General features: G+C 38.2%; 5 protein-coding genes and 1 pseudogene across 12 annotated transcripts; 2 read left to right on the top strand and 4 right to left on the bottom strand.

Annotated features, from left to right (window-relative positions):
* The first annotated feature begins 4,735 nt into the window (after positions 1-4,735).
* On the top strand, positions 4,736-9,441 carry LOC112187269 (glutamate receptor 3.6). 3 transcript variants are annotated; one of them, XM_024326008.2, is made up of 7 exons: positions 4,736-4,870; positions 5,628-5,980; positions 6,176-7,515; positions 7,602-7,882; positions 8,030-8,061; positions 8,164-8,573; positions 8,743-9,441. In XM_024326008.2, exons 2-7 carry the CDS (start codon positions 5,698-5,700, stop codon positions 9,223-9,225), a joined length of 2,829 nt encoding a protein of 942 aa, XP_024181776.1. In that variant the 5' UTR covers positions 4,736-4,870; positions 5,628-5,697; the 3' UTR covers positions 9,226-9,441. The 3 variants fall into 3 exon arrangements, with proteins under 3 accessions (XP_024181776.1, XP_024181775.1, XP_024181777.1); XM_024326007.2 differs by having other exon boundaries at positions 4,861-4,999; XM_024326009.2 differs by lacking the exon at positions 4,736-4,870 and adding an exon at positions 5,006-5,242.
* Positions 9,442-21,434: 11,993 nt separating this feature from the next.
* On the bottom strand, positions 21,435-22,478 carry LOC112183644 (annotated as a pseudogene).
* A 7,013-nt stretch (positions 22,479-29,491) lies between these two features.
* Positions 29,492-33,744, bottom strand: LOC112187106 (serine/threonine-protein kinase/endoribonuclease IRE1a). 2 transcript variants are annotated; one of them, XM_024325756.2, is made up of 7 exons: positions 33,391-33,731; positions 33,093-33,297; positions 31,476-32,773; positions 31,221-31,393; positions 30,802-31,048; positions 30,097-30,400; positions 29,492-29,811 (listed from the first exon to the last, which is right to left on the bottom strand). In XM_024325756.2, the coding sequence occupies exons 1-7, from the start codon at positions 33,573-33,575 to the stop codon at positions 29,650-29,652; spliced, it is 2,574 nt and encodes an 857-aa protein (XP_024181524.1). In that variant the 5' UTR covers positions 33,576-33,731; the 3' UTR covers positions 29,492-29,649. The 2 variants fall into 2 exon arrangements, with proteins under 2 accessions (XP_024181524.1, XP_024181525.1); XM_024325757.2 differs by having other exon boundaries at positions 29,738-29,868; positions 33,391-33,744.
* Positions 33,745-36,388: 2,644 nt separating this feature from the next.
* LOC112185902 (exosome complex exonuclease RRP44 homolog A) lies at positions 36,389-44,467 on the top strand. Its single transcript, XM_024324235.2, has 24 exons — positions 36,389-36,599; positions 36,701-36,838; positions 36,927-37,084; positions 37,201-37,256; positions 37,449-37,571; positions 37,679-37,812; positions 37,930-38,170; positions 38,548-38,704; positions 39,559-39,799; positions 39,983-40,139; positions 40,287-40,355; positions 40,671-40,796; positions 40,893-40,945; positions 41,093-41,199; positions 41,427-41,481; positions 41,580-41,679; positions 42,033-42,144; positions 42,429-42,549; positions 42,666-42,725; positions 42,816-42,921; positions 43,001-43,096; positions 43,395-43,476; positions 43,551-43,616; positions 43,882-44,467. The coding sequence occupies exons 1-24, from the start codon at positions 36,546-36,548 to the stop codon at positions 44,078-44,080; spliced, it is 2,811 nt and encodes a 936-aa protein (XP_024180003.1). The 5' UTR covers positions 36,389-36,545; the 3' UTR covers positions 44,081-44,467.
* A 220-nt stretch (positions 44,468-44,687) lies between these two features.
* On the bottom strand, positions 44,688-49,908 carry LOC112185904 (protein PIN-LIKES 7). 5 transcript variants are annotated; one of them, XM_040514435.1, is made up of 12 exons: positions 49,754-49,897; positions 49,612-49,668; positions 46,993-47,284; positions 46,831-46,910; positions 46,628-46,752; positions 46,411-46,532; positions 46,117-46,326; positions 45,917-46,018; positions 45,710-45,810; positions 45,552-45,604; positions 45,269-45,454; positions 44,688-45,143 (listed from the first exon to the last, which is right to left on the bottom strand). In XM_040514435.1, exons 3-12 carry the CDS (start codon positions 47,125-47,127, stop codon positions 45,019-45,021), a joined length of 1,239 nt encoding a protein of 412 aa, XP_040370369.1. In that variant the 5' UTR covers positions 47,128-47,284; positions 49,612-49,668; positions 49,754-49,897; the 3' UTR covers positions 44,688-45,018. The 5 variants fall into 5 exon arrangements, with proteins under 5 accessions (XP_040370369.1, XP_024180004.1, XP_024180006.1 ...); XM_024324236.2 differs by having other exon boundaries at positions 49,612-49,908; XM_024324238.2 differs by having other exon boundaries at positions 45,917-46,015; positions 49,612-49,908.
* A 9,865-nt stretch (positions 49,909-59,773) lies between these two features.
* On the bottom strand, positions 59,774-62,343 carry LOC112189616. Its single transcript, XM_024328957.2, has 5 exons — positions 62,088-62,343; positions 61,339-61,429; positions 60,994-61,084; positions 60,581-60,673; positions 59,774-60,114 (listed from the first exon to the last, which is right to left on the bottom strand). Exons 1-5 carry the CDS (start codon positions 62,146-62,148, stop codon positions 59,977-59,979), a joined length of 474 nt encoding a protein of 157 aa, XP_024184725.1. The 5' UTR covers positions 62,149-62,343; the 3' UTR covers positions 59,774-59,976.
* Positions 62,344-70,542: the final 8,199 nt, after the last annotated feature.

The raw sequence follows: 70,542 nt of genomic DNA, 5'->3' as shown, positions 1-70,542 counted from the left end.
TCTCTTTGTCTCTATGTTTTTTTTGTTGTACGTTCTTCTCCAGTTGCAGGAGATAACTGATTACGTGCATTTTTATGTACGTAATCGCTACTTAAACACTGAAAATAAGTTAATCCTTAAGTCAATTATTATGTAATTAATCCATTTTTATTTATTTTGTAGTAAATAAGCAGAGTTGCGGAAACGAGATAGAATGACGCGAAAATGGTGAAGATAGAAGTTTTCTACAAATGGACGAAATTGTCAATGCCTTAATTAAGTATTGGTTAATTAACCAATTAACTAAGCAATCATGCTTTGGTTAATTACCCAAGTAATTAAACGTGCAGCACATGAAGAAAATTTGGGTCAATTAGCTAGCCATTGCATAATTGTACACTTGACACGTGGCAAACTTTTCATTCACTAGCCAAACCAATCACCACGTGATCCTCTTTTCTCTTACAAAGACCAGACCATTTTCTCTTTCTTTTTGAACCAATTACCCGCAGACACATGTCCCTCTCTCCTCCTCCTTTCTCTCACGACCAGCCACACGGAATGAAGACCCATTCTTCCTCTTTCATATATATAGACCAGACCCTAGTTATCCATTCGACAACCCTACAGAACCACAGAACAGTAGCCGCAGCCACACCAAAAACAGAGGCAGCCCTTTTGGGCTGCTCTCTCTCTCCTCTCCTCCTCCTCCATTTTTCATAATAGTTTTAGTTTTCTTTTGGGTATTCATAGAATTTCTCACACAAGCTTCAAGAATTCATCAAAAGCTACAAGATTCAAGCTTTAAGTATTTGTGGGAGTTGTAATTCAAGGGAAGTCATATTAGCTCCTTAGCTAATTGTGGCTACCTTTGTGTTCTCCTACACTTCTATAATCTTTTCTCTTTAAATTTTGTATCTTTGATGTTCATAGTTATGGGTTGTGAGTAATTTCTTTGTTGGGGGCTAAGGTTGTGTGCCCTAGTCCAAATCTTGTGTAAAAGATGCTTATTTTAATGTAATGATACAATTTTCATATGATGGATGCTTATATCTATTTTTGTTGGGTTAAAATGCATGTCTAGGAACCTAGTCAACTCTAGGGTGTGTATTTTGAGCATGTCTAGGATGGAGTTAGAGGCTTGACCCCCTCTAATTCCTAAGCTAGAAACCTTCAATTTCGTATTCGAGGGGTTATAAGCATGGTGATTTACACCCGTTGCGTGATTGCGCGGGCGGGTCGCTTAGTAGTCTAATTCCTCGATCTCTACGCCTCTTGATGTGAATTAGTGACCCTTGAACCGGCTCTAATTCATGCCAAGTGAGTCTCTACGACCCTTGAACCGGAGTAGGAATACCATGAAAGGGAATTTCGGTCCTTGAGCCTTGAACCGCCTTGGATACGACTACCGCCAAAATAGGAAATATGCATCTATATTAGATTAGCTTCCGACACATAGAATTTGGGTGAAGCAACCTCCCTAGCACCCAACATTTTCATTTTTATTGTTTACATTTCATTTTTATTTTTATTGCTTTACATTTCATTATTATTTGTTAAGTTAAAATCAACCCCCAAACATTAAACTCTTCCACTCATTTGTGCATATCCACCATTAGGCTCTTAGTTTTGATTAGGCTTTGGTGAAAACTAAAGCCGAGCATTGCTAAGGCTTGGTGCTTTAGATTAACATTTTTATTTATTTTCGTTTTCTTTTCTTTGTTTGCTAAGTGTCTTTATTTCCGATTACCCAAGGATTGTGGGTTAGCCACTAATCCCCGTGGTACGATAAACTTTGGGCATAATATTTCCCTATCTTGACAATGATACGTACGCTTGCGTAAATGTGTATCCAAGTCAATAACTTTTTAATCCCAAAGGACCCAAACAAATCTTGTTTTGACAACAGCCATTAGATTCCACCCCTGGACCCCAACTGCACCAGCCCCTCGCTCATCAGCCAAAGTTTCCAACCTTAGTTTAGGACGTTGAAGATTAGAATCAAATAATCCTCTTGCTCAATCAGTTCCAAACTTTTCTGATTTAAGGAAAGAAAATACATAGCCCTCTTCTGGAGTTAGCAAAATAGCTACTCGCTCACAGGTCAGAAGCTATTCCCGCAGCAAGAGTACGTAGTAGTGAAGAGACAGTAATGTTCAAGGATTCATAATTGGAAAACCATTCATAATTGAAAAACCATTCACAATTGGAAAACCATTCACTCTTTTTCTTAGGGGTTTAGTCTCCTTCTTGCTTCTGGGTCCAATCCCAAACTTCGGGATTAAAAGTCGACAACGCTTGGTGCCATAGTCGGCACCTCTTCTCTGTTTCTTCATCTGTTGTGGATATGGAATTTATTGTAGGTCAATTGCCTGAGAAGAGGAGAAGATGCAGAACTGGAAAAGGAAAGAGAAACAAGCACCGTGGGGAAAGAAGAGAGAGAAATAATGATTAAAAAAAAATAGATTGAGTTTGTTCTGTCAAATTTGACAGCCCATCTCCATATGTCATTTACATGTAGGATAAGACCAATGGGTTGGAGTTATTTCATATGTCTTTTGTTACCAGTAGAAGCCTCCAGGTGGATTTGACATATCCATTGGAGATGGTCTTAGAGTTTTCATGGGTAAGGGAGGATTCAAAAAATACTTAATGGGGTAAGTGGGGAAAAAAAATCCCTAGATTTAGGGTAAATGGACAAAAACCCTTAACATAAACCCACTATTTCAAAATTGTAACAATTTCTATTTTCACCCTTGCTCCGTCAGACCCTTAGCCGATGAAATTACATACTTTCTGTAAGTAGTTAACAGGGATGGCCCTGAGGCCTAACGTCTGAGGCCACTGGCTCCCGGGGGCCTCCGGAGCTTATACAGTTATACACACACACACACAACCCTTCTTGGCTGCGGATTTCTGGTTTTTCCCCACTTTCCGATCATATTTTCACATCTTAACCGTTTAGTTTTTAGGTCCTAATGCATAGATCACTTCTACAAATTTTCAGCCAATTTGGTGATCACTAAGGCATCTGAAACTACAATTTACCATTTTAAACATGAACAGTTCTTGTTCGACAGATTCGGTTCGTTCGTGTAAATTGCAGTTTTGGATGCCTTAACGATCATCAAATTGGCTGAAATTTTGTAGAGATGATTTATACATTAGGATCTAAAAACTGAACGGTTAAGATGTGAAAATATGATCGGAAAGTGAGTAAAAATCAGCTAAAAATGCGCGACGAGCAAGATTTCAGTGATGCTTTATAAATTTAGAGGCGTGATGGCCTGGCCTCTCATTGGGTTCTAGTCGTAAAAAAAATCTATTTTTAACTAGTTTTTCAATTCAGAAATTTATGTAGGGATAAATATTCATATACTTTTGTTTAGTTATTAATTTCATATTTAATTTTTCAAAATACATGATTTTGTACTGTTATTTGGGGCAAAAAAGAAAAAAGAAAAATACATGTATATATATGTATATGAGAGGCCACATTTTAATTCTTAGACTCAGGCCGTAACCGCCCTGGTAGTTAAGTACAATCCTTTGCAATGATGTGGTTGCATGGTCAAGGAACACGCCTGAGCAAGTTTTGAACCACTGTAAACTCTTGAGAGACCTTATAATGGTGTTGGACAAAAAATTGTTGTTTGATTTAATGATTCCATTCATGTCATCCATAATGTTGAACAGTACATCCAAAGATTCCAGTTCAAAGAAACTGAATAACTGTAGAAAAATGGTTGATACCATCTCATTTGGTACGCTTGAAAAATGACTAAACTGACACATATTTACAGTCGAGAACATGATGTGCAATTTATTCATTTCACTCTGAATTACTATAATGGTAATAACTCACCCATGTCTGTGTACGCTATAGGGCAAAGATGTACGCATTCCTGGTTATATTTCTCTCTGAACTATACACCATGGATTTACTCATTCATGGTTTATAGTACCACCTAAGCTGTGTCCCACTTTGAAACAAATGGCTGTACAGATTAAAAAAACGTGCCCTATGGACCATTTCTTTTGGTCCCTAAAGTCCTACGGACCTTATAGCCTTACTGCAATTAATGATAACAAAAATGAATAGAAGAGGTCCTAGTGCGTCCGTACACCACTTCGGGGTGAATCAAATCAAACCGAAAATAGACAGCCATAAGCACATTTGCTCCATTGGGCACCTGTCCTATATATTGGCTCACTTTCAGTTGGAATTACTCAAAGCTAACAGTTGGACAGTTCCACCAGCCTATTGGACTGGACCACTGCTGCCTCCTTGTCCCTTTCCTCAACACCAATGTCGATAATTAGAACAAAATACTACCCTTGTACGTCGAATTTGATTGTAACTTCGGTTCGATTCGGTTTAACTGTTTAAGCTTGAATTGCAAATGAAATAAATTAAACTTGAGTTCTAGCATGCATGCTCGGCTTATTGAACTCCTGAGCAGCTCATATTAATTCATGAGACAACTTGAATTAAACTTAAGCTCGACTTGCTAGTTAAGCTTTGCTCATTTACTCAAACTCATTTAAAATAGTTAAAATGTTTTCTAGTAAAAAAAATTTTATGCAACCAGAAAGTAAAAAGTAATGTAGTAACTAGTAAGGTGTGTTCTGTTGTTGCTCCCGACAAAATACTCACTCTCGACTCTGGGTAGATTCTTGTAGGGCTTTTGTTCCTTAAATGCGAAGGAATATTTAAGAAGAAAAAGTAAAATGTCAAGTGTCAAGTGTAACAATCATTTCATCCATTTAGCGATGAGAGAAGTCATCTGCACCTCTCAACTTGGGTACATTCAAGTGGGAGCTAATCTTCTTCCCATGGAACAAATCAAATTCTATCATCAGATACTCTAAAAACAGTGTCTCTTTCTGGGTATTTATTACTCTTTATCATATTAATTTCCCAGCACATATTAAATGCATGGCAGTTATTGTATTGTTAAGAATCTTTCATCCTCAGCATACTTGACCAATTCCCAAACTCTCTAGTATTATTGTTCAGGTGGGTGTGTGAAAGCATGGCAATTTTATGCTTTAATTAGCCTATAACCATGAACTCTTTAATGGATGCTGCTAAATTCTAGCTTTTTTGCTTTTATAAATTCCCTACTTTTTGCCTTATGAGATACTGTCATCCTCTTTGGGAGACCCGGCTGTTTGCCAATTCTCTGATTCGAATTGGCCTTGGTTTTAGGGAATGAGTTTTCTTCTACTGGGTTTTGAGTTCAAGTCCCAGTTTGCTCTGGTTGGTATAAAGCTTCTCACAACTTATTTTCCTGTTCAATGAGTTTTTTACCCTTTTATTGATCCTCTTTTACTGTTCAACCTCTATTCATTTTCCCCCAAAAAATCTCTTTCCTCAGTGGCCGCTATTTCCTTATAATATTGATTGATTGTTTTGTCTTCTCCATTTGGCTCTTCTGAGCTCAACCCAACCAATTGCTATTTTGCTATCTCTTTATCTGTGTTTCATGAATAGAGATTTTCATTTCTTGTGAACCCTTTTATTTGTCTACTTATTCTTGTGGAGTTTATGTTGGATAAAATTCCTAGAGAGCCATTTGTTTCTTTCATATGGGTGAAATTTTGAAGTTGCTTGCTTATTTTGAGTTGTTTCTTAACTACTGCAGTGCTTGGATTTAAAGCTCAGTTGAATCTATCACTGTCTGGGAAGCTGGGTTGGTGAAAGTTAGGGGGTTCATGAGTGGACAATTCACCATGAATATAGCTTGGTTCCTGCTTTTGATGGTTTTCTTTAATGGGTTTGCCTCACATGGAGCTACCACCAACATCTCTACAAGACCCCAATTTGTAAATGTTGGGGCCATGCTTGCTCTCAATTCCATTGTTGGCAAAGTTGCCAAAGTGGCAATACAAGCTGCTGTTGAAGATGTGAATTCTGACCCTTCTGTTCTCAGTGGAACCAAGATGATAGTTACAACGCAGAATTCAAACTACAGTGGATTTCTGGGCATAATTGAGGGTATGTATGACTTTATTTTTGAACTTTTTTCTTTGATGTATCACATAGAATGATTGGATAGATTAATAAACTTTGGTTCTTTATTCATATGAGCGTATGCATGACCTTGTTTTCGAACCTTTTTCTTTGATGTATATTATAGAATGAGGGATAGATTAATAAAGTTTGGTTCTTTATTCATATGATTCACTACAGCTTTACGATTCATGGAGAAGGACACAGTGGCCATAATTGGACCCCAGAATGCTGTAACGGCTCATGCAGTATCTCACATTGCAAATGAGCTGCACACTCCTCTGTTGTCATTTGCAGTAACAGATCCCACCCTGTCTTCACTTCAGTTCCCATATTTTGTTAGGACTACTCAGAACGATTTGTTTCAGATGGCTGCAGTAGCTGATATGGTTGAGTATTATGGATGGAGAGAGGTAATTGCAATATATGTTGATGATGATTTAGGGAGAAATGGGATTGCAGCATTAGGGGATTTGCTTGCTGAGAAACGTTCTAAGATCTCATACAAAGCACCTCTGGTTCTTGATCCTACTCGGAATAACATCACTGATGTACTGATTAAAGTGTCTTTAACCGAGTCTAGGATTATTGTTCTTCATGTTTATCCAGGTTGGGGCCCTGAGGTGCTTAGTGTGGCCAATTATCTTGGCATGATGGGAACAGGGTTTGTTTGGATAGCTACTCATTGGCTTTCTAGTTATATAGATTCCACTATGCCCCTCCCTATGAGTACTTTGGATAACATGCAAGGAGTTCTAACATTGCGCATGTACACGCCAGATACAGAACAGAAAAGAAAATTTGTTTCGAGGTGGAGCAACTTGACTGGTGGTAACCAAATTGGGTTGAATGCTTTCGGTCTCTATGCTTATGACTCTGTATGGTTGCTTGCTCATGCACTTGATGCCTTTTTTGATCAAGGGGGAAACATTTCATTCTCAAATGATTCAAGGTTGACTCAGATGCCCAGAGGGGACCTAAATCTTGAATATCTGAGTATATTTGATGGAGGGAGCTTGTTACTTCGTAACATATTTGGAGTTAATATGACTGGCACAACTGGCTCGTTTAAGTATACTCCAGATAGGGACCTCATTCGTCCTGCTTATGAAATCATAAATGTGATTGGCACTGGGGTTAGGAGGATTGGTTATTGGTCTAACCATTCTGGTTTATCAGTTAAGCCTCCAGAAACATTTTACACAAGCCCACCAAATCATTCTAGTTCAAACCAAAGCCTTTACAGTGTGATTTGGCCTGGAGAGACAGCACAGCAACCTCGTGGTTGGGTTTTTCCAAACAATGGGAGGCATTTGAAGATTGCAGTCCCAAACCGTGCTAGTTTCCGTGAATTTGCATCATATACACGAAGCAATGACATGTTCACTGGGTACTGCATTGATGTTTTTACTGCTGCATTGAACTTGTTGCCCTATGCTGTTCCCTTCAAATTTTTTCCTGTTGGCGATGGTAAAAGAAATCCAAGGAGCACTGACCTTGTGCACACAATCCAAACGGGTGTGAGTATCACATACAGAACAACATTTCTTTATAAATTTCTGAAGGTGAATGCTTTTTCTGATTCCCCGTTTCTTGTTCTATATAGGAATATGATGCAGTAGTAGGTGATATTGCAATCACCACCAACAGAACCAGGATGGCAGATTTTACGCAGCCATACATCGAATCTGGGCTAGTAGTAGTTGCACCTGTTAAGACGACATTGAATTCAAATCCTTGGGCATTTCTGAGGCCATTCAATAAAATGATGTGGGCTGTCACTGCTGCCTTCTTTCTCATTGTTGGAACAGTTGTTTGGATATTAGAGCATAGACTGAATGATGAATTTCGGGGCCCTCCTAGAAGACAACTCGTCACTATTCTTTGGTGAGTAACTATGCTTATTGATTGGATGATGACAACTTCTCAATTTTTAACTTGCCCAAATGCATCAATGTCTTTCAATTGGTCTAACTACTCTGATAATGTCTGTTTGTGGTCAAAATCCCACAACCATTGTGCTTTCATTTGCAGGTTTAGCTTTTCAACTTGGTTCTTTGCCCATAGTAAGTCAATTTTCGCCAAGTTCAGTCTTTTGTTTTATAACTGTGTAAGACCTTCGGTTGATGCTTAGCACTTTATTATGGTTGTGGGCATGGTATATGTAGGAGAAAATACAGTCAGCACCCTGGGTCGCCTAGTACTAATCATATGGCTATTTGTGGTTCTTATCATCAACTCAAGCTATACTGCAAGTTTGACCTCAATCCTAACGGTGCAAAAGCTTTCTTCCTCCATCAAAGGCATTGAAACTTTGCTTGAAAGCAAGGACCCCATTGGTTACCAACAGGGTTCATTTGCCAAGTATTATCTCGTTGAGGAACTCCACATTGACAGTTCCAGACTCGTGCCACTCGTCATGCCAGAAGATTATGTGAGAGCCTTAAAAGCTGGTCCACATAAGGAAGGTGGTGTTGCCGCAGTGATTGATGAGCGTGCATACATGGAGCTATTCCTCTCAAGCCGATGCGATTTCAGCATTGTAGGTCAAGAATTTACCAAAACCGGATGGGGATTTGTAAGTTTCTCCATTGTGTATGACTATTAATCTAGACTGCATAATAAATGATTCAGCACTGACAGTTAGTTACATTATATGCAAGACCGTCTGTTTATCTTCACAGACCTGATACCTAACTATCAGATTCTTAATTCTCATTTATAACATCATGTTCATTCGAAATCAGGCTTTCCCAAGGGACTCGCCTCTATCAGTGGACCTGTCAACTGCTCTGTTGAAGCTGTCGGATAATGGGGATCTACAGAGGATCCATGACAAATGGCTTCTCAGAAGTCCTTGTACTTCACCAGGAGCAAAGCTAGAAGTGGACAGGCTTGAACTTAGAAGCTTCTCGGCCCTTTTTATTATCTGTGGCGGAGCTTGTTTGGTTGCTCTCATTATATATTTCAGCATGATGTGTCACCAGTTCACCAAGCGGTACACTGACAGTTTGTCTTCTTCCGGGAGCTCCACATCTCGGCGTCTTCAGACCTTTCTCACATTTGTTGACGAGAAGGAAGAAGTACAAAGCCGATCCAAAAGGAGGAGCATGGAGAAGATGTCAAACCGAAGTGCGGGTGAAGATGACTCGTCAAACAGTTCCAAAAGAAGACATATAGATCAGTACTCATGTGCAAGCAGAAGTTTTGAAGACAGTAACAATGCCTGATCAGGACTATCCCAATTCCCAATAACTTCATGGGTCTTTTGCTATTGATGAGTTAGGTTAGAAGCATACGTATACACAGCTCATGTCATTATATTGATGCTGCATTACTCTTTTAGGGGAATGCTCTGGCAAGCTCTGTACTAAAGTTGGTGCAAAATGGCATGACATTCAGTAACTTATTTATACGAACATCAAAGTCACTAATTACTTTTGTTACTAATGGATTAGTATACCATTGTTTTATATTAACTGCCGGGGCATCTCCAACCCCTCTCAGATGGACTCAGAACATGATCGATTAACAGGTCTAACTAAATAAATCAAATCAGGATTAACAAGTATCCAACACGAACTTGAAACAGCACACCCTAATATGACAGTGATTTGATGAAAGCATTTATAAGGATCATGGGCTGTGAATTGTATCTACACATACAAGGGCACCCCTACACACAAGCAGTATTTATTTCAACATAACTTGGGCAATTAGAGGCCCGAGGACTCATTGGCAGTGCTTTTGAAATGCTTCTGAAGCCATTCCTCTTCTGTACAATGTTTGCGCTCAAACTTTGTATACTTGAATCAGAAGTTATGGGAACCGACTTGCAAAGTAGCCATCATATCCTTCGGGCACTGGTCCTATAGGAGTTCCTGAAACAGCCACCATAAATCAAGAGTTAAAATCACTGATAACGACACCTAAAAAACATAAGAGCTGGCATGCTTAAGAGTTAAGACTGATGATTGATATCTTTAATTTGAAACACTTTTCAGTACTGATAATTCATCATCAATGTACAAAACAAAACAACTACTTCTTTGAATTCTAGTTTACCGACACAGTTTACATTGATGCCTCATCCAATAATTTCTTGAGTCATAAGTTAGGGATTGTCCCAGTTGAGCAAGTTGACAATTAATTTACAATAGCCTCTGTTAATGCTCGCCGGCTTCCACAGTTGGCGTTGGATATCGGCACAAGGAACAAATGTGATTGATTTCCAGGAACAGGACAATGCAATCGACATGATAATGGTGTTTACAGGTGATGCAGAACGGATGACAGCCCAATTTGAAGAACAGTTAGATCGTGCTAAAGGAGGAAAACGAAAAGTGACTAGTAGATAGGAAACAGCAGCTCGGTGTCCGATTGGGACGTACCTTACCTTTTTTCCGGAAAGGGAATCGCGCCAGAAACAAGACTCATAGCTTTGTCATGAGCTGTAGCATTTTTCGGGCTTTCGGGGTCGTTTAGGGCCTCAAAACTGCATTTTTCTATTTTACCAGTTTTTGGTTTTTCTAGTTATTTTTGGGTTGTTTTCGTTTTTATCCATGGGCTTTAGGGTTTCATTGTTAGTCGCCCTAGGGTATTTTTCTCTTATTTATGCAGCCGCAAGCGGTTGCAGAACGCATCTTTCATCTTTTAATCAATAAAATAGAGATTTTCTCTTTTATCTCTGGTGGACTCCAGAATTCTTTTGTTAGGTTTATTGCTAGTAAATCTAGTTATCATTCCGACTGCGTCAACAGGGCAAACAAGTGATCAGTCTTTCAACAAATTCTGCAAAGTCCTGAAGACTGATGACACATGTTGGAGTCTCTCTAATAACAGCTTCTTCCAAACTACCAAGTCTTAATTTCTTCAAACCATAAATGAATGATCCAGTTGCAGGAGTAAGATTTGGCTTATATGATGCAATGGTTTCCTCTATAACCCTATCCTCAACTCCTCTAATTCTCTAAACCGATGGCCCAAATACACGAAGGTTTCTCTTGCAAGCCAATCAATGACATCACGATAGTCAGCACTAGCCAATAAGGACACGTACAGTACGTGATGTCCAATATTAACACAGTAATAGGCGTATGACTAGGGACGTCAGACACCACAGAAAGTTTCCGAACAAAGCTTCTCAATAATAGCTGGCACTTCTTCTGGGACAGGCAGAAGCAAAAAAAAAAACCAACTTAGGTATACTAATCTTCAGCGTTTAAAGAATTGATGTCAATGGAGTAACTTGTAGTAGTTGTGAGGCTAAAGGATCAGTGTTTAAAAAAGCGCGCTCTTGCGAGACTTCACCAAAACGCCTTTTTTTTTTTTTTTGGTGAATATGTGAAATTTATTAAAGAAAAGCAGGTTACAAAGAGAAAGGAGGTAGGACAGGCATAAGAAGCGCCGCTAGCCTCCTAACAAAAGAAAACAAATTAACGAAAACGAAAATTAGGAAGATCTAAATGGTCCCTATTACAATGAGAGTTGAATCCCACCAAGTAAAGCCATCTGATGAAGCACCATAGTTGGCAAGGGCATCAGCAGCTTGATTGCCTTCACGAACACCAAAACGCCTTGAGGCTAGCTCTAAAAGTAATTTTTATATTTTTTACATGAAGATCAGAACCATATATATATATATATATATATATATATATATATATATATATATATATAACGATAGTAGAAAAATTTGAGAGAGAGAGAGAGAGAGAGAGAGAGAGAGAGAGAGAGAGAGAGAGTTTAGACGCAGAGTGTCTATTCATCCCACCATGAGGAGGTTTATATAGGAGTACATGGTGTATACAAAAAGGCAACGTTTAATAGCAACGTCATTTACTCCTACATACAATTCTATCAATCACCAATCTATAGGGATAGGCACCTATTACTCAACATCTATTTACATGATTTATCCATAATTATTTACAACACTCCCCCTTGGATATTCCATGTCAATAGTGTTGCGTAGGCTGTGCGCTTCTAAGTTGTCTCGTCAAAAGCCTTGCCAAGTAATAAAAACCCTGTGGGAAAAAAAACATTGGTCGAAGGAGAAAAAGAGCACAACGCGCTTGAGTGTGGAGTAGCAGTATCACAGCTTTAGAGATAGGTGAAGTCTTCTTATCAACACCATAAGTAGGTAGTATGTCTTCGAGAGGGATGCATTAGAGTTGCTACACCAAAACCTTGCCCGGTAAACCCAGTGGGAGAAACCCGTGGTCGAAGGGAAAAGATGAGCAAATGCATATATATGTCGAATCAAAGCATCTTCAGGATGTAGTATAAGTGGGGTGACCATGCTAAAGATGTGCCTCGTTAAAACCTTGCCAGGTAACAAAACCCAGTGGGACAAAATAACCTTGGACGAAGGACAAAAAGAGTACACGACGGTCAAATGACTATGCTTCAGGACACTCCCCCTGAAAATTATATGTTAGGTAATTCAGATAGTTTACGTAGACCAATACTTTGGACATGCTTCTGGAATGTAGACTTTGGTAGTGACTTGGTGAAGAGGTCTGCACGATTGTCTTCAGATCAAATCTGCTTAACTTCAATCTTCTGAGGCTCCTGTTGTTGCTGATTGAAGGAGAACTTCGGTGCAATATGTTTGGTGTTGTCTCCTTTGATGAAATTCGTCTTTATCTGCTCTATGTAAGCAGCATTATCCTCGTAGATAATGGTCGGTTCATCAGTGGTGGAATGCAGTCCACATGTGCTTTGAACATGCTTTGTAACGGCTCTTAGCCATGTACATTCACATACTGCTTCTTAAAAAGCTAGTATCTCAGCATGATTCGAAGAGGTAGCAACAAGTGTCTATTTCGTAGACCTCCAAGAAATTGCAGTATTCCCAATGGTAAAGACATAACCAGTTTGGGAACGCGCCTTGTGCGGGTCTGATAGATAGTCTATATCAGCATATCTAACAAGGCCAGCATCATTCCAAGGATCAAGGGGGTTTGATCCATTCCTTGATGCATAGGGATAGAATAAGCCCATATCCGCCGAACCTCTAAGGTAGTGAAAAATGTCTTTTATGCCATTCCAATGGCGGCATGTTGGCGCAGAGCTATATCTAGCTAACAAGTTCACATCGAATGAGATGTCCTATCTAGGGCATTGAGCCAAGTACAATAATACACCTATTGCACTTAGATATGGGACTTGTAGCACCAATATCTTTGCGTTATCATCTGTAGGACGATACGGTTCTCTCTAGACTTCAGACGACCATGGGTTTGCTTGCTTTTATCCTCATTAAAGCATCTTAACATCTTCTGGATATAATTTGGTTGATGGACCAAAATTTCATCTGCACTGTGCTCGGGCTCCAAGTCGAGACAATAATTTGTTCTCCTAAGGCCCTTCATCTCAAATTCCGACTTCAGTTGCTTTGCGGTTTCCTTGATCTCTTCAGGAGTATCAATCAAATTTATGTCATTGACATAGACCGCCACAATTGCAAACCCGGAACTTGTTTCCTTAATAAACACGCATAGACATAGTTTATTATTCACATATTCCATCCCGATCAAATATTCACTTAGACGGTTATACCACATCCTTCTAAATTGTTTCAATCCATCAAGTGAACGCCGCAAAACTAATGAAGAGCGTGTTCCATGGTCCAGAACTGTTGGATCATATTTCATATATATATTTGTGCCCTAAAACATGGAAATTCCTTGTTCTAAACTCCAATTTAATGTTGACTAATCAAATTCTACGTTTTGTAGAAAATCTTGACAAGAGGAGAAAAAAGTGAAATTTCGGCAAATTTTCCGTGCACGACCACTCACGGTGGTGCCATGTATTTTCTGGCCACATTCATTGAGGAGGAAGGATGATGAGTACCATAGCATCTATTCCATTACATTCATTCACCATCATTCTATTTCAACCAAATTCCAACCCTTTTGGTTCCAATTCAATCAAACACTCTCTATTATCCCAGAGTCCATCATCATCAACACTCAAATATCTATCATGTTTTAGGCTTAATCACTATCCTTCACTCATCATTTCCTACTCCAACCTACACCATCACTCCCATGCCATTTTCCCTTAATTTTGGGATCTATTACCACTTTTCTACTCCACCTCCATGCTTCTTGGAAGTTGTGAACTGCTCTCTTTTGCTTCTCAACACCATTTCACACCCCTCTCTCCATCTATTTAAGCACTCATTCTCTCAAGGAAGAGCCAACACCCACACTTAGCCACTACATCAATTTCTCTCTCTATTCTCTACACAATCCACCACCATCTCCTCCACAAAACCTCCATCTCCACCACTTCATTTTCCAACTACATCCCTACTCATAACATCTTACATATACCAAACATCATCACCACCTCAAGTCTTGAAGAAGGAGTTCAAGGAAGAAGCTAGAGCACAAGAGAAGTCACCACATCATCTCCATGACAAAGTTTTCATGATCAACAACTTCATCATCCTTCACTTGTGATCATCCCTAGTCATTTCTAAACTCTATCTTTTGATAGCTTAATGTTTTCTATTATGTTGATGCTAGTTTATGTAGATATGTGTGAGTAGTCTATTGTTTCAACCCTAGCCAAACTTGTAATGAATTGATGTTTGAATCTTATTTGATGCAATTTTCATGATCATCTTCACATGCTAATTCAAGAATTGAATGCTTGTATTTGAATCTAGCTAATTTGAATACTTTGCATTTGTCATTACATGAACAATGTTTAGAGAGTAGCTAGCTTTGAACATTAATAGCATGATAGCACACACACACCTAGTGTGAGGGTAGTGAGTTAAAATCACCTAGACCTAGGATTGGTTTGCTTGCTTGATTATCTAAACTCAAACCTTTATGCATCTAGGAGCAAAGAATTTATACTTATCCGGTAATATAACTTGTTCTTGGGTAGTTAGTTTCGCACTTATCTGATGAGAATTGATAAAATCAAAGGAGTTTAGGCCTTAGTAGTCTTATCCGGATGCTAAGAGGGTAATTGGATACTTGGGATTGCATTACTTAGAGTTTGAACATCAATGCATGCAAAGGAGAGCATGGTGAACAACCTAAAGCTCTAACTTCCATCCATTCTATCACATCTAGTTTAGCATTGCCTAGTTTACATTTCAAGTTTTTATCTTGTGTTAATTTGAGTTGAAACCATCTCCAAAGCCAAAATAAAACCACTACACCATCTTGCATATAGTCACCATGAACTTTGGTTCACTTGTGAGACATTGTTTGTGATTTGTATATTTGCATATTCATCTAGCACCCTTTAGGTTTTCCCTAGGTAGAGTGGGTTTTCCAATCCCTTGGGTACGATATCCCCTACTCATAATCTCTACACTATAACTTGGCCCTTATACTTGAGGGTGGCTATTTGGCTAACAAGAACTTATTTGCATCGGGTATATTAAGTCCTTCAGGAACTTTTATGTATATCTCTGTATCATGATCCCCATAGAAATAAGTTGTGACCACATTCATAAGCTGCATATTCAGTTTTTCAGAAACTACCAAACTATTAAGGCAGAGGAACGTTATGACGTCAATTACAGGAGTATACGCTTCCTCGTAATCAATCACAGGGCGTTGAGAAAATCCTTGCGCCACTAGACGAGCCTTGTGTGTCACAATCTCGTTTTTCTCATTACGCTTCCTTAGAAATGCCCATTTAAATCTTACAGGTTTAACATGGGGAGGTGTAGGAACAACAAGCTCAAACACCTTTCTCTTTGTCAAGGAATCCAATTCTACATGGATTGCTTATTTCCTTTTTAGTCAGTAGTCTCTTCGTTGATATTCATCAAACAAAGCAAGGTTCGAGATCATCGCTTATTATAATTTCGGTGGCCACTGCAAATACTAATATATCATCGATGATAATCTCATTCCGATTCCAAACCTCACTAAATTTACTGAGATTTCTCTATTCTCAAGAGTGGGTTCAAATGTTGGAGCGTCCCCCAACATGGTCTCTTTTAGGACGTACCCATAATCCGGATTTATCTCGTGAGATGAATCGGTTTGAGATTACGATGTCAAGAGGATTCGTTTGTGCCAAGTTTACCCTCTTCTGGGGATAAGAATCCTTCGAACCTAATAGTCTACCTCACTTCTAGGCAGGGACATATGACTGGTTAGCAGCCATAGTCATACCTCGTCCATCTGGGATGACATGTCATACGGGGACGTCTATCCTTGCAGGCACATTTGCAGCAGGTATATGTGATCTCGTCATTTTAGCTAGATCAGAGAAACTGTCTGGCATATTGTATTCTATACTCTATAGATCTAGAATTGTCTGCACTTCAGTATTTTCATGCGGTTAGGGGATCATGATGAGACATAGTGGGGACATTTCATGTTAATTCACACCGTTCATCAGGAATGGTGACATTCTTATCTCCCCCTAACGGCGGGAAGACTGTCTCATCAAAGTGACAATCCGCAAATCTAGCGTTATAGAGATCGCCTGTCAAGGGATCTAAAGAGCACATAATGGATGAGATTTATAATCTACATACATGCCCATCCTTCGTTGAAGACCCAATTATGTACGTTGTGGCGGCACAATTGGCACGAGGACTGCATACCCAAATGCGCGTAAGTGCGAAACGTCAAGTTCATACCCAGTCACCACCTGTAACGCGGAGTAAGGTTGGGTAGCAGTGGGCCTCAACAGGACCAACATGACTGCATGCAAGATTGTATAGCCCCACGCAAAAACTAGAAGCTTGGTGCGCATTACCAAGATTCTATCTGCGAGGCCATCTTCGGTGTGAACATAGGGAACTGTATGTTCAACATCAATCTCAAGGAATATGCAATAATCATCGAAAGACTTCGATGTAAACTCTACTGCATTATCAAGTCTTATAGACTTTATGGGATAATCCGAGTGGTGTGCCCTCAATTTCTTGATCTGGGTGAGAGTTTAGCAAAAACAACATTTTCTTGTGGACAATAGTGTAACATGTGATCACTTTGTCGATACATCAACCAAAACCATTAATATTTAACTAGTCCGCATGGTGGTTGGGTATCTCCACAAATTTTCCTCGCATTCTGTGCAGAAAAATGGTGGTGTATGTACTAGTCTTTGCATATGATGGTCTAGTATTATATATTCTTAACAAGTATGGCATAGTGTATCATTATATACAAGACCCTTATTCAGAAGGGGATGAACCTGTGATGAGTTGAGGATACGGTGCATCATACTTTGACCTGGGTGTCTCAAATGGTCATGCTATGGCAAGTAGTTGCTCGAATTGGTTAGATTGGTTAGCTTCTAGCTAACATATTTCAATTTCTCCAATGTACGCTTCTGGCCTCACACTCGGAGGTTATGCAAAGATATTCCACTCATTTTTCTCAGTGGTTTCAACGTGGTAACCGTTGGTTCAAATATCCTTAATACTCAATAACGTTCTTTTGGAATGTGGAGAATATAAGGCCTCATTAATGGTAAGTTCAATACCATTGGACAACATACAGTAGGTATAGCCATAGCCCTCTATCAGGTTGGATTGGCTTGATATAGTTGTCACAGAGGTATGAATAAGCAATAAGTTTGAAAAATATCTCCGATCTGGGAGTATGGTGTGCGTAATAGCATTGTTAGCCAGACAACAAACTTCTCCACAGAATATGCCCATTCATTTATTTAATTCAACGGATCATATGTATAAATAAGTTTATTGAATTAAATATATTTGAACAGAACCACATTTCCATAATCTAAAATAATTGAGAACATAAATCACTAAAATTCGAAGATATTTCATTCATTAAGATGAAATAGATATGGCACAAGGGGCTAATTATACTCATGTCTTCCAGTTCTAATCCACGGTATGTTCAGTAATTGCCCGAAAATCCATGATCTCTAGTGTGGAACCGATAGAAAATGACCCTTCAATAAAGTTGATATTTCGAGTTCCGCGACCAGCGTAATACTCATCTACTGCTTCGGCTATCGCACAACAAGTGCGGGACCAGCAGTTAATTCATCCACATCGATAACAAAGATCATGCTGATTTTGGTGGCGGCGGGCCAAACCAGTGTTCCTTTCCACTTTGGCTTGTTGGGCAGGGGCACTATAACATGGGCCATGTTTTCGGCCAGTTATATGGGCCCACATCTTTTTCCTTGTCTCGAAAGATCGGACTTTTTGTCCCTTCCAAGACCACAATTTCTCCTTTCGCGATTATGTTTGCGATGAGCAACATCATTTCCTTCAAGCAAAAGTGCTGCTCGGGTACCGATGGGCTTGGCTTGATTATTCCTCAACAGGAGGTTGTTGTTCATTTCAGTGAGCAACAAGATAGTGATCAATTCTGAGAATTAGTAAAGTGCCTCTCCTTGTATTGTTTTGGGCAGATGGGCTTGTTCAATATCTTGTTAATCATGTGTTGCTTCAGGCAAGAAAACCTGCCAACTTTAGATAATTTCTTCCAGAAACTTTCAATTGCTAAAATTTGATATTAAAGAACAAATAATCGTGGTAAGTGCTTTTTGGAAAAATCCATGAACAACAAATGGGAACTTCGAGTTCTTACGACATGGTATGATAGATCAGATTAAACATGTAAACTCTACTGATTTTATCATGTGTGGTGAATTTATGAAGGAAACTTTAAGTTTCTTAAATGACATTATCGAAACTACAAGTTCGATTTATGTATGAACTACCGGTTCATCAGGTACTGTATTTTCTACACATATATTCTAATGCGAAAATTTTGACAAGTAACAAAATGATATTGAATATAGCAAATAATATCTCAAAAATTGCATAAGCCATAATGACAAAGTAGTTAGAGTGCCTTATTGACTGGGTTCAAACCCCAGTGTAATTAAATCATTTTTCCTTTTATTTGATTCTGCTAGACCAAAGAAGGAGTGGGCTTGATAGTGAAGCCTACGGGGCTTAGTCTGCGAGCTTGTGACCCAGGTTTTCATGTGTAAGTGAAAAGGTGTGTGAGGCCTGCTGGGCTGCTAGGTCCCGCGGAGGGAGAGTGGGTCTGTTGGGCTCAAACTGGTCTGCCAAGGAATGAAATGTTATTAGTCAATCCTTTTGGTAACTCCAATTGAATATGACTAGGTAAGGGAGGATGAGGTTTAGGTGGAGCGACGCTAACTTAAGTACACAGCCTCATCTGTACCTTACCTAGACATCGCATCCAATTGGATGAGCCTAGTTGGAGAAGATTCATAGCCATTGCTATGGCAACACGTGGCGAGGTTTTGTGCTAGCCTTGCAACTTGGGCCTGAGCTTCTAGCTCGGATTTGTTGTTGTGACTTTGGGCTTGATTTGAGCTTCTGATTCAGCCACATTTAATATTCACAATTATAACATAACCAAATTCAATATATATTATTAAATCATAACGTAAATAAATTAATGTAGCGGTTATATGTACCTAAGGAAATGGGTTCAAATCCCATTAATGCTTCTGGCATTTCGTATAGGTAATAAATTGGGCAAATGCTTCTGGCATAATGTTTATGTAATAATTTAGCCCATAATTCGCGTAATATACAATATTAAAATGTAGTAATAAAGGATAAATTGTGAAATTATTATGGCAATTGTTCTGGATAAATGTCAATCAAAACCAAAACATGAATTGAATCAATTGATCAATCACCAATTAAATGGAGTTGAATCTGCTTCTGGCAGTATTAATATTAAATGGTGGTGATAATTACCAACTGGCTATAATGGCACAATGGACAAGATGCTGGGCTGGTACACGCTGTGGTTGGGTTCAAATCCCAGAAATAGCAGACTTTATTTTTGCATGATTGATTGATGCTCTCTAGTTGTGAATTAGTACTACTGGACCAAGTGCTAGAAATAGCTACATCCAAAGAATCCTAATTTTTTTTCTTTTCCAATCAAACAATCCAAAACATGAACAAATATATACTTACCGAATAAATAATCAGATAGGATTAGGGTTCATGCATCATGGTGATTGTTCACATAATCAAGTTTGAAAACATGAATTAAAATTAGAATTTGGAGAACTTTACTCAATGTAAAACGGATGAATCTTCATCTTATTTGTGCAAAACTGAGAAGGTTGTCTTCTCAGCCAATCCAAGAGCTTGTTTGTGATTCAGATCCTAAACCAGATTGAACGATGATCCTCCTTTGGTTGATCAGCAATTTCAAAGCCTTTCGTGCCTATAACGTGTTGTAAAACGATAGTAGAAGAATTTGAGAGAGAGAGAGAGAGAGAGAGAGAGAGAGAGAGTTTAGATGCAGAGAATGAAGTGTGTCTACTCATCTCACCACGAGGAGGTTTATATAGGAGTACATGGTGTATACAAAAAGGCAACGTTTAATAGCAACGTCATTTACTCCTGCATACAATTCTATCAATCACCGATCTATAAGGATAGACACCTATTACTCAACATCTATTTACATGATTTATCCATAATTATTTACAACAATATATATATATATATATATATATATATATATATAAATAAAATAGGAGCTTCTATTCATACCTCCAAAATTGGCATTTGGATCTCTTTATTTTTTCAAGTGATAGTTGACATTGTCAACTCATGTCAAATTACCAATAAAGACACAAAAGAGAAAGAAAAAAAAATTAAATAAAGTCTTTTCCCTTTTAGAGGTATGAAATCAATAAATGGTCATCCTCATGCCATTTTTTCCCTTTTGTTTTTATTATAGTCTTCATCCTTACCAAGCAGCGGAGAAATCAACAGACCAGTTCCTTACTTTGTAGTTCCTCAAGTCAATTTCGGATATGCAATATTCTCTAACCCAAACACCAACAAACCTTTTTCTCTTAAAATCATACTCATCCATTGAAGCATACTGTTCATATCGAGCAAATATATGAAACGAGGATGTTGAAGAAATGAACTGCTCTTGGCCTCTAAAGATGCATATGCCTACAAAATACAATAATAAGAGGGGGGGGGGGGTGGAGAGAGAGATATATATATATCAATTGAAAGTTTTTTTTTTAGCTTAGTTGTATCAAGAGTAAAATAATATTGTGAAATGTTCACAAATTGATGGAGTTCTAACTACCAATTTTGGAGGTATATGAATAGAACACTCTTAAAAAAAAGTTTTTATTGATATTATTGGATGATGGGTATTATGGAAAAATTAGGGAGGTGTAGATAGCATATTGGTTATTTGTAAAAGTTATTTGGAGGTTTATTAAGTGGGGAGGTCTAAATACCAATTTTGGAGGTATGAATAGAACCTCCCATATAAAATTTCGGACAAAGAAAGTAAGAAACTGCCTCTAGTCAGTAATAGCTTCAACATGTTTAAGTAATCTAGACATTAAAAATTCTGCAAAAGTAAAAAAAAAAAAATGAAACAACAAGCATCCAATACCATTGCATGTTATCCGCTCTAGTTCAGGTCATTCAACTCACTGGAGGTGGCAGCAGGGGTGGGTTGTTAAGTGGGGGAGGTAGCGACATTGATGAGTATTGCATGTTAGGAGGCCTCATTTGAGGGGAAAGCGGTGGCCGCCACATCAGTTGTTGGTTTCCTATAGGAGGTGGAAGAGACCGTGGAGGAGCTGGAAGGGGTGGCGGCATGTTCAGGAGAGCAGGTCTCATGAACTGCTACATTGGCGGTGGAGGCATCATTGGTTGACCCTGTTGTTGAGGCTGACCTTGCCAAGTTGGTTGTTCAGCCATTTGCATTGGCGGGAAAGCCACACCACCATTTGCAAACGGATGCAATGGCACTGGAGAACCGTTGGGAATTAGTGTTGGAGGCGCACTAGCTAACAGTGTGTGAGGCCGACTCTTAGCCTTAAAGGTAGGATTATTGCTAGCAGCCAAAACTCTCTCTGCCGGAGTACCATGACGCTCTCCTTTAGTGTCTTTCTTATATGCATATGACACTGTTATTTGACGATTGCACAGATACTAGCCATACATTGCCTCGATAGCTGCATCAGATGCCTCAAAGGAATCATAACTGATGAAGCCAAATCCACACGAGTTTCCAGTTTCAGGATCTCTCATTATCTTTGGGTTTGTAACTATGACACCAAATGCACTGAAAGTATCATAGAGAAGTTTCTCATCCACATCAGGATCAAGATTTCCGACGAAAAGGTTTGCCCCTACATCCAAGCTCTTTTTATCTTGGGAAGCCTTATTTACACGAATTGGCTTTCCATAAAGCTTGATCATATTAAGCACCTTGATTGCGTAACTAGCATCCTCTTCACTTCGAAATTCCACCAATCTGTATCCTTGATGCAAGTTTGTCACTCTCTATTTGGGTACATACACTTTGATAACAAGTCCAGCTTGAACAAAAAGCTCCCACAACAATTTTTCACTAACCTGAGGGTCGAGATTGCGGACGTAAAGAGTAGCGTCTTGGTTTCTCTCGGTGGAGTGTTGACCGAGCAAGTTGGCTCCGACTCCAGGAGCTATTCTAGTCGTCATTGTGCTACTGTGTGTCTCTTTCTTCTGTAATAAACCTTTGATTATTTACTTAACCGAGCAAATTAGCAAAAGCGAGATTGGTTGCGTAGTGAAAATTGGGAGCCATGGGACAGAATAGGGTGTATAATGTAGAGCAGGTTTGAGTAGCTGAGGGTGAGAATCAGAGAGGTTGGAGGTAAAAGCCCGAAAGATGCTGTGTGGGCAGGTGTTCTTGGCAAGTTTTATATTTATTATACAATAATATTATGTTTATATGTTTCCAAGTAAGTATAAATATCCTTGTAGCATTCTATCTCACAAGACAAGTCAATATAGGACACTAAATTTTTTGAAGATAAATCCTACCTTAAAAAGTAATGTGGGAAAAGCTTACACCTGAACGCCTCAAAAGCAGCTTAAGGCTTTTGATGTGGATGTAGGAGATGATGATGTGGTATTGTTGCTTTAGAAGATAAGAAGTTGTATTACCAATAGGATTTGGATTCAGGGCTGTCGATCAAATACAAGTTACTCTTGTATTTAGTTGTATTAGTTGTGAGGTTGAAGTCTCTCTTGTAAAAGGATTAGGAAAAATGTGTTAGCTACCTAAGCCGGCCCTAAAATGTGTCTCTTATGCCAGGAACCCCTCTGGCTTGTTCTAGAATTGACAAAAGCGCTTTCAGAATTATACAGAAGCAACTTCATACAGGGTACAAGCTAGGATCCTACATATTCCTAAACCAACTTCTTCTTTTTTTATAACAAAAAGAAAACTTACGAAACAAAATCACGAGAGTAACCCATTTCCAGCTGATCCAAATGGAACGCTGGGGACACAGAAATGAGGAGACTATTAAACCAAACAAAAGTATTAGAAAGGTCATATCCTAACGAAGCTAGTTTATCAGCAACAAAATTTGCTTCTCTATAAATATGCTTGAAATAGATAGTAGAGAACTAGAAAGACAAGGTCTTGATATCTGCCACCAAAGTTTGAATCCTCCAAGGATGTGAGGAACATCAACTTTGTGAATAAGGCTGACAATTAAAAGCTTAGAAGCTCCTTCCACAGAAATATGACTATAGTTGTAGAATAAAGCTACCTGAAGACCATTCCTGAGAGCAGTTGCTTCTGCTATAAGCACATTTGTAGAACCAATTCTTTTATAGGCTGCAAAAAGTGGATTCCCATCACTGTTTTGATTACATATCCAATAGTAGCACTTCCATTCTGAACAGAGCCATCAAAATTAAGCTTGACCAAGCCGTAGTCAAGAGGTTGCCATTTAATATGAAAGTACTTGGAAACTTTAATAGAGGAGACTTGGAAGTGAGAGGAGGATGGAGCTTGGGTGTACAAAGTACTTTTCTGGGTGTGTCGTTACGGTGAGGCCGGTGTGCTTCAAAGCTGCTTGATGTTGGCGGTACTTGTTACCTTTGACCTCAATCAGGGCGTTAAGGGTTGGTGATGATCGAGGAGCAACCAAAGCATAGAAAGTTGGGTGCCCTGAGTAGACTTCTGGGTGTCCAACTTGCTCCTCAAGTGTTTTTGGTACGGGCCTGCTTTTCTGCTGATGAGCTCAGTTCAAATTTTTTTTTATTATTATTATTATTATTTTTGGTGAGGGGTGCAGCATGGACCATTTTTGAGTTGGCATTTACCAGCGTTGACTAGCTATTGACCAGCCTTGTTCGGCGTTGACCGGCCCTGATGGGCGTTGACTTGACGCTACTGGGCCAAAGTTCATAGTACATGACGAAGTCTTTGTGTTGGCCTCCCACAGACTACGCTAATGTTAATGTAGGTGACCGAGGGATCTAATTAACGTTAAAGAAAGAGAGAGTAAGAGAGAGAGAAGACAAGATGTATAGTGGTTCGTTTCCCGCTAACATCCACTTGAAGTGTTGCACTATATGGGTTTGGGGCCCAAAAGGATTACAAAGTGTGTAATGGGATGTTAAGTAAGTGAGAAGGGAGGCTCCTTCCTTTACATTTTCTTCAATGTGGGACAAGAAGTCCCAATTCTAGTCTAGAAAATCATATTGTGAAGACAATTGGCAAGGCCGGGAAGGTGGCTTCCCGGCCAGGTCTTGGCTGCTTCCGACTATCACTGTGTAGCTTGGACATCGGGCTACGGGATGCATATAACGGTTGGGTCCCACCATGGCTTGTGGGCCCACTAAGAGGGTGTTACTTATGCTTGGTGAGATAGCAAATTAGTCATGCTAGTGAAAGGTATCTACACTTACCTCTAATTAAATTCCAAGCAAAGATCTTTGGGAGAGGATCCTCTCCTGAGCTATGGTTTTGCCTGAGCTTCCTAAGCTTTGTAGCAAATGAAGACACGTGGTTCATATCAGATCCAATGGTCTACTATTTCTCCTTACCTTCACAACCACTTTGTTTCTTTCCTTTCTCTCTTTTACTTCGATGTTCTTCTTTACCTTTTGTTCTTCACAACTACTTTGTTTCTCTCCTTTCTCTCTTTCTTCTTTTTCCTTTTGTTCTTCCCTCATTATCAGATGGAATTTTCTTATGACAAAGCCTCTCTCTCCTTATCAATCGCTTCTGCACTTAATTAAATTGCCAAGAATCATGTTGACTAATTTCATTACAATTCTCAAGTCTTTAACTAACGCTTCCAACTCCTTGTTCTCATGAATCAATTTCATTTCTATAATCCTTCTAAACCCAGTCAACCTTCTAAACCTGGCACCATCCATCAAAATTTAAGAAAATCAAAATAACCCATAACAAATTTCCCACTTGATTTAGTTGATGCAACCACGGGTGACAGCGGAGAATTTGACGATGAAGGTGATGTAGTGAGGTTTGGTGGAGATCTATGGCTAGCGCTGTAAGAAGATGGAGAGGTCGGCTTGGATTTCATCAGATCGGAGGAGATTTGGTTCCGTCTAGGATGACTGGATTTGGGATTGTCAATTGTGATGGAGATGACGAGCTTGGCATGGATCTGTAGTTTTTGCGATGAGAAGAATGGGGTTGAATTATCAACTTGCAGCTAACAACAACAGGGAAGAAAACGATAAGAAAGAGAAGGGAAGAGAGAGTAGGGACAAAAATTTGAATGGGTATTATTGTAAATCTGTAACTCAAAAGTGATATAACCCGTTGGATGTAATATGAGCCATGTGACAGGACCCGCCCCTGATTTCACCTTGAAAATCCAAAGTGGCCCTGCGGGGCCCACTTCAAAAGAAATTCTACCAAAAATTTGGCGGAACTCCCTCTAAAAGTGGACTACCCAAAAACCTGTAGAAAGACATTTACACTTCTAAAATAATCCACTCTTAATCTTCTATAGCCACCCTGCTCCCTATATCACAACATCTCACATTTCACAAACAATTCTGAACTTAAGAATATTAATCTCATAGGTTATCCGAGCAATCTAATATACAGGCGTATAAGAGAATAGAATACAAGATAAAGGACCGATACTTTTATAATGCGAAACCTATGACAGTTATGCCTCAACCTCATGTACGCTCGACCTCAAGCTAAACTGGCCTGTAAACTGGGCATTTAAAACCGAAGGGCCCAGGGGAAAACATTTTAAAAAATCGTTAGAGTGAGTGGACAAAAATTAAATAATTTCGAATGAATAAGTAAAACTTAATGCTTTCCCAAGTTATTCTCTAAAACCTCGCATGCAGTAACAATCTTGGAAATACTTTCAATCATCATCTTTACTACAATCTTAATCACATAAAAAAAATAGAGCATCTTGCAATCTCTTAAAATCTCATCCTCAATCCTTTCTAAAACATCATTTTCAAGAGGTTCATTTGATGACTAGAAAGGACTGCTGTCTAGTCATCTCATGCCATCAGGGGGGGACTGCCACCCAGATGAAGCATCGGAAAGGACTGCCAACCGGATTAGGAGGCGGTGGATAGAAGGGACTGCCAACTAACCACAGGTAGTTAGAAGGGACTGCCAACTTACTACCTCATGTCATCTGGAAGGGACTGCCAACTAGGTGACGCATCGGAAGGGACTGCTAACCGGGATGTAGTCTGGAAGGGACTGCCAACCAGACTATTACCTAGAAGGGACTGCCAACTAGGTAATATACGCATGCGCCGAAGATAGCCTCCTCAATGAACTGGAAACAACCTCTTTCAATTACTTTCTTTCGGAAAGAAACTCGATATTACTTCAATAAATCATTAATAATTCACCGAAAGCATAACTCAGGATTATCTCGCTAACTCACACCTCAATATCTCAATAAATTCTCGAAAGCATAAATCAAATACTCTGTAAATCAATAAATGCTTTCGGAAAGAAATCTCAATCTAACTTCAAGGCTGATAAGTGCGGAGCTCAAAATTCAATAAATCTTGATAATTCAATCATGCTCAAATATTCGATGAAACATTCGTACTCGTATCCTCATAAAAACCGATATTCGAAATCAATAGTTCTCATAATATTTTCTTAATCAGTCACTTCCCGAAAATCATTTCTCAACTCAATAACTCATAAATAAATAGCTTGAAAAATCTATTGAAAGCCCTCGGGAAGGAAATCCACTAAAAAATCCCGTAACTCATAGAGCATAATAAATCTCAAGAAATCAAGCTCATAAAATCATAACACTCCATAATTCAAATAATAAATTAGACCTCAATCGGAAAAATAATAATATACTGCATGCACATTTAATTTAAAATAAATGTCCACTCACAGTACTATTTAGGAGATCACGCATACGAGTTTCTTCATCGAGCAATAGCTTGGTATATCGCCCTGTACACAATTATAATTCATGAATAACGATTCGGCAATTAAATACGATTCCTAAAATCAAATCCTCATAATCACATCTTCACTTCTTCTCGGATTCAACCCAAATTATACCACTAATACCAATTCGTTAATTTAAAGGTTCCAAGGCAGAACCGAGAGATATCCGACGGTCGGATTCTCGTAAATCGGTAATGAAAATTCTAAATTCTGGAAATTTCATAATCAACACAACTTTTCTTCAATTCCAACCAAATTCACATTTACGAGCTCTACATCAATTATAGGATTTAATAGGCTAAAAATCGAAGTCAGAAAACTACCCTACGTGCCTCCACGCCCCACCTACAGTGGCGGCGCGTGGGGCCCACACGCCGGCGGCCACCACCTCCAATAGCCACTAAATTTTGGCAGCAGCAACATCACAACAGACCCAACAAGTTTCTCAACTACAACACATTCCAATTTTACCTTTAAGTGCTCGAAATTGGCTGGTGAAGAAAACCCAGAAAATCCAAAAACCCTAGGATTGGGTTTTGGTCGATTCTCCCACTACACTGCAAATCGTGGCTCAAGGCTAGGGGGAAAATGATCATTGGCGAAAACCGCACATTCGACGCCAGTTAGGTGGCTGGAGAAGGTCGGAATCGCAAGAAATCGACGAAACTTCCAAATTGCTACAGTGAGCTTCACGGCTCAAATCCGATCTCCTTCGGCCGAGTCATCGAAAAACACCACCGCAGGTGTGACAAGGAGGAGGAGGCGAGCTTACCGGTGCCCAAATTCCGTCGTGGGGTGGCCGGAGGAGGAAGAAATCAGTGAAGGAAAAATCGAACCTAAGAGGAGGAAAGGATCGGGGGAGAGGAGAGAGAAAACTCGGTAAGTTTCTGAAAATGGAAACTTACCACAGTAGTTTCCACCTTTTATAGAAACTTACTATGAATAGTAACTTTCGTATTTCGCTCATAACTTTCGGATACGAACTCCAATTTTTACGTACCATATATGCACGCACTCGATTTAACGTCCTCTACAATTTTCATGAAGAACATTTTCTCAAATTTTGACCCGATTAAAAAGTCAACTTTTAGGGTCACTACAAGTACTGAAACGACAGTAAAAGTGAAAGTAAAGATCGTTTACCGTCCAAATGACTAGTAAACCGATGAATTCAGGTTCGGGACATTACACCATGTGTCTTCATCTGTTGCAAAGCTTAGAAAGCTCAGGCAAAAACATAGCTCAGGAGAGGATCCTCTTACCTTTGGAGGCATATTCAATTTCCACATCTTATTTAAAAGAGGAGCTTTAGCATGAGCAGGAATATTAGTAGATTGAAACCAAGTAGCACTTTTTATAGAATAAATTATGAATCTTTTCTAGCCCTAAATCAACCAGCAGTAAAAGCAACCTCGAATAAACAGTAATTATCCAAATGAAAAACTATACATAAAAATCGGCTTAATATAAAAGTGATATTCTAAAACTACAACAGTAAATAAAAAGTGGAACAGGTTAACTCATGGTCTATAAAAAATTTCGACTAAATAGATGTTAAAACAAAACACAACTTCAGACAAGACCCCGGAGCAGCACAAGCAAGGTAGAGCACATCAAACAATAACTCAAAGACACTAGGTAGTGAAGGTGTACACCAAGAGACCTGAACTGATTGCCACAACATAACCCTATAATGATCAAGTGACAAAGTGTAAAAAAAGAACAAGATGGAGGGAGGAAGATAGAAGAAAAATATTTATAGGAACTAATATGGAATCTTAGGAGTAAGCTTTCCATATCCCCTAGAAGCACTATTGGACATTTGGACCTAGTGGATCAATAATCTTCACGGCCTCACCACCCTCGTCAGGGGCCAACGTAAACTTCGTCCTTAGGAGCTTGAACACCCATCTCTTCATGCACCAACAATCTCAACTGCTGCTTGAGATACATTTTCTTCCTCCAAAACTTCCTTGTTTTCCATGTATCAAGGGTCACGCATTCATCAATTCCACCATCTCCATGAGGTTGGAACCAGGCCGGCAAAGAAGAAATCGCCTTGACCAATTTCAGTCCTGCATATCGTCAGAGAAAAAACACCACGCGTATAGCCCATATCAGCAACCTCACTAGATCCTCGAAACAGTCCCGAACAACAGTGATTCATGTTGATTTATTCGTTATCAACATTCGTGGCACCAAACATGAATCTTTCATATTTTGTGTGAAAATGAATCACACAACTTTGGCAAATGAAACATGACAGTGATTGGATGATGAAACCATTAATAAGATTATGAGTCTATTTTTAATAAGATTATGAGAGTCTATTTTATACATATTAATATTTACAGGCATCTACACATATAAACTAAGCACCTTACACAGCAGTATTTATATCAGCATAACTTAAAGCAACTAGAGTCCCGAGGACTCATTGGCAATGCTTTTGAAATACTTCTGAAACCATTCCTCTTCTCTACAATGTTTGCACGCAACTTTGTATACTTCAATCAGAAGTTTCGGGAACCGACTTGCAAAGTAGTGATCATATCCTTCGGGCACTGGACCTAGGAGTTCCTGAAACAGCCACCATAAATCAAGAGTTAAAATCACTCATTCTGGACCTAGGAGTTCCTGAAACATAAGAGCTGGCGTCTTGAGACTATGATAACTGGTATCTTTGAAACACTTTTCAGTGATGATTCTAGCTTCATTTTTGAATAACAAAATAATATTCTAGTTTACCGACACAGTTCAAGTTGATGCTCAAGCTCAGATTTTTCTTGTTTCTGATCCATATATTATTATTTTATTACATATTTTTTTAGTCAGAGAAAAAATTTGGAAGGAAAAAACAATAACCTGGATTTCCTTTGGGAGCTCTCTATAGTGATTATATTTGTTCCGCATGACTCGCAGCAAGTCTCGAACACTATCAAACTTATAACGCCTGTAATGGCCAATGTTAGTGAGGAATGCAGGATCCATATTTTCATTCCATTTCCCACCCAAAGCCACGGGCGCGGTACTTTCTAGGGCTTTCAGAAGATCAGAGTTAGCCTTTCTATCTTCCAGTTCTACCCTGTCACTATAGTCTCGCAGGAATGAGAGTCTCAACTCAGAGCTCCAGAAAAGAGGATGGTGCAATACCTCCACAGCCTTTGGCCTGAAAACAATTAAGAAGACATTAATCATTAAAAAATAATTAGAGATGTCATTAAATCAAATTTGCTAGCAAACTTTGTACCCAAAAAAAAAAAAATGCTGGCGAACTAAGAAACCAATATTTGTCTCCTGATGAAAAATCATGCAATGACAATACGTTCCAAGATTCAAGATGATAACACCTCCTGCTACCAAGTAGCCCTTAACAAACCGGGGCATGATGTAGCTGATTTACTATATCTATATGTGCCTCACCACTCATAAGTCATAAACTAGCCTAATTAAAACGCACCATAAGATTAAATGAAAGCGGTGATTACAGCATTACAAGAGGCACATCCTTTGCATAATTTGTTAATCTTGCTCATTATCATTAGCATAAACTAATGCTCACGGTCTTACCTCAATTCAGGGTCGCGATTTAACAATCGAGATATAAGATCCAATGCTTCCGGAATATACTCCACCAAGAAGAGATCCATTTGGTTCTTCACAATATTTATATCACGTTCGAGGTGATCACCAAATGGATGTCTACCACCAGTGATGCAAAAGAAGAGGACACAACCTAAACTAAACAAATCCACTGCACGTGTTTGCCGCCCGTGAAGAAGCTGTTCAGGTGCTTGCCAACCCGAACTACCAGAACCTGCAATGATGTCAACAAATTTTACCCATGATTAATGGAAGTTGACATATCTAATTTGAATTGTGAATGATAGGATTGCATGATGGATGCCATTAACTTCGCATGTTGGATAAAAAAGGTAGGGCATTTTAAACTTTAAAGTTCGCAAGTGAGACAAGTAAAGAGTACTTTCCAGTAGAATGATGACCCAAAGAAGACATGTCCCCAATAAGTCGCTTGCTGATGCCCATGTCAGAAAGCTTTGCACAAAATGAACTTTCCTTAATTAACAAAACATTTTGAGGCTTTAAGTCCCTATGAATTATCCCCAATTCATGTAAATGCACAAGCCCACAGACGACATCCCTGAGTTACACATGCAAAAAAGAAGGTCAATATGATGCTAAGTGAAATAATAAATAACAAGGCATATGAGATAAATGTTAACCTCATCAATTTCAACAATAGGGGGGACAATAGACCATTTTCTTTCCACAAGTTAACGTTCGGCATAAGATTCTTTACTGTTGACAAGCGAACTTTATTTTGAATCATAGCATATTCCTCACCAGCTACAGGATTTTCACCGGAATTTGAGTAAATTTGTATCAAATCATCCAAGTTGCAAATACAACGCTCCAGAGAGAGATAGACAAAATCTCGATCGTACTCCACACCGTACCATCGGACTATGTTCTGATGTTGGTCAGATGCAATAAGATTCTGAATTTCTTTAAAAGCCACGTCATGATGAGCTAGAACAAGGCGTTTGACTGCAACAGGTCGACCTTCATAAACTCCCTCCAGGACAATGGTGCCATTGCTTCCCTTGGCGATCTCTGTATTTGATACAAGTAGTTTACCAATCCTGCGACCGACTGCAGCACCATAAAATAGTTTATCAAGGAACAATGTTTTGTTATCACCCTCAGAGTGTGCTAAAGCTTCCTCATCCTGAGATGATACATGTTTCTCCTTTTCTTCACCAATGCCACTAGCATTCTTTTCTGATTTCCGACTCTTCCTTCTCTTGGAAGGTGCAGTATTGGAATCAGAATTACTGAGCTGTTGCCTTTTGACTACATAAGTATAGCAGTATATAACAAAGGCCATGAGGATGATAAAGGAGAAACTGAGAGTCAAAACTCGTGACCAATCAAAAAGCATGACTAACATGCCTTTAGGAGATTTTCTCACAACAGGCATTGCATTTGAAGTGGGATCTGAGAGGATCTTATCTGCGTTATGTTCCTCTAACAATCTGCCATGTCTAGATGGTTCAATCGATATACGATTTTGATGGCGGACTCTTATTTTTGATTGACATGATAACGGTAAAACAATATCACTGCCTGCTTCAGAACCAAAGGCCCCACTAACCGGACTCTCAATATCCGAACAAAATGAAATAACTCCAATTTCAGAATATGTCAAATTCCATGAGACTTCATTTGAATGTGGAAAGTATGCCTTCAAGGAATACTCTGTCACCAGGACATATAGTAGCGCCTTAGCAGCATTTGGATTGGTTGGAACAGGCTTGATCCATTGCTTAATGCCTTTAATAAAACCAAGGTACAGAAGACCCTGCTCCTCTCCACGAGATGAAGTGTATGTGTGAATTGTCCTTCCGGTCATCGGATCAATCACAAAGGTAGTGGTCTTCTTCGATCCAACTGTAACTGATCCATCCTCTAATGCATAAGGCGTCTTGTGGACAAACTCTGAGATTGGAATATGCAGGTTCTGCAAGCAAGTCAATAATTAATGTACAACACAATCCCCAGGATGTGCAAGTAACAAAAGACATCCATATCATTAAAAATTCTAATGCATTACAGCTATGAGCCGGGAGTGTTTCACCTCCCAAATAATGAGAAATTCCACAAACACCAGTAATTTTTCGTCTCCGATACCAATATGCAAAATGTTCTAGTTCCATCCTATTTGTTGTCATTATCAATACAATGTCTGCACTAATATTAATCGTTTTTGGAACCCTTAGGCACACATTTAACTAAAAAAAATTGGAGATAATTAAACACAGCAACATTGTATGACATACCTGTTTGATATCATTACTGACCAAATAGACCTCGCCATCTTCATCAACATCTACGTGGAACCTATTGTTATCTTTGCCCTGAGGAGCCTGGTATGAACTGTACAGCGGCGCCCCTAAACCCACAGTATAAATTACTGCGCCGGAATCAGTGTCCACTAACCGTAACTTCCCCTCCGGCGCCGCCACAAATTGAGTGCTACGCTTACTGTCAAAATCAAAATCAAACCAAACGGTAAAAACTACTTAGTTACTGGATAGAGTTAACAAAATCGGTGAAATTCGAGGTTAAAATACTGACGGCGGTGGATGGGAGAGGAGCGATCGGCTGGGAGAGCGAGAGAGGCCGGCGTCGTGGTTCGGCTGCGATCGCAGAAGCGCGGAGGCCGAAACGGTGGCGTTTGGGCCTGTGGAGCCGAGGATGAGGAGGAGGAGGAGTAGGAGGAGTTTACAGGTGGCGGCATGGTGCTGGTGGTGGTGCTTCATCTGTGAGAGAGATAACGCCCTTCAACCCCCAGAGAGCTGTGAGGGATTTGGGGTTGGTTGGAGGGGGGGGGGTCAATATGGTCAACAAAGACGGAGGTGGAAGAAATAGTGAGGCGTGGGGTTTAGGAGACTAAAGCGGAAGCGTCGAGGACTAGAAGATTCGAAGGTGTTTCCGACCCGGCACGGTTCGGATCTCCGACTCCGGAAGTTTATTGGGTTGTCTTGCTGTTTCTATCGGTTTTCTTTCGGTTTTTTCATGGCTTGACGTTTGTGTCAAACGTGGGCTGTAAATAGGGTCTTTGCCTGCATTCAATAAACGCGGGAAAAGCCCAACTACACCCAAAAACATCGTACAGGAGTCTAAATCCTATTAAAAAAAAAAAAACAAGCATTTACATGGACTTTCTCTATGAGAATGTTTCTTGACATAAAATTGAGAAGGGATTTATGATACTTAGTCGTTAAGGTGTCTGAATTGGATTCCAATCACAATGCATAGTCAATCAAGAACTCATTTTAGTGAGCAGCGCATTTGAATTATAATTTAAGTGTAAGTAAGCGTGTCGTTAATGATCTAATGAAACATATTAAGAATCAACTGATAACTGCAAATGGGCACTGGAACTTTGGGTTTAGTGGACACGTGGCTAGGTCTTGGCTTTTGGGTTCGTATGCTCTCATGTTTTTTTATTTTGTTTTACTTGAGCTAAAGAGTATAGATTCTTCATTTGTATAAGGCAATGTCATAAATTCATATTGTGTCTCGAGTCCAATTTGTTATCGTTTAGAAAATGTAAAGTTTATTTGTAATGAATCATATTATGATGTGTTTTAAGTTCATTGGAATATCTGTCATTGGCATATCTGTCACTAAATATTTTAATTGGTTGACATCTTTTCTCTTAGAGAAAAAAATTAATGAAGTTCGGTTTCTAATTGAAGCATATATTTGAATCCCATCTCTCCTTGGTCACTTTTTTTTTTTTTTTATGAAACAGAGAATTTACAGTCTAAACCCTCTAATACAACCATCCTGAAATTGTCAAAACAAAAAGGCAGAACTAGCTTATAAGGGTAATGAATTAGTCCAAGATTGTGCTACCGTTGTATGATCAATTTTTGCAATTGCATACGATATGAAATTGGCTTCACCCTTGACATGTTTGAAAGAAACCGAATGAAGTTTGGATGCTAGAGCCTTGATATCAGAGATGATGAATCTGATTCTCCAAGGAGCTTGGCAGGTCTCCCTTGGTCTCGTTGGAAAAAGTCGTACTCAGTACTTATCAACGAGTCAAATCAAATCTCTTCAAAAAAAAAAAAACGATTCAAATCAAATTATTATTCAATAAAATTAAAAAAATTTAAAAAAATCTACTATGTTCGTTTAAGAAATATATCATTGTATTTAAATTGGAATGAACTACTATACCATGTGTTTGAACATTTTTTATTTTCATACATTTTTTTCTAAAAAGTTTTATTTGCATACATGTGAATGATTGAATCATACAATGTAGTTTTATGATTTCAATAATTCGTATTTAAATCAACAATTAAAGATCTTTTATGCAACAGATCATCAAATGAAATGATCTATAACTTAGTCTATTGTATCATATAGATGGATAATTTTAATAAAAGTTTGTTTTTGTTTTATGCAATTATATGATTAAATTATTTTCATTTATAATAGTTTTTACATGGTTTCAAGGTTTGGTTCTTAATTCCTTAATTGAGCTTTTTCATTTGGGACTTGGTGATCGTAGCCCTCAATTGAAGGATTTATGGCTTGCTTGTTGCTAGAAACAAGGCAAGATTTGATGGAGTGCCAGCACATGCTATGTTGATTTCTAGACTTATTTAAGGACATATACAAGGTTCTAGTCGTTTTGCTAAGGGATGCATGCATAATCTTGTAAAGACTTTCGAGTTGTGAAAAGTTTTGGTGCTTAATGTAATCCACGGCATGCCCCTACAATAATTGAGGTAAATTGGCATACTCCTCCTTTTGGTTGGGTTAAGATTAATTCAAATGATGCTTGGAAAAGGTCCTCCAACCTTGGTGATTATGGAGCTGTCTTTCGTGACTATAGAGGGAATTTTCTTGGTATTTTTTATTTTTTCAAATCTTGACATCCCTAGCTCGATTGCAGCCTAGGTCATGGCAGTTATGAAGGCCATTGAGTTGGCATTGGTCCGAGATTGGAAGCATATAAGGCTAGAAGTGGACTCTTCCTTTATTATTAATTTTCTTTGCTCTCCTCATTTGGTGCCATGGCAACTTAGAGTAGAGTAGATGAATTGTGTGCACCGCATTTCTCAGATGCATTTCCGCTTCTCACATATCTTTCATAAAGGTAACAGAGTTGCTGACATCTTGGCAACTTGGCAAATCATGGTATTATTTTAACAGGTTTAGTTTGGTGGGATGTTACTCCTCCTTTCACTGTTTCGACTTGCAATAGTGACTGTTTAGGTCTTCCACAATTTTGTTTTCGTTAGCTATTTTTTCTTTAATGTACACACCATACTTCTATGGAGGTCTTGGCTTCGTTCCCCTCTTTGTATCTTTTTTTCTTTTTCTTTAATAACACAGAGCGATAATGAGGTTCCTTCTTTTTGAGCCCAAAAAAAAAAAACTTAAAAATATATATAAAAAATTAATTTATAAGATCAGAAAACATTTTATCTAACGTATATTCTTTCTTATAGAACACCCTAGGGCAACAGTGTTACGGTGGAGACTATCATAAATCAAAGCCGTCGCTTGCTTACCACGTGTCACTATAAACCCAGCAATTTGTTTTTCTTCATTCTATTCTTTACTGCCCGGACACGAAACCAAATTCTCACAGTTGATTTCACAGTGCTTCCCTCCAAACTCGCCGAAGTAGCCAACACGACGTCGTGTTCCTCCATCTCCGATAACGAACCACCTTAGCTCCGCCAACTCGGACCTTCCCAACCATGTTGCAGAACCGGTCATACGTCAAGAGAACCAGAGGAGGCAAAATCACCAAGGTCTTAATTCCCCTATTTCCCTCCCAAGCCATAAACCTCTCTGCTCTCTGGTTTTCAATTAGGGTTTTCCATCTAATTAGGGTGTCTGTTCTGGTTTTCAGGTCGTCAGAGAGCACTATCTCCGCCACGATATCTACTGCGGAGCTCCGGTATGCAAAGTATGCGACACCTCCCAAGCTCGCCTCAGCGCCACCGCTTCCACCGTTCTCATCCTCGACACCAATGTGGTGCTGAACCAGGTTGGAATCTCTCTCTGGTGTTATTGAACTCGCTTTCTAACTGTGAATGAGGAAGTGAATTTGAGCTTTTTGCCATGTGGTTTTGCAGATTGATTTGATTGAGAATCCGGCGATTGACGACGTGGTTGTGCTTTCGATAGTGCTCGAGGAGGTCAAGAACAGGAACTTGTCCGTTTACAATAGACTGCGAGCTCTATGCAGTAATTCTTTGAGGAAATTCTTTGTTTTCTCTAATGAGCATCACAAGTAGGTTTTTCTTTTCTTGAATTATAAATGTTCGTAATGTACTATAGGTTGCTTTCGGGTTATCGTTTTTGTTGGGAGTTTGTGCTCTTATTTGGTGACTGCTACTCCGTGTTCAGGGATACATATGTCACGGACATGAGTGGAGAAAGTAAAAATGATCGAAATGATAGAGGTTAGCACTTGTCTTGATCTCGAGTTTTTGATTCTTGACGATGTGCTTGCTGATTTGTACTTGTTTATTTGTGTGCCGCTATATTACCTGCCAATGCTGTGCAGTGTTAATATCCACTTGCTGGTTATGGCATTTGAATATAGTGTAAATCAAGAATCTGTGAATTTTGAAATCTGTGAAATTGTTGTTCAGCAATTCGGGTGGCTGCTCAATGGTATCAAACTCATTTGGCTGGTTCTGTTCGTATTTTACTTTTAACTAATGACAAAGAGAATAAGAGGAAGGCTCTTGAAGAGGGGATTTCTGCAGAGACAGGTGTGTATGATTGGTTGCTGTCTGTGTTATAAGTATAGGGTTTGAGTGCATGTTTCATTTTTCATGATGGAAATTCGATGGAGTTATTGACTCTTGGGAAATTTCAGTGGAGTCGTATGTGAGATCATTGAGTCGACCAGATTTGCTTGATCTGCTTGTGCATCCTGCATCGTCAGAAGATGTAATCATGGAGGAAGTTGAAGATTTAAGACCATCAAAGAAGAAAATTGTTTACTCAGAGGTATTCCAATACTGAGTCTGCAATCGTTTCAATACAAGCGTTTTATGTATTGATGTTTTAAGTAACATGAAAATCAGGGTGTTCTAACCAGTTTCTTGCTCTCATTTCTTTTGCCAGCATAAACCCTTGTCAGAGATTACTTCTGGTATCCGGTGCGGTATCTACCATCAAGGAAAACTAAGGGTGAACCGATACAACCCCTTTGAAGCATATGTTGGAAGCCAGAGCCTCAGTGATGAAATAATAATTTATGGACGTGCAAACATGAATAGGGCCTTTGATGGTGATATAGTGGCAGTCCAGCTTCTGCCTCAGGAGCAATGGCATGAGGAGAAATCTCTTGCGATAGCAGATGAAGGTAGTTAATACATGAAAATGATCTGCATGCATATAATTGATTTTACCAGTAGGCTTGGTCTGAAATCATAAGTTTGAGTTTTTGAGGCTAATTTTGGGTCTAATTTGTAGTTACTTTTTCGGGTGGAATACAAAGAGAAAAAAGAAAAAAGACATCTTCCCACAGTGGAAAGTAAAAGAAGAGGACTCCTAATAAGTTATGTACTGCTAGAGTTTTGATATCTCAAGCCCACATGTGAATATAAGTGCATTGCTGAGTTTCTGGAGCCTATATTTAGGACTGTTTTGCATTTTGAAACAGGCTTCTTTCTTTCTACTTTTGGTTTTCTTATTGCATTCTTCTAATGAGTATATTATGTACACCGTCTCCTCTCACAGAGAATGAAGAAGAAGAAGGTGTTCATCTGGTTCCTGGCAGTGCTGATGATGTTCCTAGAACCACAGCTCAACCACAGGATTCTGCTGGAGAAACATGTTCTGCTTCAAGTCGTCCATCTGGCCGTATTGTTGGTATTATAAAGCGGAATTGGCATTCGTAAGTTGCCTTAAGTTGTTACCTGAAGCCTTTTTGTCCTGCATACGGAAGTGGTATCTGTTTTAACTAATTTGTTTATAGCTTAAATACATGTTGCTTCTTTCAATTAGGGGGCAAGCGATGTATTGCCTTGTAGCATGACAGTGTTGTGGTGTGGTGATTGACTGGTCAAAAAAGAGCATAGGGATTGGTCAAAAAAGAGCATAGGGATTGGTTTGCCATAGTTGGTAACAATATACAATTATATGTAAAAATACAAACTAGGGGAACTTGTCAAAGAAAATTGGGTATGGTTTTTTGCTGGTTTCTTCTAGAAAAAAAGAAGAAGATTTTTTTCTGTTCTCTGGTGCTTTGAATGTTTCTTTCATGGGTGCTTTAGATTAATTGTCTTAATAGAACTTTCAATTCTTCATATTATTAGTTATTACTTAAGAGGTCAATGAATATCTTATTGTATTTTCAACTTGTCAACGTAACGTGCTGACATTTCTGAACTTCAATTTGTTCTTACTACCGCCCCTTGAATGTGTGGTTCATTTTCAATGAGGAGATTGCAAAAAAAAAAAAATTTGCTTTCATAAATTCATTTAACAAATTCTGAAGGCCACTTCTATGGATAATATAAATACATGTTCATCTTGTATGTTCATCAAACGTGATGTTCACCTTTCGTCTATCGTGCATATGCATGTGTACCTCTCTTGTATCATATGCCTGTGAAACTTAATGGTATTGATTTGAATTGTACTCTTCTTAATTATTTCTGTTATGCTTTGTCGCTAAAGTCAGTTATGCTGAGCTTTTCCGGTTATTGGCCGAGTTATCTGATATAAACTAATTAATCATTCATGCAGTTATTGTGGATCTTTGGAGCCGATGGCTAAGCCTGCTGGCAGTGGTGGTGTTGCCCATGCCTTATTCGTCTCAAAAGATTGTAGGATTCCTAAGATCCGAATTCAAACTCGACAGCTAGAAAATCTTCTGGACAAGAGAATTATTGTGGCGGTTGATTCTTGGGACTGTTTGTCTCGTTATCCTTCTGGCCATTATGTACGAACCATAGGACAAATTGGTGATAAAGATACTGAAACTGAGGTATGCTTGAAGGGGTCCAATTGCTTGCTATACTTTTTGTTGGAGCAACCATCTTTACTTTCCTCAGTTTGTAGTTTAGTTAAACCTTAGTTTATTTGTTCTTTAAACAAAAGCTAAATGGACATGTACCATCAATTGAAACTTAATGCCAACAACTATCATTGGCTTTTTTGGATCTTGCAGGTGGTCTTGATTGAGAATGATATAAATACAAGACCATTTTCTACTCAAGTTCTAGCATGCTTGCCGCCATTGCCATGGTCTGTGTCCTCTGCAGATTTGGCAAATTCTGTTAGGGAGGATTTGCGACAATTACGTGTCTTTAGTGTGGACCCTCCTGGTATATGACCTGGCCCTTTTTTTTTTTCCCTCCTTGCTCTTCTTTCTCTTCCTACTTGTTTGTTTTTCTTAATTTTTGCTGTTTTGTGTTGGGAAAATGTAATTCAGTTAACATTAAGCTAAGATACTTTGCTAATGGTTTATGCAGGATGCAAGGATATCGACGATGCACTTCATTGTACAGCTCTTCCAAATGGAAATTACGAAGTTGGTGTCCGTATCCTCAAATATTGTTTAACTTAATTGCTGATGAGTGTTAAGAGTGCCCTGCAACAGGGAATGTGTGGCCTTGCATATACTGTCATATAAGTTGTCCACTTATTTGGCTCAAATCATGCACACATGAGAAGCCATATTAAGTTTTGGGAGTTTCACACTAGCATATAACTTAGGGCCTCTCCACCCATTGCCAATTGTTGAGTTGGATGCTCCCACTCTTAACATGTGCATCATCCTACTACCTTGATGAGGTTTCACGGAAATTTCTGTGAATAGAAATGATCTACAAGTTTAATCTTTAACATTCATTTAGATATTGCTGATGTTACAAATTTTGTGCTTCCTGGTACCCCTCTTGATGATGAGGCTTCACAAAGGGGAACATCAGTCTACCTTGTTGATCGACGCATTGACATGCTTCCGAAACCTCTGACAGAAGGTCTTATTTTGTGTTTTAATGTTATAGTGAGTGCATTATCCTTGCAGATTATAAAATGGTTGAGTATTTACTGATTAATAATCCTTAATTGTGCAGATATATGTTCACTCCGAGCTGATGTGGAAAGGCTAGCCTTTTCTGTTATTTGGGTATATGCTCACTCACTAATTAGTCATGATAAGGCACTTTTAGTTTTTGTTTACTAGTCAATTTTAACATCTAGTGAATTATAATCTAAGGCTCTTTTTTCTTCTTCTTTTTGGAGATTGTTATATATTTGTTTACCTGAATTTCAGGAAATGACATCAGAAGCTGAGATTATATCTACAAGATACACAAAAAGTGTCATTAAATCTTCTGCAGCATTGTCTTATGTAGAAGCTCAAGCAAGGATGGATGATAGGTACATTTCTAGTCCAAGTTAATTACACTATGGTGGATAAATTCATTTTAACCACACCAGTTGTTTCTGTTGAGAACTCTAATTGTTTCTTTTGGACTGAGAGTAGTCTTATCATTTATGTATTATTGTTTCTCCTAAACATGATCATTATTTGACTTCATGTAGATTCTTGTTAAATTTCTTGTAGCTCTGGATTCTCATTATAGCTCTTTCTTATATTATTTCAGCCGGTTGACGGATCCAGTAACTACAGATTTGAGAAACATGAACACATTAGCAAAGGTCTGCATGTGGACCATTTGGTTATAGATTCAAACAGATGTAATATGCTTCTTTCTTTCTTAACTTCTCTGAGTATCCTTTCATATACACTGCTACAGATAATGAGGTCAAGACGTATTGAGAGAGGAGCCTTAACTCTTGCATCCGCTGAAGTCAGATTTCAAATTGACACTGAGACTCATGATCCCCTTGATATTGGTATGTTGCATGAATTTTTTTTTTTTTTTCTCTCCAACATAAAGAAAAATTTGATTAATGGTATACTTACACTGAGAAAGGGATCAGCTGTGCTGTTGGGTAATTCACCAAGGAATTTATACAGTATCTCTTGAAATTAGGGATAATTCTATTTAAAGCGGACTTCACAATTTCATTATGTTATTATGTGTGGTATTTTAAGTTATTAACTGTCAGGACATTACGCAGAAGGACTTTTGGAAAACATGACCTCTGTTATTGCTTAGTTTATATTTGTAGTGATTTCGCTTCCCCCGGCATTCCCTTTGCTATTATTTTAGTTATTTTTTTCATGTTTATAATTGTTTCCGCAGGTATGTACCAGATACGCGAAGCAAACCAAATGGTTGAGGAGTTTATGCTTGCTGCTAATGTTTCAGTTGCTGAGAAGATTCTTAAACATTATCCTTTGTGCTCACTATTGAGGTAAGTTGATGGATTTTTCTCAAGTACTTTCACGGCCTCATGCTATTTTCCTGAAATGGACTTCTGGTTGCCTTTTTCTTACAAATAAGGCTATATGGAGTAGCATGGTGATCTATTTAGGTTAATTGAGTTGAAAATACAGCAGTTTCTGGTGCGGTGTAGCTTTCTTAAAAGATGGATTCATTTTCTAACTACTCTGCTTTTGTAAAATAGGCACATACCTGCATTTGAACTTTGCCATGTCTCTATTTTGATCAATTCAAACTCCATGTGTGTTTGTGCAGGCGCCATCCTACTCCAACAAGAGAGATGCTTGAACCTTTGTTACGGACAGCTGCTGCTGTTGGTCTCAACTTGGATATTTCATCATCAAAGGCACTGGCTGATTCACTCGACCATGCTGTGGTAAGTGTTAATTTCATAGGCATGTTAATGATATGGGGCTTATAGTTTTAGCTCAAGTTATAAGATTTTTCCCCCCTCTCTGTCAAGTGCTAATGGCAATATAAATGTTTTTGCAGGGTGATGATCCGTACTTTAATAAGCTAATCCGTATATTGGCCACTAGATGCATGACACAGGTAATTTTCTATGAACGGTTGATTACGGTGGAATTACTTTCGAGGACACTTTTCTTAACGTATTTATTTTCCTTGTTTTGCACAATCTAGGCCGTTTATTTCTGTAGTGGGGAACTCAGCCCTCCAGAATATCTTCATTATGGGCTTGCAGCACCTCTGTATACCCATTTTACCTCTCCTATAAGGAGATATGCAGGTTAGTTTCAGTTTTAGTCATTTGGTTCTTGGTGATCTGAGTTACTGTTGTTTGACTTGAGAAGTATCATTTTCTACAGATGTCATAGTGCACCGGTTGCTTGCTGCGTCTCTGGGTATACACAGGCTTCCAACTGTATTCCAAGATGGACCCCAACTCAATAGTATTGCTGAAAGTACGGATTTTTTCATATCGAACTTTTTGCTTTGAGTATTATATTAGAATACTTACTCCTATGCCTAGATATCTCCCATGTTCATAAGTGATAGTATAACAATAATGTATCTGCAGCCATCAGCTTGTACTTAAAATAAGCTCATTTTCCGTACACTGCACTAACAGAAGTTTTCTAATCATATTTGCTTTTCTAAACCAAGATTATCCCAATATCTTCTATAGACTGTCCAATGCCTTGTCAATTTTTGTAATGCTGTGTATTTCTCATATTTGCTGCTTCATGTGTTGTGTTACAGATTTAAACTATCGACATAGGAATGCTCAGATGGCAAGCAGGGCCTCAGTGGAACTCCATACTCTGATTTTTTTCAGAACACGGTATGAACCTCTTTCTTTGTCTCTCTCTGTCTCTGTCTTTGGCTATTTCTCTCATATTCATTTTGCTTGGGCAGGCCAACGGATGCGGAGGCAAGAATTGTGAGGATAAGATCCAATGGATTTTTTGTATTTGTCCCCCAGTATGTTTTCTAAACTCATTCAGAAGCCTCCCTTCCATTTGATTAAATTTGAATGTGTGTGTATGTGTGTGTGTGTGGAAGGGCGGAAATCTTACCCAATGCGTAATTACATTTGTGAAGAGTACATTATTTTCTTCTGATTGCAATTTCTGGCTACTTTCTATTCGTGTGATTATCAAATCAGTTGTCCAATCTAATACTACTTCGTGTGATTTTCATTTGGATATTGTTCTTATGAAGTAAACTCTTTTTGTCTCTCTTGCAGGTTTGGCATAGAAGGGCCTGTGTACTTGACCCCAAGAGGTGAGAAGGGAAGTGGAGAATGGTTTGTAGATGAACAACAGCAGAAGATTAGAAAAATGGATGGCAGCATTTCATACAGCGTTCTGCAGACAGTGAGAATCCATTTGGAGATCGTTGAGCCCCAGCCCAATAGACCGAAACTCGAGCTTAAGCTGTTGTAATGAGTAACCTGTCCTCCCTATACCCTGGACGGTTGTGCGAGCCAGGAGCTATTGATGCTTGGTTCCATCAATCATGAGCAGGGGTTGCGGCACAGGAAGATTGTATAGTTTCATTTGATTTAACTTGATCTTTTTTCTTGGCATGACCGTTCACAAAATTACTGTAAGAGCTGAAAGATTAGAAGCAGACTGGCTGGTTAAAGATTGTATGGAAATGTCATTCTATTTCGTGTATTGGGAAGGCCTGCTGAGAATTGCTATTTTCGCAAGTCATACTAAGTTTGGGGTTTTGCTTCAGAAATGTGAATCCTACTACTTAGGTGGTAGACCATGGTTGGAATGTTGGACAAGCCACGTGGTCAAGCTACCCGACCCAATTCTTTCTCAGGGATTCTCTTGTTTTCTTGTTTCAATGAAAATCTAGTTAAACTTGGGTTTTGATGGTTAACTCGTAATTGAAAACATTGAAGACCCATTCTGCCGACCAAAATAATCGTCGGTAAAGGTTGTCCATGGTCTTCAACCGTTAAAACTGGTCGTCGGGGGTCATGGACATGGAATCAAGTGAAAGTAGGTTTGGACAGTTGCAGGATCTGTGCACCCCTACTGATTTCAATTCCAGGAGAACAATCACTAGAAAAATATTTCACAAAGCTACATAATGTCAATGACACTTGAGAATCATTGACCTATGAAAACCAAACTGAACCCTGTTTCTCTTCATACTTTACTCCTACTGCACATCAAGTAGATAAAAGCAGGTGACCTACGGACTCTCGCAAATCACACTAAACAAAAATTTTACTTTGAAACCAATTGAATCAGAAAATGGAGAAGATATAGAAACCCAGATCCATCCTACGCTCTTGCGTGCGAATCTGTAACCAAAAATAATGCTACATGCTACTTTTGAGGAATGCTTTGCCACCCTCAACAATTCAAGACAAGATCCACATGTAGACTGTAGACCACACGGTAAGTGCTAGGGCACAGACCAAGTATGTCCACAGGAAGATGACCGAGCACTCTGCCTCGGCGACATCAAACAGCTGGGTTATGGTACCTGCATTTGCATCATGTATTCATGTAAGTACTCCAATAGTGCGTTCAGTACGCCGAATTGAACTGCATTGTTTGGTTAGGTCTAGTTCAGTAAAGTGTTAACAAATATTGCAATTGCTTGCTTACCAATGTTCATGGCAGGTGGCAATGTGAATTGAACCATCAGCACAAACTTGAACAAAGGGTCTGGTGGGAGAAACCCTAGTTGGTCTGCTCCTTTTACAATCCAAATACCAATTACTGGAAGTAGAATATATCGTGCAACGATGATTCCAAGGATGACAGGTATTTTGATTGTCGATGCTCGTAAGCCTATTTGTTCACAAGCATATAGTAGTAGTAACTCTGTTAGATCTTGAGAAAGTAGTCTAATCTTGGAAAATTTGAATATCTAATTTTGCTCCATTACCTTGGATGAGATTGCCTCCAAGAATAAGTGTGATACAAGGAATAGTTCCATTCCTGCACAGTGCATTAGCTGTTAATTAGCTTGAAAAAATGTTTGAATGAAGCAAAAATGTTAATTAGCAAAAATGCTTCAGGTGCTCTGAACCTAGAATTACTCACCCAAGTTGTGCAATTGAATCTTGGATCACTCGGAGGGGGGCGGAGTCACCAATTATCAAGCGTTTAAGCCATGGAATTGCCCCAAAGACAAATCCAATAAACTGATCATAGACATCAAATCAAGCAAACATGCAACCTATGTTTCAGTCTTAAGGCCTTCTGAAGCATTTACTAATATAATTTAGATAAAATGCTATGAAAACTCACTGCAGCTAGAGTTGGTGGTGCCAGTAACTCATGTAAAATCTGTTTAAAGAACGCTAATACTTTTCGGGGGAATGATACATCTGGTTCGTGAGGTACTATCTGCTGTTTGAGTAATCCACATAGTCCAAAGAAAAATTTGAGTTAATATTTGCACATAAGCCAGAAACTGAATCCCTAGTATGACATTAGGAGGAACTTACAGCAGGGGGGTGATCCGCAGATTTAGATGAGACTACAATAGAACCCTGCTCCTCATCTCCTCCTTTGAGAAGGTGAGTTGCTCCATCAGCATCTAAATCCTTGTTTGGCCTCTTCGCGGTCTCATTTTCTGCTTCTTGAAGCGCTATAAATTTCACAGATGAGGACTTTATCAGCTGATAAGTATAAGTCCAAATGAAGAAACCACCAAGCTGCATTACCAACCAAGTGAAAAATTGTTAGCACCAACTTCATAATTCACTGATTTACATCATGAAGTGCAAGTGATTTTTTACCGCCATGGAAAACGAGACATAGGAGAGTCCAACTGCGCTACAAACTTCATGATCGCCGAAAGGGTTCCCATCCTCATGACAAATTGCTGGCACAACTATAAGTAGAAGGTTTCCCAAGTTTGCTATATATTCAACAAGATTGAGCATAATTAGTGATTTAGTTCATGAGCAAATTACATCAGTGTGAGAGTTCTGAAAAAAATTGAGCATGAATTACCTGATGAACATGTAGCAATTACAAGGCCTTCCTGATAAGGCTTTGGTTTCAGTATCTTTACCACTAACCATCCAAGAATGGTTCCAAACAAAAATGTAAGTCCCACATTGACAATCATAAACCACCTGAAACATGAATGATTAAGGTCTCCATGAATCCGAAAAGTTCAAGAAAATGGGAAATTTCATACAAATGTAGCCTACCATGAAATGATGTCATCAAATGTGACAGTTTTGGCAACACTTGCAAACATGAGGGAGGGTGTAAACACCACAAACACTATCTGCGTTTGCAAATCAAACCTCAACAACTTTCGAGATCAAACGAAAACAAGCAGGATCATGCTTAAATTTGAAATGACATACCCTATTCAAGGATCTTCTGGCGCCTGAAGGAAGAAGATTGCAATACTCAGTAGACAGGTAAGCTCCCAACAGACTGATGATCAAAACTTGCAGAACTGGCATAGACGCCACCTCAAGCAGAGTCCAGAAACCCATCTTTTTTTCTTTTTTTTTTCGTACCTTTCGATTTCCTTCTGTTTAGTTAAGTCTGCTTCAATGTGCTAGCTTTGGAAGTGTTCAATCTCTGCTTGAGAAGCTTCAAAACCTCTTTGTAACTTTGCTAAAACAATTCCAAAGGAAAAGAAGCAGAAACCTGAGGAACAGAACAAAACCAAGGGGTTTAATCAGAAAAGTCCAAAGCAGGTTAAAATCAAAGAATTGAGCTTTAATATTTACAGGGAAAGGGCCAGAGTGTAAAAGGCCGTTGCATGTGAACTTTGGGAGGAAATAACCATGAAGATACTCAACATTTGTCAAGACTTGCTTCAGTACCACACTCCCATCATGGAGCTCTCGTCTCTATTATTGCACCAAAATATCGGACGCATCTCAAATTTGTTAGAAGTGTCAAAAACTTTGCTTCAAAACTTTTCTGGATATTTTACTCGGGTTCATGAATTTGATTGCAAATTGGTTTTTGAAACCCAATTGGAGTGGAACCAGGTTGGCCATACCATAAATGACCCTTTCCCCCTTTATATCTTTATATTCTAAATATGCAAATACAATGATCTAGAATGAACATGAAGTATAGTTGGACCCAACCAAATGATTTTTAGGCTCTAGAATTTGATTCCCTTTCAATTTCTGGTGCGCTTTTTTAAGTAAGTTGGACTAATAATTGATAGCTAACAGAAACATGATGGAGCCGAATCCTAAAGGCGTGGAAGTGGTAAGGCTATCTCCAGTAAGGGAGGGCTATATTGGGGCCAGAGCTATAATTTAGCCCTCAAAAATATTATTCTTTATTCATGAACAAGTGAACCATCTCCAGTAAAGGGAGGGCTAAATTTTAGCCCTATCAAGTATTTTATGATTTTACATTATGTTTTTTAATTTTTATGATTTTATTTTATTTTAATAATAGTTTAATTTAGACTAAAATTAATTTAGACTAATATTTTAATAACATTTTCTGATAAGTTTTTTAAGTGCCATGTGCCACTTCATTGTCATGTCATAATGCTCGGGTCTTAGTTTGTTTTATTTTTTTTATTAATGGGTGACTTGTTTTTATTTGCTTTAACTTTTATTGTGTGGCTTTTTGGTTTCAATTGTAATGAATAAAAGTGTACTTTAATTTTACTTTACTTTCACCATTTATTTCATAAATAAAATATTACATAAACTTCATTAACATGATATAAAATGAATAAATTTAAAAAAAATGCACTTGAAAGCAATTAAAAAAATGCACTTGAAATGCAATTAAAAATTTTCATAAATGAATTACTTTCACCATTATAATTATAACATGATACAAAAAAAACAATTATGAAGCCAACGGCTAGTTGTGAATATGTATAATTATACTCATTAATTGTGAGCCATTGGATTTAATTGGTTGCATAATTATGAGCCGTTGGATTTAAGTATTGCATGAAGAAGAGGAAGATTTGGCTGATTTTCCGTGGGTCCCACCAAGGGCTAAAGGGCCAACCATAGGGCTAAATATAGCTCTCTCCACCCACCTCTCCACCTCTAGCCCTTTGGACCTTCCCTTGTTGGAGTTCATTTTTTAGCAAAAAGGGCCAAAGGTTACCTATAGCCCTCCTTATTGGAGATGGCCTAAGAACACTCCACATTTTGAAGGAGTTAAAGATCAGGACCCTAAATGGGGCCAAGAAAGGTGATGTTTGGTCACAGCACCACAGGTCTAAGAAAGGGGACGGAGCCAAAGAGCTAGGCCACATACCAAAATAACAAAAACAAAACCTAATCACATAACAATTAGACTACTTCCCTTCCACAGGGATCAAGAGATGTAGCTAGTTTACTGTTGTAGAAATGTACCAATACGTTAATGTATAAAAAAAAATTCCTACCCTAAGTTATGAAATTTATTTTAAGCATATTTTTAGGTCTAAATATTAAAGTCTCCACATGAAAAATCACTTGTTCGAAGATTTACGCGCCGTTCGTGGAAGTTACGTACATCAATTCCATATCACCGAGACGTGTAATAAGTTTTCGTCATCATCCTTTCTTTTGCAGATAAGAATGAAAAAGGAAAATCAAGAAGAATGGTCGGCCAATACGCGAACTCAGATTAAACGTGGAACTGTTTATAACGCAAAGCTAGCTGTCATATCTTCCATGGCGATTGGTAATGGGAGTAAGATTATTTTCATTTTGTTTCTTTTTCTTTGAAAAAAGGACAAAAACATCGCCAAAAATTGAAGTGTGGTAGAGAGAAAGATAAGTATGCATTAAAATGTCAGAGTCAGGCGTCTGCAATTATGTATGTGTTCCTAAATTACAGAGAGACGATAACCACATCTTCATTCCTTCTTCATTATTAACCACTAATCAAGTTAAAGAATTAATAAACAACCAAGAAGTCGCATCAACGTACGAGAAAGTAAACCAGAAACATGAAGTGTATGCAGATCTGAGTTAAATATTCACGGAAGCATATACCTGGAATTGGGTGTGGAATGCCGAAGAGTTAAAGTTTCCGACACCGGCTATCATCGTCTGGTCGGAAAAAGAAATGGGAGTTAGAGAGGGGAAAGCTTTAGGAGGGAGGTGATTAAAAGGAAGAGCTAGAAAGCATGCAGACCATCCAAGACTCCTCGATCGACTCTCGATCTCTCGCGTTAATCTCTACAATCAATGGTGGCTAGCTCTTGGCTATGGTAGTACTAATATTGAAGAGCTACTTTTCTGTTTGGTTTTTTTTTTCTTCCAAATATACTAGAAAGGGTATGCCATGCATGTTACTGATTCCAAGTATTTATAGAGCTTAGCTAGACAACGTCCACATGCATAAACATCAATATGGTTCCACCTCCATAAGTTAATTAGGTTCCACGATTATTTGATGGGTTAATTAGTTGGAAGTTTGCATTTGCAGTTGACTGTAGTCATGGAAACCCCCATTTTCTTGCTTAATCAGCCAGCTGGACCTAGTTGCACACATAACTAAAAGTAAATTATTTCAAGCTATATATGCTACAATTCACACTTCACTAGCTAGAAAAGTTGACCGCAAAAGGAAACCCTAAAAGTATATAGCAATGATCAAAGAAACGGTTCATATTTTGGATCATCCTAGCTAAACTTGCAAAAAATAATTTAATTAAATAAACTTTTAATTACCATCAAGTATCATCTATTGTTTTATGACTTTATCGAGATATCGTACGTATTTCAACTACATATTTTAAATAACTATATAATTTTCAATATGTATGAATATTAGTATGGATATCAGTGAAGATTGTGGTGAAATCAGATTAATTCTAAACCAGTTCAATCAAACAAAAACGAAAGCTGATCGAAGATGGGTGCACTAGAAGTTAATCATTTATAAAGTAAACGGGCCACTTCAAGACATTATGATTAGGGTAATGCCGAACTTTTGTTGCTGCAGCTATACATCTAGCTAGCTTGATTATTACTATATATACAAAATATAGTGTTTATTTGCAAAATACCAAAAACTTTTCTGAGCCTGCATATATATTTTAGAAGAGTCCAACAACTTACAAATTCGCTATAGCTAGCTTTGAATTTCCTTGATATAATACACACAAAAAACGTACACGACAGTGAACAGACCACATGATCTGTATATGAGAATAATATTGAGGCAGGCTCGATCTGAATGACTGAATATAAATAGACAACTTCAAATTTGTCAGTGCAACTAAAAGTTTGGGTGGACCAAGATACTACCAGTAGTGATCATGATCAATATTTATACCACAACACCGTACTGTAGAGAAATAACATAAAATGAATGAAGTGTAGACATCAACCCGAATCACAGTTATCACCTGTATATATATATATCAAGAGGAAAATTTAGGTCGGACGAACATATTAGTGATAAATTTTTTTAACGGTTCATATGATATAGTATACTCGAAATAATTTTTTACAGAATTAATCTTTGAATTACATTATACAATTTGAATGGTTAGATTAGAAAATTAAAAAGTTATTATACATTAATCATAAGAGAGGGTGAATATCAAACATGTCACAGCTGTCCATAGCTTAACAGTTTCCTAACTCCGTTAAACTTTCTTAGAGGAGAAACAACAAAAAAGGCCTCTTTATTCTTGAAGATAAACGCCCAGTGCCAGAAGTAATACCAGAGTCGTCATCTACGCCGACCACCGCTCGTCGTCTTCATCATCATCTTCCAAAGACGACAAGCCGGCTACCGTCAACCGTCAACCGTCAACCCCAAGGTTGAAGAAGATAAGCCGTCTGTGCACGATTCCGTCAAGTCCAAGATAGATTAATGGACAGATTGTTATTTATGAAAAAGATTGAAAAGAAATAAGAGGTCGTCTGGAAATCAAGGGAATAAGAAAGCGATCTTCGATTTGGCGTTTCCTTCAGTCTGGGCTCTCTGTGATCTTGTAAACCCAGAAAGCAATCTTCGATGCAGTAATTGGATTCGTCGGAAATTGGGGTTTGTGTTCGATTAATTTGGCTTTTCAGTACATTTATTAGGTCGTAATTTGGCTTCGTTAAGGGCTCATCTTCTTTGCCAGGTTTGTTAATCCATCGTCATGCATGAATCCAAGTTACACTTGTCCCATTTTCCTGCAATTTTTTTACATTCAATTGTTCTGTCACTGGATTACAATTAGAGATTGGTATGATTGTTTTAGCTGGTATCTAGCTAGCTGGGTTTGAGTCACGATTATTTGGTTGTTTTTTTATCCTTTAACTAAAATAATTTAAGTTTAACAGAGTTAAGTCTCTATTTAGGGACGGGAATTTTCGGGACAGGTGGATAATGTTTATTGGAGACAGAATTTGGGGACAGCTGATTTTCTTCCGTAAATGATTGGAGAATTGGAGTCTTCCCCATAAATGACTATTTATGGTATCTGACGGCGTGTATGGTGGGCGGCAGATGCTTTGAGAACGTATGTGCTTACAGATGCATATGTATAATGTATTACTATTACACACACACTATTTGAAATTATTCTATGCACTTTTAGTGGCCCGAATTTGTGGTGGGCAAATTTTAAATCTAATTTTTTTTTAAAACAAAAATGATATTTTATAGTTAAAACGAATGAATATCACCGATAACTATAATATGACCAAATATAAATCGGGAAAAATAAAAAATAACCAATAATATGATCGAATATACACATTTTACCCAAAATACGTCGAATAAATGAAAATGAATGAATATCTTCCAACTTAAAGTTAGGAGATTGTTTGAATTTTTTTTTTTTAAATTATTTATTTTAATTCTAATTCTGAAGGCTTGAGTAGTGTTTTATCAACTTTCACATAGACAAAAAATAAAATGCATTGATTATGTTTGTTGTCGGTGGGCGTTGGTGACCACTGAATTATTTGCACGCCAATGAAATGTACGTTTGAGTGATATTACATCGTGATCAATGTGAGTTACATGGTTCTTTATTCTTTAACCTACAACACAATAATATTGGGCGGACCACCGTTGATTTAATTGGCATCCTATCAAATTATGAGCTGGTTGGCATGCATTTGGCAAAGGCTTGAACTCATGTACATGCCTCCACCAAGTTCGTAAACGTAATTGGCTTGATATATATCCGCGTTCAACTTTGACCAATTTAACACCAAAAATTTTCATTACTCTAGCTTGTAAAAATAAAATACTAGCCTCTTTTTTTTTTTTTTTTTTTTTTTTTTTTTTTTTTTCTGACTTTGTCAAGAGAAACCAAAAAGCTTCCTAAACCCAAAATAAACTCCTTCGGCGCATGTGAAATGCTCCAACTGTGCATTGCAGTAGGAGAGAAAAGTGAGGGTTGTGGGATCATTTTTTAATCTAAAAATTTATTTTGTAATTATCATATTTACCCTTGTGATTTAATTTATTCTTAAAGTTTTTTAATTTTTCAAGATTAAACCTGTCAAAAAATTTTATTTTGGTTAACAAAACATCTTTTGTGAATAATAATATAGATAAATAAATAACCTCTTTTTACGTAATCAACTATCATACAAGAGTTTGAGCCTTGGTTTTGATTACGGTAGAACAACAATTAATGGCGTTGTATATACGAGAAAACAATGCTTCTGTACATTAATATTGCATGTACATTGATATGTATATGTATATGATTTAAATATGTCGGTGCTATTCACACACCTATTTTCTCTATTCACACACTTTCTCTATTTTTCTATTACTTTAATTCAATTCTTTTTTACAAATTACCCTAACTATCCTACCTTGCAATTCCGATTCTTTTTCTTTTTCTATTTGGCAAGTCAATCATGAATCAAACATCAATACATCATTATACTATAAATCAATTTTTTTAAATCTATAAATGAAGGAAAAATAATATGTTCATTAAGTGGAATGACCTTTATTAGAATATGAAGCTGCTTCCAGGTAATTACGTTCATCTAACTGAATCTAAATTGCAAAGTTTGTCCTAACCCTTGCATAATACATTCTTATTATTTATGGGTGAGTATTCTAACAATACAGTTATCTAAAAAACATTGTATTAAGAGTTCATATCATTAATTATGCGTGTATCTTTCTAGCCCCTCAGGCTAGTCTCATCAAACAATTGATTTTGAACTATACTCTAATTTTTTATTATTATTATTATTTTGGTACCTACAAATTTCTCAAAGTTGCAGACTGCGTTTGAAAATGGTTTATTACCAATCTATAAGAGATGAGAAACTCTAGTACGCTAGGTGCAATATTGAAACTCGAGACAACAAGGGAGTAAAGCATGTGTCTTACCCCTCCTACCTGTATGAGGACAAATTTTACAATTTTGATTCAGTTGGATGAATCTAATTACCTTGGAAGCATATTTCTGGTCTAATAATAGAGGTTATTCCACTTAATGAACGTATTATTTTTCCTTTATTTATAGGTAAAGGAAAATTGATTTTTTTTTTTTAACCGGTTTATAACCCAGCCTAACTGGGAGGCTCAGCCCCACGCCCAGAATTATTATTAATAATAGATGGATAATTGTACAGCGAGGGGGACATATTACCTAAACCTCGAGTACTAGTACAAGTATCCTCATTGAGAACATCCTGAATAATCACAGGTGTCTCATCTAACCAATAATCATCTAAGTAATCAACACTAGCAAGATGGGCCAATCTATGTGTTTCCCACCATTTGCTTCACGATAAATAGAGCAGAGTGATGAAGAAAGAATTGAACACAAATAAGCTTTACAATCCTCTACAATACATCCTACCTTAGATAAATCTTCTGTGTCTCTATCAAGTGCATCAATCACCATGGTACAGTCTGTTTCAATGTCCACGTTATCCATATCTTGGTGAATGAGAAGTAGGAGTCCCGCTCTCATAGCTTCAAATTCCATATGAATAGCAGATCGAACATGGGAAAAGGGACGAGCAATGGCAGCTACGCACACACCATTCTCATCTCTAATGATTGCCCCAATTCCGCCTTTACCAGTCTCACTAAAGAAAGCACCATTAGTGTAGGCCTCATCATTTAGCCCTTCGATCCTAAGCCCGCCCTAAACCCGCCGGGCCAGTAGGGCCGAAGCCCGACCAGGCCCTTACATTAGGGCGGCCAGCCCTACCCTTTCTCAAATAGGGTAGGGTAAGGGTCATGTAAATGAAGCCCGGCCCCACCCTACTGCCCGGCCCAATTGAGCCCGTAAAGGCCAAGCCCAGCCCGACCCGACCCGACCCTAAAAGCCCTACCCGGCCCTACCCTAAAATTTATATATTATTTTTATTATTTTCTATTACATAGGCTTTGTTTTCTTTAACTATTATTTTCCTTAATTGTTACACAACAATTATATTGATAGATTTAGAGAGATAGTTAATTGAATATAACCACCTTAACTAAATTAATAAATGTTATAAGTTAATTTCTATGTGTATGTGTGTGTGTGTGTATTAAATATGATCAACAAAAAACAATGAGTCTTGTATTTACCTATATAATCATTTAGCCACATTTTGAGGAAAAAATACAATGTATTTTTTTTTTTTAGTTATACAAAATAAGGCCCTTTTCGGCCCATTTCGGCCCTATTCGGAAGGCCGGCCCTAGCGAATCGGGCTTTTCGGGCCGGTAAGGGTTAACATATTTAAGCCCCGGCCCCTTACCCGACCCTAAATTTTGTTGACTTTGACTAGGCCCGGCCCAACCTGACCCTAAGCCCTAAAATTAAGGGTAGGGCCGGCCCTAGCCCAGCCCATGATGACCCCTACATCAGTGTTTAACTTGAGTCTCCCCCCTCGGGGGCAGCTTCCATTTTGTTCTCTGCCTATTTATTGCATAATGATGTTTGATTCATGATTGACTTGCCAAATAGAAAAAAGAAAAAAGAAAAAAGAAAAAGAATCGGAATTGCAAGGTAGAGTAGTTAGTGTAATTTGTAAAAAAGAATTGAATTAAAGTAATATAAAAAATAGAGGAGGTGTGTAAATAGAGAAAATAGGTGTTTGAATAGCACCATCATTATGCATTATTTATATGTTATTCCTCGAAGAATTAACTCGATGACTTAGAGATATTTTTTGCAGATTTGGATCTCTTTCTCAACACACCATCATTAAGTATCGCGTTCTTTCTTAATATTCCGCATGAGTTATTGACAAGCACATTGCTCACACGATTAATTGGCCTAGTGACATAAGTCTTTTATTCGTAAATATATAAAAGAGGTCTTGATTGAGTTCGTCTACTAATCTTATATGAAAAAAAATAATAATAATAATAATTAAAAGGACAAGCACATTATTTCCATAGTTCCATGTGTTTCACATCTCGTGGGGATTCAGAGTTGGCTGAGCTTGGACCGACCTATACATTATTAGATGAATAGATCGATGATAGGTCGTCCAAGTTGAAGTTGAATGGACTCCACCCTAATAATCTCCTCCAAGAATTGATATGGGCTCCTATTATGTTTATTAAGTTCACTGCTCTATATTTTTCAGGATGGTTATTCTTTATTTTCATTTTCTTGATGCTATAATTTTAAACTGACCAACAAGCTGGAATCGATGCAGGAAATTGTAGTTTGTGCACGAAATCCAGTTACATTTAAAAAAAAAAAAAAACAAGAATTATTGCACTTTTAGATTTTTGTTCGGAACCAATAGCATCATTTTTGGTTCGAAATAAAGCGCATGTGGTTCATATATTTTTAAAGTTTGTCTAGTTATGATTTTAGTATATACTTTATACAAGGCACCTCTTTGTGACTAGTTGGCAACATTATTTGACTTCCCCTCTTTTGTCAAACTCAGTTCAAGTTGGCGAGTTGTATCAATCATTTTGTATTCAAGTTGAAGAGAAAAACATCGTCTTTGGCGGAATTAGATAATCTGAATAATGTGGTTAACTAAGTAATTAAAGTATAGCCACTTAGCCAGCTCTTACTTACGTGCTTAAACTTTATATTATGCTGCTTTCATTGTCGTTGTTAGTTCATTTTGTTTGATTTAATTGAGCGGATCGACATATTAGAGTTGTGATCATTCTGGTTTCCTCATCCTTCATTACCGTGCAGATTCGGGTTTTGGAGTCGAGCTTATGATGACGATGCGTTGCAGACTTTGATTTATCTCATGCATATTCTTAATATTTATTCTTTATTTCCTTGCTGTTTTGATCCCAGAATGTTAATTACTAAAGAATGATGAGGAAGAATTTCTCTTAGGTTAAACGATAAAGATCGATCTGGAAACCACTCCAGCCGCCAGTTCTTCAGTTTGCTTGTGAAAATGTAATTCCCTCATCAATTTTATTTTGTGTTTGGGGATGAAAATAAGATTTTATATTCATGTAACTATTGAGACCATTTTATTATGATACACCGGTGTATGACATTATCGTGTTTTGTATTGGAAGTTCGGCTTAATCAGCCAATCAGCATCTAATATTTGAAAAACCTAAGATGCACCATATTAAAGGGTATAGTAGAATTTCGGGTATTTAGTTAGTTGGAGCCTTTCAGACCCAAAAAAAAAAAAAAAAATTAAGGGGACTTCTGATGTTCTCTACGGGTGTTCATCGACCACCCAAGTACCTCCACATCTGATTTAAATCCCAACCCAACTATTAAATAGACGCAAAAGCCAAAAGGGCTCCTCTCAGTCTCTTACAACAATGGGAAGCTTCCTGTTGATACAAACAAGTAACAAGTCGATGATGAATAGATAATTGATGTTGAAGCAAATAAGTATTCCAGAAACTGCCATAACGTTACTGAAGCTGCTGTCTTTTATATATTCAACCATGTTTTTTTTTTTTTTTTGATCTAGATCACATGATTTCTCAAAGGCTTTCTAGACCCAGAGACTAATCCGTGCCTGGAGATCATGTCAGACCCTGGCCACCAAGAATATATTGATATTTAACTCCAATAAGCATGGACGGTATTTGAACCCTAATTTAGGAGTTTCACATTTAGAGGCTCTTATCAACTCGGCCATCTGTGGTAGTTATTCAAAAGATTCAAATTTGTTCACCACATCACTAAATGTGGTGATATCACCATTTTATGAAAATTTACCACGTCGTATAGATTTTAACCATGATTAACTATAATAAAAAATCTCATTAATTAAATATTTTATTACTTGTTTAATAAAACATAAAAGCCTCTTTCAGGGCTTCACTCCTTCTGCAATTCTCTCCCTGTTTCTTCTAAATTGCCATCACTATCTCTCTCACCCACCATCACCACCACCACCACCACCACCACAACCACTCGATCCCAGGTCCCCAACTACTTATCTGGCTCCTGAGACAATGAAGAGGACGATATTTTTTGCTTTGGTGAGGCTGAGAGACGTTTCTGTCTGGACATCGTCAGCGTCGAAGCTTTTCGCCACAGGAGATTGTGGTGGCAGAGATGAATTATTCCACCAAAATAAATTCCACTCTAGGTCTATTTCACTATCTGATGGTAGAGTACCAATGACTTTGATGAATTATTCACCACATTCAAATCTCAAATCTGGGTTTGGTGGGATTATATATGCAAAATGAGTTTGCCTTATAGTGAAGAAGGTAGGGAGAAACGGACTGCAATTGAAATTGGAATTGGGTCATTTTGGTATTCGATCAATCCTAGATTTGCAAAATTTACAAGGGAATCATACAAAACTGAGTTTGCAATGTTTCTCTGTCTGGGTTTGATGGGGAGGAAGAGAGAGTTTTCTTCTTTTAATTCTCTTTCTTCATTAATTATTAATATAATTAAATAATTAATATTAATCTTAAAGACTTAACCATGATTAAACTATTGGACACTTGGTGAGCGTTTGTGGAGTGGTGGTATCACCATTTTTGATAATGTGGTGAGCAAATTCAAATCCTTATTAAACCATGTTTATAAACAAGGTAAACAAACAAGAAGAAGATTTTAAATATTATTCTCGGTGGTAAACACGTGTAACAAGTCCAACTAAAACTCTGTAGACACTATCGAAAGATACATGCTACAGTTTAATATGTCAATCTGCTACGATCTACGATACATCGGTGGGATATATGACATTACTGTGTTTGGGGTTTATATTCATGTATCTAATGAGACCATGCTAGGTTCTATGATGCACCGATGTATGACATTACCGTGTTTTGTATCGAAAGATCGCCTTAAACAGCGAATCAGAACAAAAGATACACTGGTACTTGAACAGTTGAACGTATGATAGAATTTCCGGTATTTAGTTGGTCGTGAAAATGCAAAAAATAAAGAATGGCCTTTCGAGCCTTTCAGACCCAAAAAATAAAGGGTAAAATCTTCATATAGTACCCGAACTATCACGAAATGCACTTTTTGTTACCTACAAATTATCAGGGAGTCCAGTGGTACCTGTACTATCCCTCCGTTAGCCCTTATAGTACCTCCGTCCATTATTCCGTTAAAAATGCCTATGTGGCGGTCATGTGACACTCGTGTGAGTAAAATAGTAAAGGTAAAGTAGTCTTTTCATTCATAATTAGAATTATAGAATTTAATATATTGAATATCTATAATTAAAAAAATATTTTGACACATAAAAAAAAGATAAATAATACCCAATTTATTTTTCACTATTATCGGGACAGTTGGGTCAATTAATTTAAGTACTTTTATTTTTGTTTAGTTATTTTTATTATATGAAAATTTAATATATACTAATTTAGAGATTACTTTTTTCTAGCACAATTAATAGGTTTAATCAATAGAGATGGTAGGTAAATCTAGATATTCACTAAATTCAATTCTAGGTCTTTCTTTTAACCTAGCTAGTCTAATTTATTTTAATTTAGTTTAAAAAAAATTTGTAAAAGAAATATGAAAAATAGGTGTTTTACGATTTTACCCATACTTTAATGGAATATTTGACGGAAGTACTAAAATGGCTAACGGAGGATAATACAGGTACCATTAGACTCCCTAAAAATTTGTAGGTACCAAAAAATGCATTTCGTGATAGTTCAGGTACCATATAAAGATTTTACCCAAAAATAAAAGGAGACTTTTGATGTTCTTTTGGGTTGTTCATTGACGAACCAAATACCTCCTTTTTACATAACGCCCAACCCAACAATTTAAAGCCCAACCCAACAATTAAATAGAAGCAAAAGGACTCCTTTTTACATAAAGCAAATAAATATTCCAGAAACAGTTACGGTTTTCAAATTACAGAAGCTGCTGTCTTTTATGTATTCAACCATGCTTATAAACAAGGTAAACAAATGAGAAGAAGATTTTAAACATTATTTCTCGATGCCAAACACATGTAACAAGTTCAACAAAAAACTCTGCAGATACTATATCATATGGAAGCTTCAATTTCATCTGAAGATACTGCAACCCCATTTGGGGGGGCATCATCTGCATGCAGCTGAGCAGAAACATCATCTATGGCAGAATTTAGCTGTGAAATCTTCTCGGCCAGTATTTTGCGGGTTTTCTGTAGTCAGTCACAAAACACAAAACCAAAAAACATATACGTTCAGATCCAAAATAAGAACTAACTGAGCAAACAACATAATCCAAAAAGTTATATTGGGCTGGTCAACAATATTTTTAACCTTAAAAGTTCAAAACTTAAAACAAGAACGAAATATAGTCAGACTAAGAAGCAATAAGCCGCATATATGCAATAGAATTCAAGCCGGACCTTCCTGTCCAAAGAAAACATAGATACTTCCTCTTTATCGCCATTGGCTTTGTATCCTGGTAGTACTTAATCTCCCTAAAGGGTTTGGGATTCAACCAATTAAGAATATGTTCTTCTGGCATTTGGAATCACACTGATTCCACAAAAAAAGAGAAAAAGAATCTTTCTCCCTCCTATAAATCTAGACCTGCATAATCCTCATGGACCTCACCTTTCTCATCACCAAAGCTAAATGCAGGAACAAATAAATTCTCACCTCAAGAGCTTTTTCTTCATCATATATGAATTTTGGCAGCTTCTTCATCAACTCTTTTCTATCTGATCCAGCTACTGCAAGTGCCTTGCTTATCTGGATTAGAGATTATTTGTCAGTCAAGTACATGTTTTTGAGTCACTCTACATGTTGACTCCTCTTTTGATGAGCTATGTAGCACTATAGTCCATAAGCCCACATCAAACGCCCCTCTTTTCAAATAAACTACAATGTCATATGTGAGTTAACCAGATAACTGCATAACTTTACCTAAACTACAGAAGGTAATCTTGGGAAGGGGGAGGGGGGCAAGAAACTATGTCCTCATTGCACAAGAATCAGAGTGCGTGACTACAGTAACATGCTAAAATCAAGTAATATGTGATGCATTGATACTGAATGACAAATCATCATACCTGAGGTGCATACACGCAGCCTAATGCTCCAACAATTATGCCCCCCAACACAAATCCACCAACGAAGATGCCTGCAGTACTTTTTTCACTACTGTACATGCAAAAAGAAAAAGAAGTGGGGAGAAGTAATTGAAGTTGATTAAATTGGTATCCATGAAAAGTTATACTCAAAACAGCAGAATTAGCTGACAGGAAATACATTCAAAAGTGCACTAATAGCTGAGTATAGCCTATGAGATATATGTGCACACCATAAAAGGTTACACTGATAACCAGTGTGCACATATATCTCATAGTTACTGCTATACTATCTCCTAAGCAACTGATAGAAATGTATACTCATACCCTGCTCGCACAACAAGTGGCCTTTTGTTTGATGTAAGCTTACTGGGCGTAACATTTAAAATACAATGGTTCACTGGCTTCGAAGAAGAACCTAGCATCAAACATTCGGCAAACAATCAACAAAAAAATGGAATATTTGAAATCCAATGTAATTTAGCAAACTGCATAAACGATCAGGACCACAAAAGCGGGAGACGTAGACACTGCCTACCATGTAATCATGCATTACTGGACCAAAGCTGAAAGAGCATCAAACTCAGAGAACCCAACTAACATCCTGAGAAAGTAAGTTGAAGTGGCCTAGTGAAAGTGATAAATGCAGAAGCTAACACATACCAGCTGATTAACTCTATGCACTTATAGCTCAAAAGTTTACTTTTTGCAACTGTTACTTGACAAATAATCTACTCTGATGATACCCTTTATTGATTCTTTCAGATTTTCCCAAGAAAAAAATGTTCAACTGCTTAGATGAAGTAAAGAAGCATCTATAGGCATTGAAGATGGTACTAAACCCCAGAACACTCGTCACAGACATCATAGTATTACAGAAACGGGCAATTCTTGCATTTCAGTTTTACAATCTTTCAGTAAAGAAGCCTAATTTACTGGATCAAAAACGATGTCAAATCTAGAATTGATCCTAATGCATATAACAATCTTAAAAAAAAAAAAACAAAACTTTGATTGAAATTAATCAAATCATACATGAAAAATAAAAGGGGTAAGAGGGGGATGAAATGGATTACCAGTCAAGAAGTGGGTCTTGTGATTCTGAAGTGAAACGAAGGAGCTCGAAAGAGCACTCATGGTTTGTCAAACACTTCAATACAGAAACACAGCAAGAGAGAGAGAGAGAAAGAGTGTTTTGGTTTAGAGAGAGAAAGAGAGAGTGTTGAGGAAAATGGTATTCGACCACCCACCGAAAACAAACCAACTTTGGTATCGTCGAACCAACTATGGCCTTGTTCTTAGCTTCAATCAAGATCAGACAAATTTCCAACCCCAGAGAAATAAAATGGCAGGAGGCTCACATTTTGGGCTTTTAGCGCCTTTTATCTTGGGCTGACTTTAGAATAGCTATTTCGGCCCACGGGTCTGGCCCTACCGTGCACATCCACTCGGCCCAAGTGATTAAATTCAATTTTTTCTTGCACATTTATTGGGCCACCTTTCTGCTATATGTTTTTAAAAATCAAAGTTCGGGTTGGACTACTTCTAACTGCTCCAAAAAACCCGGACTGCTCTTGGGTCTAGGGTTTGCATCTTTTCTGCCTGTCTGGCGGCGCTCGAGGTCGGTGGGGGTCTCCTCGCCGTGGATGAGCCGCTACCGGACGAGTGTTTAAAGGCTACTTGCTCGGGAGCTCTGCAAGAGGGGTGTTGGCTCAAGGTTTGGCTGATGGTTTAGACGGCGAGTTCCGAACGACGTCTTGGACTCGGAGAGCGTCTTTACACTGTAGGTCGCCCTTCATCAACGATGGAGGGGTAGCTAGACGGTGGATCTGCATTGAATCGGGCATCGTGGGAAGCTAGTCCTGGCTTGGGCACTACGTTGCCATGGCGGCGCGGCTTGCAGCGATGTGACGAAGTGTTTGCGGCGCGGGTTGCGGAGTTGGGATGCAGCGATAAGGGCGAAGCTGCACCGGATCCGTGTGCAGTCAGGGAGCTGAGCTGAAAGTTGGGCTTGGGTCAAGCCATCCTTGTCGGGCCTCGTGGGTCACTCCTCTCTAGGCTGCCTTTGGGCTTCTAAGGTGGGCTGGAGTGTTTGCCCTAAGCCCATCCCTATGTTTTTAGTTTTGTCTAAATACAATAAATTTCTTATATTAGGAAATTAAGTACCGATGTGCACTCTAAGTATCTCTAGCGCCTCTGGAGTAGTACCAATGGAGGGTCTCCGCTACCTCTACGTATTTGAATGCATAATGAGTAAGACTATTTTTACGTACTACTTGTGTGTATTACCACTATCTTCTTGTCTGTCTATGACCTTAACTGACAGCATAAATGTATGTAATGGCCTATTCTGACTTGTGATGGATATACAATTTCCCTGATTCAAAAAAAAGAAAAAAAAAAAATTATTGGCCACATTTTAAATGGGACACCATTTTTTTTTCTCTTAAAAAATAATAATAATAAAGAAGACGGTCCCCAAGATCATGATTTGCAATTTTCTACTTTATACTGTGGACTATAGCATATGATTTTTGGCCAAAATCAGATATTCTTATTTGCTCACCGAAATTTTTCCACCTCAAATAATGTGATTTCTAAAGAACTTCTCATATTGACAAAACTCAAAAGTCAAGATACAAATGTTTTTAAATATTTTTTTAAAGTCATAAAAAAAAAATTTGTTTGAGGTAGACAAAGATAGGGTTTAGGGTAGACAGAGATATCAGACCAAAAAAAAAAAGGAAAAAAAAGAGGTAGACAAAGATACAAAACTTTTGAATTTTCTCGGTTTAATTATTTATTTATCTCACTCAACACGTCTTTGATGTCATCAAGCACCTTTCTAGTAAAACAAAACTTATACCCAGATTCTTGAAACTATTAATTAGTACAAAACTCTTGCTTTGTTATGTTGAAAGTTGAAACGACCAACTAATAAGAACCTAGATGTGGACAAATTGGAGGAATTAATCCATAGATTTTGACGAAGTATTGATCTGGAAAAAACAACACTAAAAAGCAGGAAGGCACCGAGGCAGTGTTATTAGTCAACCAAGTCCAAAATGACCAATCCACATTTTGTTCTTGAATGTTTTACGGTTTCAATTATAATTAACACGTCAACTAAGTCCAATTCATACATGCATGACCCTTTCAATTAGAAAGGAATTTTTCCAAACTCAGATCTTGAATTGTAGTTGATGATGAGAGATGATTAACATGACGTGACTGATGAATTGGATCTGGATGGGGCGACTACTAGTCCACGTCTAGGTTGCTTGTGAATCTTTGATTTGGTCCTGAAATGTATACAATATATATTTGTAAATTTTGGTTAAATGTAATTATCTAGGGGCATCATTATTTCTTATATTCCTCCCATTTCCGAACCATTTGATCACGTTTTATGTTATTTTTTTGTTAGGGTCAAGTGGTTCTATTATATTCTTTTTAGGGCAGATAGACGCCTCATGCAAAAATATTTAACAAATAGTTTATATATCCTACTCTTCTATTTTATCTCTAAAAAAAAATAAACAAATCTATTTCTAATCATGTTACCAATAAGTAATAATCTGAGCAAGCCGCTCTCGAGTTAGGGTTACTTTCTTGGCTAAGGAAGCAAATTTTGACATCTATGGATCTGGATGTTCTTAGCTGGAATTCCAGAGGTATCTGCAATGATGTTACAACTCGGGCGCTCAAGGATTTGTGCTCTTAGAATCGTCCACAATTAGTCTTTTTATGTGAGACAAAGATTAGCAGAATTGAAGATTTTGGAAAGCTCCGTCTGGCCTTAGGGTTTGCACATGCGGAGGAGGTGTTGAGTTCAGGACAGGTGGGGGGCCTGGGGCTCTTTTGGAATGATGATTTGAAGCTTCAGATAGGAACCAAATCAGCGCAACATATTAATGCGGTGGTGGTGGGTGAAGCTGGACTCTCGTCTTGGAGACTGACTGGTTTTTACGGACATGCAAGAACTGGGGATATGGATCGTTCTTGGCGGCTTCTCCGTGACCTAGCTGACTTGGATTCCCTTCCATGGATGGTGATTGGGTATTTCAATGAGATTTTGAATAGTGGGGAGAAGATTGTAGGTCCCATCCGGCCGGAGATACAGATGCGGGGTTTCCGGGAGGTGTTAGGTTATTGTGATATTTTGGATGTAGGTTTTTAGGGGGTGATGGCTACTTGGTGGAATTCTGATACCTTGTTGCGCCTGGACAGGGCTGTCTACACTCCCTCTTAGATCTATATCTTTCATCATGCTAGGCTTCTTCATTTGGCGCCTTCGGATTCTGATCACGTTCCCCTCTTGCTAAGGGCGAGTTCGGTCCCTCTGTCGACTAGACCTAAGTGTCATCACTTCAAGTTTGAAGTGTTTTGGCTACAACACGAGGATTGCGACAGAGTGGTGAAGGAGGCTTGGGGAACGGATGTGGAAGGTACTCCCATGTATTGTGTAACCAAGAAGATCATGCACACTAGAATTCAATTGAATAAATGGCAGAAGGAGGTGTTCAGGGGCCGGCAATTACAAATGATTGGTATTTGTTCTAGATTGGAGGAGTTATTGAATGTGTTCCCATCGGAGAGGGTGCAAACTAAAAAAAAAAAAGAAAAAAAAAAAAAAAAGTTGATGGACAAACTCCAGAATTTACTATTCCAAGAGGAGATGTTTTGGGAGCAACGTGCTAAAGTTACATGGTTGAAAAAAGGGGATCGGAATACTGGTTTCTTTCATCTAAAAACAGAAAATAGGAAGCGAAAGAACACCTTACTAGGGCTGTACGATGTGCATGGGGTTTGGCATGAGGATGACACGGGTATTGAGACCATAGTGACTGATTACTTTACTGAAATGTTTCGAGCCTCTGAAGTTGACGTTGAAGCAATGGATGTGACTCTGGCGGCCATTAATCCTTGTGTTACTGAGGTGATGAATGCTCAGCTTTGTGCGCCCTACACTATGGAGGAAGTGCGGTTTGCTCTTTTTCAGATGTATCCCACCAAATCCCCGGGTCTGGATGGGATACCTCCACTATTTTTCCAACATTACTGGGATCTTGTTGGTGAGGATATTTTTGTTGTTGTCCATAGTTTTTTACAGACGGGTCAGTTGCTGAAGAAAATAAATTACATCCATATTTGTCTAATTCCAAAGGTAAGTAATCCAGAGAATATGACAGACTTGAGACCAATAGCGCTTTGTAATGTCATCTACAAGATTTGTTCAAAGGTTATTCCTAACAGACTGAAAGTTATTTTACCTGAAGTGATTTCTCCTTTCCAAAGTGCTTTTGTCCCTAGTAGATTCATTACGGACAATATCCTAGTGGCCAATGAGATAGCCCATTTCGTACACAACAAGCGAGAAGGGAATGACGGTTATTTTGCTTTGAAATTAGACTTAAGTAAGGCATATGATAGAATGGAGTGGAGTTTTCTGGAGAAAGTTATGATTCGTTTGGGTTTTGCCAGGAGTTGGATATCGATGGTGATGCAGTGTGTGAATACAGTTAGGTATTCCTTTTTGGTGAGGGGGAGACCACCGGGATATGTCATTCCTAGCCATGGACTGAGACAAGGGGACCCTCGGTCACCTTATCTTTTTCTTATTGGAATTGAGGGTTTTTCTGCATTACTCCAACAGAGAATGATCACAGGTTTCTTACAGGGTATTGAGGTATGTTCTAATGCACCTTTGGTGAACCATTTATTGTTTGCGGACGATAGTATGCTCTATGCCCAGCCTTCGGTGGAATCTTGTTCTGTCATACAGGAAGTTTTGGATATTTATGGGAAAGCGTATGGACAAGTTGTAAATTTTGCTAAGAGCTTGTTGGTTTTTAGCAAAAATGTGCATGTCGATCTACAGAATGCTATTTCCGGTTTGTTGGGGGTGGAGGTTGTGGATTCTCATGCAAAATATTTAGGTCTTCCTACTTACGTAGGGAGGAAGAAAACAACTACTTTTCAGTATATTAAAGAGAGACTGTCTAAGAAACTTACGGCTTGGCAAGGTAAATTATTGAGTAGGGCCGGGAAGGATATTTTGATCAGGGTGGTGGCTCAGGCACTACCTACTTATGCTATAAGTGTTTTTCAGCTTACCAAGAGTTTTTGTGATGATCTGGAACAACAATGTGCAAGGTTTTGGTGGGGAAGCACTCTAGATGCACGAAAGATCCATTGGAAGAATTGGAATGTTCTCTGTAATCCGCGAGAGGATGGCGGGTTGGGCTTCCGTAGTTTATCCAATTTTAATTTGGCAATGCTTGCAAAACAAGCATGGAGAATTTTGAAGAATCCTTCTTCTCTTATTGCGCGTATATATAAGGCGAGATACTTTCCGAGTCAGTCCTTTTGGGAAGCTTTGCCACATGCCTCTCCTTCCTACTCGTGGAGAAGCATCTTCTCTACTAGAGAATTTCTGCAAGAAAATTGTTATTGGCAGGTTCGTAATGGGAAGGAGTTAGACATCTTCTCAGATAATTGGGTGGTAGCTCTACCTCTTGGGAGACCTACATACTTGGGTGCAGCGGGAGAAGTGAGAAAGGTGAGTGAGCTCATGCTGGCAGTAGGATGGTGGAATGTTCCCTTGTTAAATGAGATTTTTTTCGGAGGAGGAAGCGGAAGTGATTGCTGCGATTCCATTGAGTCGACGGGATGTGCAGGATCGTTTGTGTTGGAAACTCTCGAAGGATGGTCGGTTCTTGATACGCTTTGAGCAAGCGCATAATTTAACCCTGAAATGTCATCGTTAGTATATAGTAAATAGGGATCGTTCTATTCCGGGGATTGAGGGTACACCTGTAATTGCAAAAACAAATTAATAAAAGTAAAAAGTATTATTTACAAAAATAAAACAAAGAATAAAAATATAAACAAATGAATACAAAAGGGGGTTTTAGGATTATTAAATTAAAAACTAAAATAAATAAAATAAAGAAAATGTAAAAACATATATACAAGGGTGGAATGAGAGAACAAAGATCAAAACCGAAACTATGATCAAATTCGATTAAACCCTAATATTGTTCATCTAAGTCATGAGAAATGAGTTGATCATGTGAAATATTCGAAAGCAAATAATTTCCCATTTTTTACTTTTCAGTGCTAATTAACCTAAGTGAAAGCACAAAGATTAATCCTATCAAACATGTAATCAAGCCCTAGAAAGCTAGTCAATCATGACATGTTTAACGCATAAAACACATAGAAAGGCTATCAACTCAAGTGTGCAACTTAGTACGAAAAAGTCCACCTAATTGCAATTCTTTTTAATTAAATTCGGTTTTTGTCCAAAACCTTTACTACTTCGATTCAAGTTACACAAAACAAAAAGTTGATTTCATGTTCTTAAATCTAGCACCATTCATATCAAAACCCTAAGTGTTTCGAACCACCTAAGATTAAAATACAAAAGATATCTATAAAGCAAATTTAATTAAACAAACTCACATAAGCAACTCTCGAATTACAATATAAGAGTCGAAATTCTCATTTAATCATAAAAATTCCAAAAATAATAATTTTGTTCAATCATGAATGTCAACTAAAACAAAACCAACGAAATTCAAAGCAAAGGTTACAAAGTAGAGGTCGAATTACACCGTGGATGGAAGATGAGGATGGATGATTTTCGTTGTGATCCTTGAAGCTTGAAAGCAAGTCTTCAATGGTGGATGGTGGAGGAAAAGGTCACGGCTTCTTCTTCTCTTGCTTCGGCCTTGCTTGAACTCCGTGGCTTGCTTTAGAGGATGGAGAGAATTTTCTGAATGAAGAGGTGTTTGTTGTGTGATCGTGTGTGATGGTCTATTGGTGTTGCTCCTATTTATAGGAGGATGGCAACTTAGTCTCCAAGTCTTCAAGATTGATCCACACAGCATTAGCCAATCAGAGAACGCCACGTCAGCTCTGTTGAGTCATCCAGCCAATCAAAAGCCTCCAATTTAACACCTTGATTTAGGGAGATTATTTTTGAATTAATTGCATGATTATTTTCTGATTTATCTCCTCAAATAACTATCCAATCATGCCACACAGCTTCGACCAATCACAGAATGCCATGTCAACTCTGCCATGTCACTCAACCAATCAAAAAGCTCCAAAATCAATCCCTAATATTTTGTTGCTGATTTTCCCAAGATTTTATCTGATTTTTCTCTTAATTTTCGGCCAAAATACTCTTGAGTGAAAATATGAATGAATCTAGACTTGTTTTGGACCTTTTCTCCCTTAAATCTCTCCATGGCATCATTATCCTTGATCATCGCTTGATTTTTGACATTAACTCCATGATTTTCACATTGTCTCCATGATTTCCCATGCAAAAATCAGATTTAATCTCCCACGTCATCATGTGGTCTCCTAATGCCTTCAGGTTTCCTAGCCTCATCAGGATTCCTGCGTTGACTGGGATTCCTAGTCGGACCAGGAAAACTCCATTTCTTCATGTCAGCTCATTTCTTCTCCATTTATTCCAATGTACCTAGAAAATAAAAATTATATTAAAATTTATTTATTTAAGGAAATAACTAAGTAAAATATGAGGAAATAATTATTAAAATGTCGCATTAAAATGCTCCTATCAGTTCTCTGTCAAGACCGCATATCGATCTCTTTTTGTGCATTATTCTAGCTATAACCCATTACGACTTCCAGTTAGGGCGAGGTTTTGGAAGAAGCTTTGGAGAGTGGTCATCCCAAACAAAGCTAAAATACATATATGGAGAGTGCATTTGGATATTCTTCCTTCTTTGGGTAGTTTGGTGTTAAAGAGGGTGGTGTTGGACTCGCATAGATGTGTGTTATGCGAGACACAAGATGAAACAACTCTACATTTGTGTTGGGACTGTGTTTTTACTCAAGTCGTGCTCCACAAGAATGCTGTGCTTCGTCAGGTTTGTTATAACCCCAGTAATATGGTTGATGATGTTATTACTTGGTTGGCTCAGTGCGTACAACAGCTGTCATTAACTCAGTTGGGAGAACTCATTTTCTCCTTATGGGGGATTTGGAAGGAGAGAAACGATCGGGTCTGGAATCAAAAGTAGAGGACCGCTGGGGACGTAAGCGTGGGTATTGTGTCCAGATTGCAAGAATTTAGGTTCCACAATATGCTGCCTCTCAAACCCCGAAGCAAGCCTAGGGTGGTGTGGAGAGCTCCACCGGTGGGTCTGGTCAAAATAAATGTCGATGGTGCTTTTCATCATGCTACTCAGAATGGTGGGCTGGGTTTTGTGTTTAGGGATGAGCATGGGATTATGTTGGGGGGCGGTGCTAGTAAACTGACTAGTTTAATATCGCCGGAGCACGCAGAGATTTTGGCGTGTAAAGTTGCATTAGAGTTTGCATAGGAGCATGATTTTGGTCCTACAATATTGGAGACTGATGCCTTGGAGGTCCAACGACAACTCTCTTTGGAGGAATCTGCTAACACCTCCTTGCTTGGTAGGCTTTATGATGATGTCATGGCCCTGGGAGCAACACAGGGTCTTCTTCATGTCAGTCATGTGGGTAGAC

The sequence above is a fragment of the Rosa chinensis genome, chromosome 2, assembly GCF_002994745.2.
Source record: "Rosa chinensis cultivar Old Blush chromosome 2, RchiOBHm-V2, whole genome shotgun sequence".
Classification (NCBI taxonomy): domain Eukaryota; kingdom Viridiplantae; phylum Streptophyta; class Magnoliopsida; order Rosales; family Rosaceae; genus Rosa; species Rosa chinensis.
The sequence above is the reverse complement of the archived record's forward strand: the minus strand, read 5'-3'. Positions and strand labels throughout refer to the sequence as shown.

Excerpts from the sequence above, each read along its gene's own strand:
- LOC112187269 (XM_024326008.2), top strand. The coding sequence starts at position 5,698 with ATGAGTGGACAATTCACCATGAATATAGCTTGGTTCCTGCTTTTGATG. Across the intron at positions 5,981-6,175 it reads ATTTCTGGGCATAATTGAGG|CTTTACGATTCATGGAGAAG; the intron begins GTATGTATGACT and ends GATTCACTACAG. Across the intron at positions 7,516-7,601 it reads TGCACACAATCCAAACGGGT|GAATATGATGCAGTAGTAGG; the intron begins GTGAGTATCACA and ends TGTTCTATATAG.
- LOC112187106 (XM_024325756.2), bottom strand. The coding sequence starts at position 33,575 with ATGAAGCACCACCACCAGCACCATGCCGCCACCTGTAAACTCCTCCTA. Across the intron at positions 32,774-33,092 it reads TCAGTAATGATATCAAACAG|AACCTGCATATTCCAATCTC; the intron begins GTATGTCATACA and ends ACTTGCTTGCAG. Across the intron at positions 30,401-30,801 it reads AATCGCGACCCTGAATTGAG|GCCAAAGGCTGTGGAGGTAT; the intron begins GTAAGACCGTGA and ends AATTGTTTTCAG.
- LOC112185902 (XM_024324235.2), top strand. The coding sequence starts at position 36,546 with ATGTTGCAGAACCGGTCATACGTCAAGAGAACCAGAGGAGGCAAAATC. Across the intron at positions 36,839-36,926 it reads CCAATGTGGTGCTGAACCAG|ATTGATTTGATTGAGAATCC; the intron begins GTTGGAATCTCT and ends GTGGTTTTGCAG. Across the intron at positions 43,477-43,550 it reads CTGATTTTTTTCAGAACACG|GCCAACGGATGCGGAGGCAA; the intron begins GTATGAACCTCT and ends TTGCTTGGGCAG.
- LOC112185904 (XM_024324236.2), bottom strand. The coding sequence starts at position 47,127 with ATGGGTTTCTGGACTCTGCTTGAGGTGGCGTCTATGCCAGTTCTGCAA. Across the intron at positions 46,911-46,992 it reads CCAGAAGATCCTTGAATAGG|ATAGTGTTTGTGGTGTTTAC; the intron begins GTATGTCATTTC and ends TTGCAAACGCAG. Across the intron at positions 45,811-45,916 it reads CACCACCAACTCTAGCTGCA|TTTATTGGATTTGTCTTTGG; the intron begins GTGAGTTTTCAT and ends GTCTATGATCAG.
- LOC112189616 (XM_024328957.2), bottom strand. The coding sequence starts at position 62,148 with ATGAGTGCTCTTTCGAGCTCCTTCGTTTCACTTCAGAATCACAAGACC. Across the intron at positions 61,430-62,087 it reads CAAGACCCACTTCTTGACTG|GTTCTTCTTCGAAGCCAGTG; the intron begins GTAATCCATTTC and ends GTTTGATGCTAG. Across the intron at positions 61,085-61,338 it reads CCACTTGTTGTGCGAGCAGG|TAGTGAAAAAAGTACTGCAG; the intron begins GTATGAGTATAC and ends TTGCATGTACAG.